The following is a 69,382-nucleotide window of genomic DNA, read 5'->3' on the forward strand; positions in this document are numbered from 1 at the left end:
TTCAATTACCCATGGTCTCATTGGGCTTATTTATTGTCTCATGTAATTTATGTCTGCTTCTTAAGGTAGGTCTGATTAGTCAGGAAGTGAAGGTTGCAAACATGAGAGAAGTTGAACCCTTTAACACAAAGAAATGTTGGTAAGGTGAAAGGAAGTCCACTTCATGGAATTTCAGAATTTCACATGGCTTCTCATCTAAACTCAGATCATGTCTCAGTCCCTTCAAGCTACTGTCACAAAAATACAGACTCGATGGCTTGTAAACAACAAATACTCATTTCTCACAGTTCCAAAGGCTGGAGGTACAAGACCAGGCACCAGCATGGCCGGGTGCTGGTGAGGACCCTCTTCTGGGCTGCAGACGGCTGACTGTTCACTGTGTTCTCCCTTGGAGGATGGGGCAGGGAACTCTCTGGAGCTCCTTTTATAAGGGTGTTAGCCTCATTCACGAGGACTCCACTCTATTAACCTAATCACATTCCAAAGCCTCACCTCCAAATACCATCAGCATGGGGATTAGGTTTCAACATGAATGTTGGGGGGTCACAAACATTCAGACCATGGCATATGTGATCTTGTCTGGTTACAGTTCAAATAGCTAACCAACTCTCTTAAGGCCACGTAGTGCTGTAATGGCCAAGAGCCACCCTGTTCACACCTCACTGTGGAGAGTGCAGACGCCTTTGAGTGGGTGAATTCTAGGGGCAGGAGGGTGATAAGTTCCAGGGTTGGGTGGCTGCTCAAGGAAGAGGCAGGATCAGGAGAGGTGTCATCAGGGGGCACCTGGACAGGGCTCCATGGCAAGAAGGGCTTCCCAGAGATGGTAGCATGAGGCATCCACCCTAAGGGGGAAGGGAACTCTCAGGGGAGTGGTGCATCAGAGAGGGGCTCATATGTCTACATGATACCTCTCAGCAGCAAGGTGAGGAGTCCAGGGATCACAGCCCTCAGGAAGGCAGCGGCAATTTGCAGTGTTACAGCTATGGGATTTGTCATATCTGTGTTGCCAGATGTTGGGGGAATTTTTGTGCCGTGTGCAAAGCAGATAGGCTTAAATGGCTAGGAAGATACTTATTTGCATCATACTCGAAGCAATCATGTATGGAAGAATCTGAGTTTGGAGCAGGGAGCTTTGAGCTACAGCAGTGAGCACCGTAGGGATCACTACACAGAGGCATCTTTGGCCCATTGATGTGGCCCCATAACAAGGACCAACACTTTAATTTGAGAGTTTCAGAGTCCTCTTATTTTTCTAAGGCCAGAAGTTCACTGCAGGTCAGGATCAGCTCCACAATGTGCAGGACCTAGTGCATCATAAAAATGCAAAGGCCCATGTTGAAAAAGCAGGAAAAAGGTGCCATTAAAGGCACCTGTTCTTCAATCTGACATAGAAATTTTTCTTTGCTGTTTAATATAACAATTCTTCAGGCACAAGGATACATGCAGGACACTTGCAGACTTACCCAGGTGCCTGCGGATCCCCACACTGCCACTGCACATCTGTGTGTGGTTCACCACGTCTGCTGGGTTGCCCCCTCCTGCCAGATGCTGAGGGACTGGCATCCCATGCTGCAGAGAGAGCCAAGCCGGGTGTGTTTCCTCCAGGAGCCTGCCACTCTCACCCATGGTGACCGGGAAGCTCTTCAAGGATATCTCAACACCTGTGCTGGGATGCAGTCAGTATTGAGTTGGGGCTTGGGGAAAGGCCTGTTCCTGCCAAGTTGCCCACCTACACCATGGCACGCTTATCCCAGGGAGGGGTTAATGGTATGCTAGGCCCTGAGATACCTCAACCCCATCTCTAGGTACATCTGCACTTAGTCCAAGCCAACAGTCTGGTAGCCACTTTATATTCATTTCAGTGAGTCTTTTTAAATATCCTATAAAGTACAAACCTTTATTACATCCCCATTTAAAGATTTAGAAACAAGTTCAACAAACTAAACAACCGAGGTCACATACTTGCTAAACCAATCTGACTTTAGTCTACGTGGTTCAGTGCCCCCATCTTGCCTTCCCAAAATGAAAAGCAGAGGCTTGAGTAAGCAGAGGCAATAGGATGGGACTCATTTGAGGGTACCGGGATATAAATGTTAATTTTGATACCCAGGTTCTTGATGAATTAAAACGATGTGGTAATTATGCCTTCGTGCTGCCAGGTGACAGTGGTACAGGCTCAGGGATGCAGAGCTCCTTTGGTGAAATGACTGCCACCCCTTTCCCTTTGCTCCTGGGGACATTCACAGGGAGCACAAAGGAAAGCCAGAGAAGGAAAGTGCCTGCTTCTGGGCTCTTCTTACAGGGCAATCCCTGTGTTCCAAGCATGTCCCAATCATCATCACTCGAACTGGACACAAACTCTGAGGCTGGCAGAAGGAACTGTGTTGTCTCTCAGTAACCATAGTTGCTCCTTATTCTTTGGGGGAGAAAACTGAATTGTGAGAGAGAAGGGGAGTAGCAGGCTCCTACTTGCTGGGCCAGGAGGATCAGTGGGAGGCGCCTGCTTTTCTAGCTCCTGCCTCGTGTTCCTTGCACTCCCCCAGCCAGAACTCTCCGAAGATAAGGCTTTATAGAGACCATCACATCGGGCCTTGATCCTGGGAAATGGAGCATATAAATGTGCTTTCTTTACTGATTCACTTCACTGACCAAGAACGTTCCCCATTTCTCACAAATATAAGTGAGCCTTCTGTCCTCTCAGAGGCCCCAAACCTCTGCTTGAAGAGGCTTCCCTCAGAGATGACCCTGAGCAGAAAGATGTCTTGTTTTTTCTTTGCCTTTTTCTTCATTTTGGCTCAATTTTTATCAGGTAATCGCCAATGGATGGAATGGTGAAGAGGCAGATGGTCAAGCCGCCGGCTCTTCTGTGGACCATCCTAAGACTGACAGGAATGGTCGGCTCCCCATTGAACTTCTCATGGGATTTTCTTGAATCTGCGGTGGCATTTTCTAAGCAAACTGCTATTCCCTCCCCCTTCCCTCTTTTGTAAACCTCCCTCCTGGTTCCTGGGAGTGCTGGCCTTCAGAAATAGGATAAAGAAGCAGTCTCTGTGCTCTGCTGTCCCTCGACAGCAGATGGGGGGAGCTGGGAATACTGTTTTACACAGTGTTATTTCCTGCACTGATTTTAATATCCAAAATGTGATGATTTAAATTTAGGGTGCCAAGCAGGACTTGAATATTCCCAGCCATTTCCAGGAGGTAAGTTGAATCCCTCACCTATAATTTCTACCTTTAGGACCCCTAGCTGGTCAGCTTCCTCTGACCTCCGGAGACAAGGAGGGATGGAAATGACAGTGAGAATAGAGTTGCCTGAAATCCCAGATTTCTGCCTCTGCCTTCTCTTCCTCTTGTAGCCAGCATCATACCTGCTTTGCCATTTTATAGAGAAATCTCTTTGTTACTGGAATGGAATTTTGTCCATAGAGATTTGGAGCTGGTCTCATTAGCTCAGGGTGCTAACTAAAGCAGGTTTAGAGGATCAAGCTTGTACCAGCTAATGAGCAATGTTTAGGGAACATGCTCATCCATCTCCTACCGGCTCTGCTCCCAAACCCAATAAAATGCATCCCAATCTCTGCTATTGGTCTAAGAAGGATCAAATAAAGGGAGATCTCATTACCATTATGGAAGATCTGTCCACGATGAAGAGCCCCCCAATCTCTCTCTGTGCTCTCATCTTCTACAGGAAGAACATTAACAACTACAAAAATAACTAATGGGCTACATACTGTTTGGTGAAATAGACTCACCTAAATTACTCCATGTGACCACTAGAATAGCTTACAGTGTAGACAAGCATTTCTAGAATGTCTATATGAGAAATGAGAAAGCGGAAAACAAGCAGTTTACTGAGGACACACCACCACTGCCAGGCCCAAACCAGAACTAAACCTAACTTCACCTCTACTTTCAAGGATCTTTTAAAACCAAAAGGTAGCCCTTCCACCTTCATCATGTAACATTTGCAGAACTATCAGGTGTGTATTTTTATGGTTCTGTCGTATACATGACACCTCATCCCCCTGTGCTTACTTTGACTCATGCAAGGGCCTTAACCACGTGGAGAACAGAGATGGGGCTTATCCCTCCTTCAACGATACCTCTTCCCCAACTCCATCCTGAAAAAAGCAAAGCTCTTTGAAAATCTGGGGCTGGTTCTTAAAAACACTCTTTACAATTGTACAAACCACCCCCACCCTCATTCTTTTGTGGCTGTTAAACTTCTCCTCATTTTCAGGGAGTCCCTGGAAAGGTGTATAAGCTACTATTTCTTGAACTAGGTGAGTTTGCTGTTTGTGAGCCGTGCTGGCTTGGCCGGGGCAAATGCAGGAGGATATGCACCGAGGATGAGAAGGTTGTTGGAAATTGCAAGATGAACTTTTTCTGTTGCCGACGGAGGATCAGGTGAACCAGACCAGCCCTCCCCTGGCCTTCAAAGTGGGACTTGGTATTCAAGGGAGGACAAGAGAAGTCGTGTGCCTTACCCACGTCACACTGTGAGTGAGTCTCAGAATCATTCTCCTGTCTTTCTCCCTTGGTTTTGTTTCTTTGCTTATTTTTTAAGATAATCCTTAAAAAAATCTAGGTCCAAGTGGGCATCAAGTAGCCTAATCGGATACTACTACTATGTATTTGTAGAGTCTCTTGTAATTTATAAATCTTTCCTCCATATTTTCCTCATATGACTCAAGATCGACTTATGAATTCATTATCTCCATTTATATTTGAAGAAACTGAGACCCAGAGAAGCTTTCATTTCTTCAAGGTCATAGCCTGGAAGCTGGAAATGGATGTGCACACCCCTGTCCTGTTCTGTGTATCTATCTTTGTATAATAATTTAAACCGAATAGATAAACAGAAATGACATCTGCATCTGTGTTTTTGGAATTACAATTCTATACCATACAAGAAATTATTCATGTTATTTCTGGGTATATCAATAAGCGATCAGTCATTGATTCTAATATTTACACTGTGTTTTTAAGCAACTCATACCTACTCAGTTAATGCCCATGGCCCCAACTTTGTACTTCTTGCCAATAAATTAAGATGTTAGAGGTCGAATTAAAATGCTCAGCATGGATTGTGCATGTATGATTGACTATCTATAGCTTTTGTTTATGAAATAAAATTTGTAGCTTCATATAACAAGAGTGAAAATTATTCATCTTACAGCAGCTACTCAAATTTGATCACTCAGTTTTCACATATGATTTTAATTTCACATAATGATTTTGCTTTACATTTGAGCTACCATTGTACCATTTTGCACAGATACATTCCCTGTCCTTTCTCTGCTTTGCTCTGTGTAACTGGCACAATTATCGGCAAATTATGTTCCTTTTTTTTTCTTTTTTTGCAAACTATGTTCTTCAAGCATCCTGGCTTATGGTTGATTTTAGTTGATGCAAGTGTGTGGTGGCAAAAGGGTAGATGGGAAGAAGGGAGAGCCGCAGATTTCTCTCCCACACTCTCTGCTCCAGCAGTGGCTTATCTCCCATAGCAAAGCCCCTGCTTCTATGTCCTTGCTTCTCCCTCAGCCTTGATGCTGCAGGCACAGCTCCTGCCAGCCAGTCCTAGTCTCTGGGCTCACACTACAGACTCCTGCTTTTCCCCCTGCCATCGGGCAGTGGGGACCTCCAGCTAGGACTAACATGGGGGCCGCCTCACTGCTCCCTTTTTGCATGTTCAGCTTTGCCAACACTTTATCACTTCCTCTGCATTTAAATCTTCTCCATCAAACTACCTGGTGTGGGAGCCATTTTCATGCTTGGAGTCTGACTGATAGGGCTTTTCCATTGGTCTTACTGTCAGATCTATTTACATTTGCTCAATTGTTCTCCAAAAGGATCTGAGTGATCACCTCTGCCAACCCCGACTGCTTCCCTCATTTTTGCAGGAATTAACTCAGGGAAGTGGGCAATGGGGCAACATAAGAATCTACAGTTGAATGATCCTCTGTCGGTGGGTACTCCTCCCCAGCTCTTCACAGCAAGAGCACTGTGGATGGTTTAGAGAGGACCATGAGACCAGATATTCCCTACTCATTCCAAACACTACACTCCTTGATCACCCAAATTGAAAACACTTTGGACTCTAACTGGTGTCTCTTTTATGGAAGGATTCATGCGTATGTCTCAGTCATACAGAGAAGTGGACCATTGGCTGGGCCCTGATATTTCCTTACTAATAACATCCCATAGATGTACAGCATCTATGTATAGCATCCCATCGATGCTCACCTACTCATCAATCACCCCTCTCTATTTCTCTTGCTCTCCCCTCTTTTCTTCACTTGGCTTCTTTCTAGGACTTTTTTTTTATCCATCCCCCTTCTTCCTGAGACAAGCAATCCTCCTTATAAAATAATAAAATCTCAACCCATAGCAATTTCTTATTAAAATCAGCACTTTCTGGGGTCAAGTGGCTGCCCGTGGCTTCCTCAGATAAATTTCTGTTAATTTCCATAGTAATTCGTGGAGATCTCTGGATGTCAGTCTTCTGCATTTTCTGAAGAAGAAAGTCTTCTATATGGTGGATGGGTCAGAGGGAAATGGTCAGGAAGAGACACTGGTTTTCCCCTGAAGTATCTCCACTCTAGTCTACATAATGCTCCTGCTTAGCATGACTTTACCTCCATTAAGTTTGAAATTGTGGCTCTGGTCTTACTATGCTCACCATGTATTGTCCCTTCTTGATGCGGGGTCCATTTCAAAACCCCCTCACAATAATGGAAAGGGAATGGCAGAGTCTGTAGAACAAGATTGATAAGTTTGTTCTGAATTCCCAAATGTCAGAGGACAAAACATTAAGAATCATCTTCTCTCATATTCCCAACTGAAGTACTGAACCCCAGGGATAGGAATAGCAAAGAAGTTGACCACAAAATGTGCTCTGAGACACTTAGCCTTGTGTCTATGCCTTGAGAGTATAAAAGAAAGCTAGAGAAGGCAGAGGACAAAATTCCTCTGGAAAAATGTGTTAGTGAGCCGGGATTGGGACCTCACTGTGGCTCTCAAGGGGGACGGGTGAGGAAGACAGCACTTTTATACACAATCCACACAACCCACTCAGGATTGAGGTGAGCTTCAAGAGGCTATGTGGGAAATTCAACTTGCCACCCTGTGGTTCTATACCTGAACGTGTTGACAGGTGAAGAACTCTGGCTGGAGTTGTCCACGGTGGCAGGACAGAAAGATCAGCCATGGGGTCACTTATAACTTATGATATGAGGTAGGGCAAAAGGGGCATGGCTCCCATGGACCAGGTGAATACCACACAAGATCACTGGGCTGGGTGGCCCGGGTGGCTCAGCGGTTTGGTGCAGCCTTCGGCCCAGGGCATGATCCTAGAGATTTGGGATCGAGTCCCATATCGGGCTCCCTGCATGGAGCCTGCTTCAGCCTCTGCCTGTTTCTCTGCCTCTCTCTCTCTCTGTCTCTTGTGATTGAAAACAAAAAATTAAAAAAAAAAAAAAAAAGACCGCAGGGCTGAAACCATCCTAAAGGGAGTATTCCCAAATAATGTGACCTGCTCAATCAAAGAGACTCAGAAGTAAGTCATTTTTGGATACATTGCTTGGGTGGAGGGAAATTCATAAGATCAACTAGAAAGAACATCAACCATTCACGAAACTGTGCAATGCCACGAACCAACAGAAACCTTGCAAGAACACATAAATGTGCTCCCCCAAAGAGATCTACCTTGGAAGACTGCTGGACTCATTTATTTCACTGTGTCACAAGGTACCACAAAAGTTACCTGCTTAAAGCAGCACACCCTCTCTCACAATTCTGTGGGTCCAAAGTCCAGGCATGGTGTATCTGGCCTCCCTGCTCAGGGTGTCAGGAGACTGACAGCATGGGGTCAGCTGGGACTTTGATCTAATCTGAGGCAAGAGATCCCCTTGCATCCCCCTGGGGCTGTCGGGGAAAAATTGTGTCCCTTGTGGTTGTTGGCCTGCACTGGGTTGCTGTCTTCTTGCAGGATGTCGGCCAGGTATTATGCTGAGCACACAGAAGCTGCCTGGCATTCCCTGACCTGTGGCTCTTTCCATAAAATGGCAGATTTCTCCTTCAAGGTCACCCAGAGTGTCTCTTGTACTTCAAAACTCCTACTTCTGTCTAACAGCACAAAAGAAAGAGGAGAAAACCAAGCTATACAGAATAATGCTTTTGTTCACCATTGGAATCTAGTTGTTAAAAATTAATTGCAAATTCATTTACAACATAAACATACATAGTGCCATAATTAATTAAACAAGGGAAATATCAGTAGATAACAGAAAATAGAAAGAAATATTGATATTGAAAGTTATACCTGAAAAAGATTCACTGAATAGATGTGAGAGTATAGAAAATATGACAGGATCAAGAGTCACTGATATTTGACAAGGAAATTCAAATGGTACCTCAGGAAATATCTGTTTAACACAAAAGAAGTCAGTAATGCAGGAAAGGTGGGTGGAGGAGAAATTTAGGAAACAAATAGCAGGGACACCTGGTGGCTTAGCTGGTTAAGCTTCTGACTCTTGATTTTGGCTCAGGTCATGATCTCAGGATTGTGAATCTGAGCCCAACACAGAGCCTTATTGGAATTCTCTCTCTCCCACTGTCCCTCCCCACCCTCTACTTAAGCTCTCTCTCTCTCTCCCGCCCCCCCATAGATAAATAAATGCATAATAATAAAAAAGAAAACTATAATAGCAAATGGCAGATGTAAATCCTACCTCATCAATTATGTTATTAAATGCAAATGAATTAAATACTCCAGGTAGAGTCTAGCAGAATGGTTTTTAAAAAAAGTTTTTAAAGATCCAACTATATGCTGTGTGCCTGTGTGAAAGGGACACACTGGATTCAATGAAATGAAGAGGTCAAAAGTAGAAGATGGAAAAAGGTGGAGCGAGAGACAAGAGAACCCCGTATAGTGGTAGACACGTCAACCCCTTAAGAACACATGACCATTATAAGCGTGTACAAACCTAACAAGAGCCACGAAACACATGAAGTGGGAACTGACACACCAAAGAGAGAAATCAATAGTTCAACAAAAGTATATGTGTTTTATAGCCCAGCATGCGATCTGTGTTGATGAATGTGTCATATGTACTTGAAAAAGGTGTGTATGTGTGTTTTGCAGTCATTTTGGGTTGTATTCCATAAATACCAATTCACTCAACGTGGTGGTAGTGTTGTTTACATCAAACCCGTGTTTGTTAATTTTGGTTCTAGCCTTTGCTGGAAAGAATGACATCAAAATCTTCTGCTCTCATTGTAGAACTGTGTTTCCCCATTTTAATCCATCCAGTTATTGTGTAAAAGTGTTACACAGCATCCCACTCTCCATTTGATAATATTCTTTTTTATCTGAAATGAATATTGGCACTCCAGCCTCCTTATTCTAGATATTTTCATAGTTTATGTTTTTCCATTCATGTGTTTTCAGCCTTTCTTTGTCTTTTTATATTTAATGCTTTCCGTATAATTTGTGATCTGAGGTTACTCTGCCACTTTATTTCCTAGCTTTGACAATTCACAATTATGGACAATGTCCCCATTGCAGTAGGCTGGGTGATGGGTGCCTAAGAACTCTCTGTACCATTTTTGGAACTTATTGTGAGTCTATAATTATCTCAAAGGAAAAAAATGTTTGGAGAGAAGATTCCTTTATGGATAACATGTAGTTTTGTCTTCCTATTTAATCCATATGATTATCTCTGCTGTTTAAGGAGAATATTCAGTCCCTTAACATTTTTACGTAATTAATGATAGATTAGTAGGATGTTGGTCTATCAATTGACTATTTTTGACATCTTTGTTCTACTTGATTTTGTTCCTCTGTTCTCTCTCTTATCTTCTTCAGATTACTGTGATATTTGTGTCAAATTTTGCATTAAATATATGTATTATAATTAATGGCTTCACTGGTATTATCAATACACATCCAACTTAGGGTTGATGTTAATCCATTGTTCTTAAAATTTGGAAGGCTTGTAATCATATAGGTAGACCTATTTCTTCCTATTCTCATAGTCTTTTTGCTATATTTTTTGTATGTATCACATCCACATACAGTATAAACCCACAAGGCAATGTTACAGATTTTGCTTTAAGAAGTCACATCAATTTCAAATAAATTAAAAGACAATGTATTTTTTAAGTACTTACACTGATATTTATCTTTTCTGATGTTTTTCATTTTCCTTGAAAACCACATTTCCTTCTGGTATTTCCCTTCAGCCTGAAGAATTTCCTTTTATAGTTACTGTAGGGAATCTCTCCTAGAGAAAAATACTTTCAATTTTCTTTGCCCTGAATATATGTTTATTCTATCTTCCCTTTTTAAAGGAATCTTTCCTGCAGATGGAGTTTGGGGCTGTGGCAGTGTTGTGCTTGTCTTCCTTCAGCTGCTGCAAGATGTGTGCACAGTCACCTGACCTCTTTCAATTCTGAGGAGAAGCCAATTGCTATTTCCCTGAACTGGACGTGTTTTTTTTTTCTTTGTGTACTTTCACAATTTTCTCCCTTTTCTAGACTTTAGAAGTTTGACTGTGATGTGCCTGAGCATAGTATTTATATTCTTTGTGATTCAAGGAGCTTCCTGGTTTTGTCAGTTTGTGCTTCTCACCAAATTTGAGAGTTTTCAGCCATTATTTCCTCGAACTACTTTTTAATGCATTCGGTTTCTCTCCTCATTCTCAGACTCCAATGACCTGTCTGCTCTAGCTTTTGATATTATCCCTCAGACCCTCAAAGGTCTATTTTTCTCAATCTTTTTTCTCTCTGATCTATAGGTTGCATAATTTTTATTGATTCAGTGACTCTTGATCCTGTCATATTTGCTATGCTATCAAATTTATTCAGTTAATCTTTTTCAGGTATTATATCTTTCAGTATCAACATTTCTTTATATTTTCTGTTCTCTAATGACATTTCCCATGTTTAATACTCATTGCAAGTATATTTTCTTTACTATTGGAGCAGATTAAAGTGAATATATTAAAGTCATTTGTCTGATTATTTCAACATCATTGAAGTCCTGGACACAGAGAATGTTGTGTGGAAGAGGATATGAATACTGCTATACCCTCTGAAGAAGGCTGACATTTTGTTTTAACAGGAAAGTATCTCTATTAAACTCAATTGACAAGTATTGCCTAGTGTGTAATGAGCAGCAGCTCAAATATCAGAGGTATTTGTGTGTTTATCTTGTTTTGTTTTACCTTAATTAGATGCATGCATGGTTTGGGAGTCAACAAAAGTCATGGGGAGAGTTCATACAAAGAACCTAAGCTCCCTTCTCTGAGTCTTCATTTCCAGCAGCCATGGTCTTCCTTGACTCTGCCTTTATAAGTTCAGAAAGAGGATAGATATTTTTGTTTGTTTTGAGTTAGCCTCTCCATGCCACATTGCAATCAGAAAGAATGTACTCTTTGCTGTTTAATTTTTCCAAGTTCTAACTTTTTTTCCAAAAAGTTAAATACGCCTGTATTTATTTCAACTTTCATATTCTTCAGGTAATTTTTTTTCCCACAGTTTCACTTGTTATTAGTGGGAGGGTCTTCTTGTCAGGAGCTCACTTTGCTTTATTTGAAATGGAACTCCTCATTTGAGTTTTAATATTTCAAATAACCCCCCTGCTTAAAAATCTTTCAATAGTTTCCCCTTGATTTTAGGATAAAATTCAAATTTCTTAGTAAAATGAAATAAACATATACATAGTTCTCCAACCCATATTTGTTGAATGAAAGCTATTCCCATAACATATGAGGTATGGTCATATTTTGTCATAATACCATTATCCTTAATAATAATATTTACAAATGTAAAATCTTTAAAAGTTCAGTAAGATTTGTGAATTAACTGTTTGACTATTCAGGAGTTTCCCTAGTTAGACAGCTATCAATTAAGTCAAAGAACCTGTATATTTTGAACGGCTATTGCTGCAAAGCACTTTATGAGGAATCAATGGAAAGAGAAGGATGGAAGGAGAATTGGTTTCTTCCGTTGAGTTGATAGTCAAACTGGATGGATAAAAATTCTTCACATACTATAATTTTTGAAAAGCAATTATTACAGGTACCCATTAGTAACTGCCAAGATAATCTTATAAGAGACCAAGTTGCAAGTAACATCTTGAAGAAGAAAAGGAGTGGGGGTTATAGATCTTCTGGAAGTGTAGGCACCTGAGATGGGGCTTCAGAGAATAGATGCCTAGGCAGAGACATAGAATGTAGGAATGCAGGCAGGGGGACTAGCTGTGTGCCTTACTCTCCGATAGACATCATTGAGGTAACACCTGATCCAGCAGCCCACACGTTACTCAGTGGAGCATGAAGAATAGCTTCCTTTTAATGGACATTTCAAACTGAAGTTGACTTCCAGCCCTTTCAGAGCTGTAGAACTTGTTTTAATCAACTTCCCTTGATAAAAGAGCTGGATTCTAGCAACTATACCTCCTTTATCCTCTCTCTACTGATGTCTGGAGCCATGAGAATTTTTTTCTTAGTTTCTGCTGCTCTCATTCTCCTTGCTCACATTTTCTCAGGTAAGAGGGAAATCCTAATAGATGTAAGGGTGGCAATCTGTCTTTTGAGAGAAAGTTCAGGCTTTAGAAAAGTGCATGACTAATCCCTGTATTCTAAAAATGTCCCAGCACAAAGCAGTTACTAGAAATCTTTTCTTGAGCTTAAATACAAAATTACTGAGCTGAACTATCTCCACCCAGAAGGGTATCTGGTTAATTTCCCTCAAAGCTCCACCAAGGGATTCAGACTTCTCTTCACAGTTAGCTCTCTTTCCATCTTCTGTAATCATCCACACAGCTTCAGCGTGTGCCAAAGTGATAGCTCTAAAATGAGAGAAAATTTCAGAGGCAAATTTCAAGCACACGTGTTAATTTAGAGAAGTATAGCTTTTGTAGCCTAAATGAAAAAAAAAAAAAACTTATGATAAGAGATTCTTAGTCTCTTTTTTTGTGTTTTTTTCCTATTTTTATGTTTTATTAGTTGGTCTAAATCTCCTAATCTTAGATTACTTAGAATTTCTTTCTAGTTCTCACATACGAATAGAAAATTATGTCATTTAAACAACTAACATCTTGATTGGTTTGCTTTTACATGTTTGAGAGCTTTGAAATGATCTCTTTTTGCTCAGTACTGCCAAGACTCTATCCCTAAGACATTTTAAAAAGATTTATTTATTTATTTTAGAGAGAGAGAGAGAGCTGGAAGAGGGGCAGAGGGAAAGAGAGAATCTCAAGCAGACTCTCCAGTGAACGCAGAGCCTGATGTGGTGCTTAATCCCATGACCTGAGATCATGGCCTGGGCCAAAATTAAGAGTCTGATGCCCAACTGAGACAGTCAGGTGCCATCGCCCCCCCACCAAGAAACTTTTATATCCATCCCTTCTCAACTATACTTCTGTTATTAAGTCATGACTAATGGGGGTTCCTCATGTATTATGAAGCACTTTACTACTTCATGATTTCCGGATTTCTGCACTTACTTATTACACAATCGGGCCTTAATAGGCCTACCAGACCAATACATATAGCACTTAATAAGCAATTGTTTGGGCACTATAGAAAAAGCAGGTAAAATGGAGATAAAAAATGTAATTAGAGTATGATCTTCATGCTTAATTTACTTGAAGTTTACTATTTTATTATTTGTGTGTTGGTAAAAAATAGGTTCCCTGGAATACTAAATAAGTATTTGATAAAATTCAAATGTACAAATAAGTGAATGGGTGATATGAGAAGATTCATAAAAACTATAACACAAAAACAGTTCTCAGAAGTGCCATAAATGATGCAGACTATAAAGGAAAGCCATGGGAGTAGAACCGTGGTTCTAACTGTGGGATCCAAAGGGCCTTCTTGGGAAGTGTTCTTCACCTTGCACTTTTGAAAACAGGTATAAAAACATGCCCTTACATTTCAAAGTCTCATTTATCAGGTCACTTACTTGGTTTCTGCTCCTGTCTTTTCCTGGAGGTCAGACAATGGATCCAGGTAGAGAAGCACATTTTAAGCCATCTTCTCCATTCCCATTCAACAAGTCTCTGATTCATTAAGGGTCCTTTGTTCCCAAACTCAGCTCAGGTACATTTGAATCCTAACAACAAGCCTAGTGTGGGCTCAAAGTAGGAGCGCCACAATCACAACAACCACACAGAATCTCAGAGCTGGAACTGAGAAGAGGAAATGAATACAGATTTTTTTACACCAAAACACCTGAAGTTGGATCTCAGGTCTAATCCTTCTAAGTTGTGTAAACCATTGTGCTTCAGTTTCCTTTCTAGAAGTGGTAATAATAACAATAGGATTGTTTGAAAGATTAAGATACTTGTTATGTTAAATAGAGGCAAACTTATTTTAACAAAGACATTTAAAAAGAGAGTAAATGAAAAAATAGTTTATTTTTCTTTTAGGGAAAAATCCAAAAAACAAGTAAGTTGACTATTATGGTTAGAAAGAAGACTCTTCTCCACCAAGTTACTTTGAGTCTAGGGAGGAAGGTCAACTTTGTGTCCTAAACATGTGTCTTCCATCTGGTTCTAAAGATGCTCTGACAGGAAGGGCTGAAAAGTAAGTAAAGCACTTGATCAAAAATATTGCACAGAAGCATCTGCATCATTTGATTCCTGTTTCATTGGTCCAAACTTATCAATGCAACCATACAGAGACATGGGGCCTGGGACTGATGTGTTTTGCTGAGTCTCCTTGTGTTATCCAGAGATTCCATTACTCATTGTTTGAAGTGAGAAATAACTGTTTGGGAAGGTTTAACAATCCCTCTGTTTTTATAATCTGCTTAAACAAAGGCAGGCACATCCTCTGTGCCCTGAGAAAGTACAATATTATTATTGTCTGCTTATCATTGTTTTTAAATCATCATTCTCATTCTTATTATCTGCCTCAATTAAGTATTTAAACACCTTATGAGTATTCCATGTCAGTTGATTAGCTAGATGCCTGATGAACTTCAGTAGTCTATTACAATATCCCCAGTTCAACTTTGGACTCTATTAAAAATTTCCTCTTACTTTGAGCAGAAATCTAAGGCTGTGCAATTCCTTTCTGTTGGTCTGAGTCCTAACTGGGGTACGAACAGGCTCAGTGTTTCTTCAGCATGGCATTATCTCAGGTATACGACAGCAATATGTGTTCTTTCTCCTCCTCAAAGCTGTATTTTCCAAGAACTCCCTTTGGGAGTGACTGCCAGTTCTTTGTATTATTTCTCCTGAGAACATCTATCACCAAAAACTTTTTTCAATCATTTATCTCAAAATACCTTTACTCTTTTCAGCTTAATCTTTATTCTGAAGAAAAACTTGTTGTCCACATCACCCTGAATTCCAGAATTAAACCCATTATTCATTGATATTTCTTACAGAACAGATCAGCCTCAGGTTTCTTTTATCTTTGCACCTAAACTCTTGAAACTCCACAGCCACATGGCTGTGATCTATTGTTGCATGTGGGCTATCGTTGACCTGCCTACAGTATAAACAAACCCATCTTTACCTTTTATCATATATCTGAGACTATTAATTTGGAGACATGAAAACAATCACACATTGGGAAGGAATGTTATTGAAAATAGAAAGTAGACTGCCTCCATCCCAGGAAGACATACTCTGCTTCTAGATATCCTAGAAATGAATATGGCAAAAGGAATTGAATACCCAGTAGGGACACTGTGTAAGTTGTGCAGGGAATCTGAGCTCCCATACAGCTGCTCACGTGACATGTGCTTTTTTGATCGCTAGGCGTGTACTCGGTGTCCGCAGGAGACTCGGTAATAGGGAATTGTGATTTTGGCCTGGGTGATGTTATGTTGCTTTCTGGTCACCAAGTACTGGATAACTGAGGCCTTACTTTCTCCACACAGCCCATGGAGCTATACACAGAAGGATGCAGTGTCAGAAGATGGATGGTCGCTGTGAGGTTGAGTGCCTTTCCTTTGAAGATAAGATTGGGGGCTGTAGAGCTGAACTGACACCACTTTGCTGCAAAAAAAGGAAGAATAATTAAAAGCCAAGCAGGAGCTCCAGAAAGTGAGAAGCAAAGATCCTCTGGCTGTGAGCTCCATGCGGCAAACATCTCTGGATTTTTTCTCTTGACCTCCAACATGGGCATTCTTTGAATGAAGAGGTCAGTCCAGCTTCTGACACTGCAGAGAAATATGATCTGTAGGCCGTGAGGGGCCTGGGGGAAGGCACTGTGTTATGTTGACCTTCGGAATCCTCACTTGCTGGCAGAGGCCCCCTTAATTATTTTATGGATTGATAAAGTGAGTGAGCAGATTAACAGATTAAACAGGTAGAATGGAAAGGTGGGACCATGGTTGAAATGTTCTAAAACCCTGGCTTCAGACAGAGCTGTGACCCTGGGTCTTTGTCGTTCAGACTCTGGTCTCTGTAATATGAGACGACTCAACCACATAGTACATGCCCACGTGATGGACACAAATTGTGGCCGCCTTAGCAGTCCTGCTGGCTCATGCTTCTCCGGCTCCTTCACAGATAGCTGTTAGCATGGCTTCCCCTCCCTCTTCAATCTGGAACATCAAGTGCCATAAAGAAAAGGGCCTGTGTCAAGTTTAAGCTGGCCAAAGATTGGGTAGCGTCTTCATGCTGGCCTCTTGTAGTGAGAATGTAGCAGTCATGGCCTCTTCAAGAGCAGGGTTCCTAGAGATAGTCTAATTCAACACCTCATTACAGCGGAGGAGATAGAGACCCCAGAAGATGCCACTGTTGCCGGCTTAGTCACAGCAACACTTTGGCTTTTGGTCTTATGTTCTTAGCCTGTCCACAAAATGGGGCCCTGGCTGAGAGCAAAAGCCTGAACAGGGATTATTTTTAGCAGCTCTGGTGAGCAGCTGGGTGGAAGAAGAAGTGGAAACAGCTGCAGAAGAGTTGGACACTTTCCAAGATCCCTCCTGTGACCTTGTGATCCTTGCTTGTCTGGGCTGATGGTAACAGCACACAGGTTTGCTTTTGCCCTTATTTGCCAAAATTCAGACTCCCAGCTTTCAGGGCTAGCAATATATATGTCACAGGCCACTGTCATCCTAGACTGACAGCACACTGCTCCAGAACAGAAGAAAGACAGCCCCTTGGCTCAGTCTGGAGAATGTCCTTACCTATTTGACTAAGCCTGCTTTCTGTAGAGATGTAAATAAAGGAGAGCAGAATAAAACACAACTTACTTCCAAGGATGAGCCAATTTATAAAGGCTGTAAAATAAGAAATCAAAACATTTTTTCTAAAAAATGTTCTGGTGCTGCTACATATCTTCATGGCTAATGGGCTGATTTTTTTATTCTGAAAACTACACAAGAGACGAGTGGGTGGAAGAAGCTCTCTTTTTGCAAGTATCACAGGTCCTGGGGTCTTCCCAGAAGTTGCTTACCCAGGCCTCAGATAAAACTAACTGCCTTTGAGAATCTAAATGTATTTAGGCCTCATACCCTGTTCTTTCTGTTTTTTTTTTTTCTCCTGTTTCCTTGCAAAATTAACAGTGGTGTGTATAGTGTCTTCCTCTGCTTCTCGACTTACAGAAACATCCTCTACCACCTTCAGCCTGCTGGGATTTCTCTTAATGAGGAGACCATGACCTCTTAGACATGTGTTGGTCACCATGCTCTTTGTAAAGACTCCAGGGGCACCCTCGGCAATCTATGGTTGGTATCTCTTGTTACCTCGATACATCGCAAGCATTTCACAATGTGGTCTGTCTCCTCCTTCATTCCTGTCTCCTCTGCCCTTGAAGATAGAAGTCTTCCAGCTACTTTCTTTCTCTTCTTCCCTGTTGTCCTATGTTCTCCCTTTCCTGCGATTGCACACACCCTGGATTCATCCATCTTCATATTACACATGTCTCTAAGCAATTCCAGGAGCTCCTGTGGTTTCAGCCTCTCCTGTTGATGTGGCATTATCTCCTCACCAGCCTTTCCAGGCTCCAAGCCTCCATTCTCTACTCCACTCCACGGCAGTGCATGGATGCCCTGCACACTGCATCTTCCAGACCTTGAGGCCAGTTGCTTCCCATTAGCCCCTTTAATGCAAGACATTGGCAGTAGACAGGAAAATAAGATGAAGGGTGAAGACAGTCCCTTTCATTTCCAGCTCTGGCCAGCAGCACCCCAACAGCAACAGATGGTTGGCTCCAGGCTCCAACTCCTTTTGGCTTTCTCAGCAGCCTTGCAATAACCCTTGAAGGAACTAACAGCACCCAGCACCCATAAAGGCATGGCTGGGCCACAACCTGTTTTGCTGTGTACCCTGGTTCTCCATGCCCCCTGTTTGGCCGTATCTTCTCCTCAAAAGTCTGAACATTGGCTGCAGGATGTCTCCACCCCACTTGTCTGGGCCCCAGCCATGGAGCACTCCTTCCTTAAAGTCTTAAGCATCATTCATGAGCTGTTCTTGACTTAGAGGTCTGAGCACCAGCTGTGCTGTGTCCCATACTCACACATCCAGCCTCCAGCTGTAGGTAGCTAACACCAGGATTTCGGACCCCTGCCGCTGATAGCGCCTTTCCCATTTCCTCCTCTGGGCCCGTAGTTATTAATCTCTGTGGACATTTGACCATCTGCTACCTGTGTAAGCAATCCTTTGCATTAAATTTCGTGTTCTGAATACCCAGCATGATTTTTGTTGACCTAAATGAGCTTTGTCTGATAAAAATCCTACACTGTATTTCCGACTTCAACTTCATGCTAAAGTTTTACAGGGCATTGGTCTTCCCTAACTGGATCTCTGATGGGCACCCACAAATAACTAGTTTTTATTGCACTTTATCCCTTCCTTTCCAAAACTGATCTTCATTTACTGTTCTAGATCTTAGTAAATATTGTTACCACTTACTCAGGCACTCAAGTTAAAAATGACTTCCTCAGGCTTCTTGTCCCTTACAAATCACACAATTCCCTCACAGCATAAATGTACATAGATTATTCCCCAGTATGTGCAAATTGTGCCATACCTTTTCCTCCCTTCTCTCTCCTCACTAACATTGTTCTCATTTACCAAGAATTAGGGATTGGATATGGTTCTACATTTCATGCTACATATTATGCATATATGCACACACGCATACACACCCACAGACCGGGTTTCTTGTTCAATCATAAAAACTAAGGATAAGTGTCACACTCAGATTTACAAGAATTCTTAGAATATTAAAATGTTAGAGCTAGAAGTGGCCTTGGAGGTAATATAAATCAGTGTTTCTAGAGCCAAATGGATTCTAGTCACCTAGGGATGCTTGGGTGGCTCAATGGTTGAGCATCTGCCTTTGACTCAGATCATGATCCCGGGGTCCTGGGATCAAGTTCCACATCGGGCTCCCCAGAGGAAGCCTGCTTCCCCCTCTGCCTGTGTCTCTGCATCTCTCTCGGTGTCTATCATGAATAAATAAAAAAAAAATCTTTTTTAGAAAGTTGATTCTAGTCACCTAGAATATTTTTGAAAATCAGAGGTCTGTTCCTGACTCTCACACTTTCATATTCGGAATTCTTAAGTTAAGAATCTGAATTTTTAAAACCACATGTCCGATCAAATCTCCTGCATAGTGATGTTTGGCAACTATAGATCACCGACCAGAGGAGCATCTGAGATTTGAAAGTGCCCTGGTTCTGTGTCCCACACTTCCAGTTAGAAGCCAGAGTGGAGCTTCAGAACTCAAATCTAGAAGTTCTGTCTTTCAGCCCAGTGGTATTTCACTGTCCTGCACTTTTTGAAAAGGAGATATTGAGAGGAACATAACAAATGGCTCACCTCCTTGCTCGGGAAAGAGAAGTTCAGACTTTATAGATAGATTTACTTATTTGTTTGTTTGTTTGTTTGTTTGTTTGTTTTTCAATTGAGAGAGAGCTGGTATACACAAGTGGGAAGGCAGGGGCAGAGGGAGAAGCAGACTCCCTGCTGAGCAAAACGGGGCTGGATCCCTGGACTCCAGGATCATGACCTGAGCCAAACGCAGATGCTTAACCGTTTGAGCCACCCAGGTGCCCTAGAACCTCAGACTTTCATTGGAAAATACATGTCCAGCAAAGTAACATAGAACATGGCAGTTTCCACAGCCTGATGGGAAGCCTGTGGGAGCTCAGAACAGAATGACTGAGTTTCACTTTAGTTAGCAGAGTCTGAAACAAGTTCTCAGACAAAATACCCTGTCCTCGTTCAAACCAACTTCTTGTCAATCTAGTCAAAATCACTTTAACTGACCTGAAAGATTGCTGTTCCATTTTATTGCCAAAGTGTCCGTAGCTTATGTTCCCATTTGACAATTACTTCCATTCAAAACTGCCCACTTCCATGAGCATCCAAAATAACAAGGACTCTCTGTCCTCCCTTGAAGGCCGTTCTGCTATCATAGGACACCCCTGTCCTCAGATACCTGTAGGGAGGTATTAAAATGTCCTCATGATGCAGGGACATTCTACTAGTCCTGGTGAGTGCGGACTGAAATGAAGTCATTTTCCACCTGTCTGTATGGACACCATCACCCATGAGAACCATTACTATCTTCGTGCAAATCTATTCTTTTTTGAACCAAGTCTCCTCAGGTAACAAAACAAGTTTATAAAAGACTTATTCAGTTTGAGAAACTGAGCACTTGAGAGAATCCTACACATAGGCCAAAGACTCCACGACCTACACTACCTACATCCCACTACGTCCTATGGGATAGTCAGTGTTTGAGAGACCATAGTTCCCTGGTACCTGAATGCTCCCTCCTGATTGTGTGCATCACATCCTAGGTCTGGTAAGATGGACTTGGATGAACTGCAGTCAGGGGCTTTCCAGGTGTTTAGAACCATCTGTACTTCATCAGTGAAACAGAACAGGAGATGGGTAACAGAAAATGGGGCATTTTCCTAACAGTGTTTTTTGTCTCCAAACCTCCTCTGCTTATATTCTCCAAGAGTTAGTGACTTTCAGATAATAGCATGACAGAGCCATGATACAGCTCAGGGGCCCAGGCAATGGGAAATGATAAGGATCTACTTATAGGAAAACTGAGTCTAAGAAAATTAGCTCCATACAACTGATCTTTGGGGCTTAAGTCATTTTTTATGGCTTTATTCCACCCTTGGCTCCCCCTGTTACCTTTCAACTCTGGTCTTCTCAAATGGATTCCTCCTGAGATTCCAGCTGACTCCCAAACCGAATGTGCCCTTCTACATTTAGGGTAGAAACAGGAACTAGAGGTCTTAACCATCCTGTCCAACCATGCCTTACCATAGCCTGCATCAGACTCCCTGCTTTTGACCAAGGAAAGAACTGGAAGTATAAAAGAGAACAGCCAGTATCTAAAAGTCCTGGCCAAGTATATTCAAGGAGGAATAGGCGATATTATTACACTTGAGGTAGGATATTTATTCATTTGTTTTGATGAACAGAAACCTAGGGTTTGCTGAAATGTATGAAGTAGACACAGAGGTGACAACAGTGCTTAATTACCAATGGTAGTAACTCAAAATGGGGGAAGAGTAATGATGACGGTGGTCCTGGAGTTTTTTATTAACACACATTGCAGACTTATGGACAAATGGGGCACACTCTCTAGTCTCAAGGAACCTACTAGATCTTCAATGAAACAATTATGTATACTTCACTTCTATATTTTCTCCATATATAATTTTACTAAGCAAAGTTATTTGCTTTTAAAGAACCAAGGCCAATTGTGAAAACTGCAGCAAAGTATTTTCATCAAATGAGACAATGAAGTATGTAAGAAACATAGAGAATCCATAGGGGTTTCTCCAGTGAGATACCACCATACGACTATTAAAATGACTCATTGTAGGTTTTAGGCCTCCAAACCTGTAAAAAAAAAAAAGAAAGAAAGAAATATTTTCTGTTGTTTTTAGTTACTAAGTGTATGGTAATTCATTACAGTGACAATAGAAAACTAGTGGAAAACTCAAGAGAACACTCTGGTGGGAATCCCAGGATGAGAGCCAAGAGACATCTCCATGCGACAGGGAGCAACATACACAGCTGGCAACAATATTGGTTGTGACACCTCAGAAATCTCTGAGACAGAGTTCTACAAGATGATGAGATTGATGGACATACCTGATCAGACTGAACTTTTTAAGAGGGTCGAACAAAAGGCAGAGAGCTTAGGATTGAAACACAGAAAAGGGGGAAACAAAATCAGATATATTAAAAAAGAGAAAAGAATGAGCCCTGGGGAGAATGTCACGTCGAGCAGGACAGGAACTCTGTAGCGCTCTCTAAACAGCACCAACTTCCAAAGCAAGCACTGACCACGGCTGTGCCTGAACACCCAGGGGATAAGGCTGGGGGCAGGGGTGAGGAGTGGGGAGATGTGCTTGTCTACTCTGACAGTTGGGGTTGGTGGTCCCTATTCATGGAGCTCAGGTTCCCTCCCCAAGTAGCTCTCCCTTCCCCTTTTATCTGCTCCATCTCTACTCCATCCTCATTTCAGGGAGTTAACTGGGCTATGCCTGGTTTTCCCTCTGAACGCCTCCTAGAAACCCTCTCCACATAGCAAGCTGCGGCCATTTCCGGGCATCCTTGGTCCACCAGAACCTCCACAAAGTTTTTAAAGAACACTTGGGGGCCCAGGGATCACTCGCCTCTGTGAAGATGATGGAGAAAGTTATCCTGAACTGAAGCATCCTCAGAATTATCTGCTTCAGCTCAGACCCTGAGAACTGATAGTGTCAAAACTTGAAATCCAACCAGGCTTCCCATGACCTAACTGAATCTCTAATAAAACTTTATGAGAGCTCCTGTAGGTCCAGATACCTCCTGTGATGAGCGGGAAGACATAGGGATTTTGTTCTTGGATGGCCAGAGTCGTCAAATGTTTTCGAGTCTACTTGGGAACCAAGGAGCAGCTCTTGTCTTCCTGGAGAGGTTTCAGCTGACACTTGCGCAAATATCCTTAGAATTTTGTACTTCAGCTCAGCGTCAGGGAACCACCATTGGACAATCTCAGCCAGCCTGAGTCCCTGGATATGTTTAAAGTCCTCTCGTTGTTCCAAAAAAGGGGAACTTGCCTTTTGAAGGCACCGGGTGGTGACTGCCCACCTACTCCAGCAACTTCAGCACTTCCTGGGTTCACCCAAAGGCAATATGAAACTCAGATGCTTGCCTTTGTCACCCCTGCTGGTCTGGTTGACAGAGGCTCACACTCCAACAGCCCAGAGCCTCTATATGCAAATATGGTTACCTGGACCTCCAGTGGTTGGATGGAAGAGGTGGAAGAAGGGCAATGGGATGCTAAGGCTAAGAAAATGCTGGGGTTTAGTGGGAGTCATAGCATGGTTCATGGACCCTGGCTGTGAGTCTGGCTCCTGCCTTCTCTGCATGCACCCTGGGCTGGCCAAATACTTGAAATCTGATGGGTATCATGTGGCTGGCCAGCCCCAGACAGCCCCCCTTCCACCTCCATTCTTTAAAGCTCCCCCACTGGTATGTGCACACAAGTTCCCAAGATCCCCCATTACCTGGACCTAGTTGGTTTGACTTTCTATGCCACAGGCTACCTGTTTTGGCCTTATGAAATAATTTTCTTGATCAGAACATGGGGCTCAGAGCCTGAGATACCCCAGGAAGAAGGTCCTGATATCTTGTGATTTGACAAGGAATTTGAGAAATATGTACCGGAATCTCCCAACTTCTTAGGTTTGTTGTAGGAGACTTGGCAGTATTAATTGCTTTAATAGCGTTAAAGTCACTGTGATCGTCCTCCAATCATTACATTGCTCTTGATTATTACTTTTACTATTATGTCTCTTATTATGGATTGTTCATGGGTGGTTGTTATAAAACACTGACTACATTTTCTATTCAAGAGGAGGGTCTGATATTTGGAGACCATTTCTGATTGTTCCCCAGAAGACTTTTACACAACGAGGCTACAGTTCTCCCACTCCACTGCTTGGTTTCCTTTCATGCGGAAACCCTCTCAGCATGTTCCACATTCCTCTCCTGAGGCATATACCCTCCATGAGGGCAGGGAAGCCAAGTGGATAATGTCCCCAGGTTGGCAGATCCTAGAAAAATGTACACGTTCCGTCCAGAGATCAGCACCATTCCCTGTAGACCTGGGAGAGTCACACAACCCTCCTTGCCTCACTAGAGCCCGCATAAAATTTCTAATGTCATTTGGGTGCCCTGCAACTGCTCTTGCAATCCAAAAATACTGGAAAACAAATTAGCAGGGGCCTGAGTACCCTCAAAATTTTGCCGCGGCCCGGCAGCAGGAGTGACCTGATGTCCTGTGTCCTCCCGTCCTCTGCCTTTCCCAGGGGAGCACCGGATCCTGGGCTGTGTCCCCCGGTGCCCTGGGCTCCGAGCCTGCCACACTGTGATTGACCTAAGTACAATGTAGCATTTAAAACCATCAGAGTCAATTTTGTGTGAAGTTAACTTATCCTTTATTACAATAAAACTCATAAGCCATTATACAGGTTAAAGGTTAAAGAAAAATGGAAAATATAGAAACAGTGAAATGCCAGGGGAGGGCAAGCCTCCGTTGGGCTGCAGCCACCACGAGCCCTGCGTTGGGAGCTGGGGCGAGCTCAGGGGTCGAAGCCAGTTGTTCCAGATGCAGGTGGCGGCTCTGGCACTCTGGGGACCCCGATTGCAGGTGCCGGGGCTTGCTCCTCCTCTGGGGTGGCCGCGGGTGCAGGGGGCTCCTCCAGGGCTGAGCAGTGAACTAGAGCAGTGACCACTATCTGCAGGGGCTTCACCTCCCCAGCGGGCGCTTCAGCGCGGGCCGAGCCCTCAGCCCCAGCGGCCGGGACGGCCTGGATCCCCGCAGGCCCCGACGGGGCAGCAGTCCCCACGGTCAGAGCTGGGACGCGCTCCTGAGCTGCTTCAGGGTGTTTTCCTTGGGCTGAAGCTGTAGCTCCAGGAAGGCAAAGTATCCCCATTAGGACGGACGTTCCACGTGCCTCCCAAGTCAAGACCACTCTTCCCACTGCTCCACGTGCGTGAGGGCATGAGCCCTGGGAGGTGTCCCCAGGCTGCAGCCCGTGGGGTGAAGTGTGAGCCCACCCCCTGCTCCCAGCCCAGCTGCATGGAGGCTGGATCGGCGGGGCCCACCCTGTCCCCAGCTCAGTCACCCCCAGGCCTCCTCACCCCCAGCCTCTGGCTCCACTGTATGGAGGCGTCTGAATTGCTGGAGGTTACGCCGGGCACGGAGTTCCACGTCTGAACCTGGCATGTGCTGTCTTACGAATTGCAGAATTTTCATAAGGGAGGGAAATTCGGGGAGCTGACAAAAGTCGTCCCCATAATAATCCAGCCATATTTCCAGCATGCAGGAGATGGCCCTGTGGAGGGACAGGCGGGCACAGGTGTCAGAAGACAGGGCTCTGTCACATGCAGGTGTCCCGGGGAAGCCGTGCAGGACCCGGGGACCCGGCCTCCCGTGCGGGGTGTCAGAGGCCAGTCCTGCTCCTTGTGCCCCTGCCACCTGGCGGTCCTGCCTGCCACAGGCCTGCTCCCTGAGGAGGGGCTGATATGCAGCCTCTGTTCTGGGGAGCCCACGCCCAGCGGGGTGACCATCACCGTCTCTCCTGGGGAAGCGGGACTCCCTCCTCAGCCTGGTCCCTGCCCACCTGCCCCTTGAGTCCACCGGCAGGCGTCCGGGGACTGGGGGCGTCTGGCCTGTCATTGCCCTCACTGCACACACTGTCGCTCTGGGAAGCTCCAAGGCAGGAGGGCTCGGGCTCTGTGTCCTGCCAGGCCTTGCCAGGAGCCGCCCAGGACCGCCACCTTCCCTCCTGTGGCTCTGGCCTGCCTCCCTCCAGAGGGGCCCCCGGGGGTGTCCTTCCACTGACTCTAATCTCTCATCTCCCACAGGGTGGGGGCCGCCTGGTCTGGAGGCCTCACCAGCCCTCCTGAGCACCTGCTGTGCCCCCAGGTCCAGGTGCCACCAGATTGGGGAGTGCGATGCTCCCCACCCCCTCTGCTCTGGGCCCCAGGTGTGGGGCAGAGAGAGGGTTGGGGGGCATGGAGAAGTTCTCCTTAGGGGTCCCAGTGTCTCCCACCAAGACCGCACCCCATCCTGGCTCTCCTGCCCTCTTTTCCAGAAGGGGCCTTAGACCTTTACTCTGTCACAGGAATTGCAGATGTGTGAGGTGAGGGTGCAGCCGCCCCCCCGCCCCACAGCCCCTTCGCTGCCCTCCTGGAGAGGGAAGGCCCTCCTGCAGGAGCCGGAGTCACTCACAGTTTCCAACGCTGGACCGTCTCGTCGTCACCACATGCAGCTACGATGTACCCATATCTAGAGGAGGGCGGGGGCATCCCATGAATCGTCCTGTGGACGTGACCTCTCATAATGGGGGCTGTCACCCTCTGACCCCTGACTAGGCCGGAGCCCCGGGGGCCGTCAGCTCTGTGCGTGGGGCCACGGGCAGCTCCCGGAGAAGCGCCCGCACCTGCTGGGGCCTCCTGAAGGCTTGAGCATGAAAGGGCTCGGCGAGGCCCATGGCCCATAACCGAGTGGGCCCGGGGTGCCCCGGGGTCCCCCGGTCTGGTTGCCCGAGGACACAGACCCCCGATAGACTCTCAAACCTCCCTTTCAAATGGGAAACAGGCCGCTCAGGACCCTGGTGACGGGGTGGAGGAGGCCCAGGCCTCATGATGGGGGAGGAAGACAGCTGCTGAGCACAGGCACAGACCCTCTGGCTGACCCGCCACAGGCCAGGCCCCGGGGCTGCCCTCCAGGACCCCGCTAGGCCCTGGGGGACCCTGCTCCAGGCGGGGGAGCAGCCCGAGGCCGGGAAGCTCACACCATCCCCAGCCTCCCCAGCAGCAGGTGGCCCAGCCCTGGGCTGCGGAGGGGCAGGTGCTCTCACTCGGTGAACAGCAGGTCCAGCACCTCGTCCGTGGTGGCGAATCCACGATAGTCGTCTAAGAAGCTGCAAATGGAGATGACGTCCCTGCGCTGCAAGGCGAGCAGCAGTTGTCGGTCTTCGTGCCCCAGCAGCTCCGTCCGGCTGAGCTTCTTCGGGACAATCTGATGCCCCTTCCCGGCCGCGGCCCCAGCACCCTGAGGTGGGACAGAGGGGACGTGCAGCCTGCAGGGAGCCGCCAGGAGACCTGGGATCCCGCCCCGGCAGGCCCTGCGCTGGGGCCCCGTGGGCTTGAGGAGCTGGGGCTCCCTCTCCCGCTCAAGCTCCCTGCCTGTCTCTTACACAAACAGGACCAACTATGCAATAAAGAAACAATCTCAGAGGATAAATGTTCAAAATATTTGGATCAATACGAGGACCTCAAGAGACACAGAGAGAGAGACCGAGAGAGGCAGCCACACAGACAGAGGGAGAAGCAGCCCGTGCAGGGAGCCCAGGTGGGGCTCGATCCCGGGCCTCGGAGATCAGGCCTGGTGGAAGGCAGGCGCTAACCCCCGGGGGACCAGGCCTCCCCTGAGGGCTCTATTCTGATGTTCCCACACATCTGTGCGCAGGGACTCTGCATCTGGCCCAGGCAGGGGCAGGGCCATGGGGACAGGTGTGGGGAGGAGGGGATCCAGACTCATGTGGGAGCAGGAGTGTCGGGGGGCCCAGGGGGTAGCAGGCTGGCTTCTGGGACCCGGTGCCCTTCCTGCCGCATCAGGGCCCGGGTGTCGGGGGTCCCAGCCCCTGCACTCACCCTGAGCCCGCGCTGGCCTCTGTTAGCTGCGCAGGGCACCTCCCTGCTCCTGGAGGCGTTGGGGCAGATGACCCCTTCCTCCCGCTCGCGCCCCACGTCCCGGGTGGAGCTCTGTGGAGACAGTGCCCGGCAGCCAGGCAGGAGGCCTCAGCGCCTGGTCTGGCCCCCTCGCCTGGGCCGCACCCCCAGCTGCCTCCACCCAGACACCCCACAGCGCAGGCGGCACCCACCGCCCCTGGAGAGAGGAAAGGGATGTGGCTGCAGGGCCTCGGGGTGACTCCGGGGGGGGTAGAGGACCTCAGGAACCCTGTTTCCCCCCTGCCCACTGTGACATCAGGGTGACCCTGAAGGGATCCCCGGGGAATGTGCCGCCCTGCAGCGTCCCCCAGCCTGCATGGGACCTGCCCACACATTCCTGGTACCCTGAAACTGAGGAGGAGGGGATGAGGCTCCCAGGATGGTGGCACAGGGGGCCTGGCCTGGCCTGCGCTGTGTTACCTGACGGCGCCTCCGGATCACCGCCCTGACGCCTTGGTATCTATCCTGGAGCCAATGCCTACAGCATTGGAACAAGCGGCTCCCCCGGGGTTCCTGGGAGCCAGAGCCCCGAGAGGTGGGCCGGCAGCAAGAGAACATCCTCCAGTAGCAGATGTCTCCAGCCAAGTGAGCCTGAGCTGGGGCTGCACTGGATGCGGGTGCCTGGTTACGGGGGTTCCAAGTTCTGTTGGGCTCTGTGACACGGAAGTGACCTCACTCCCTGGGACCCCCTCCCTGACCCACTCCTGGAGGAAGCTGCAGGGGCAGTGCTCGTGCTGCCAATGCTTCCCCCCTCCCTGCAGGCGATGGCCTGTGCACACAGGGACACGACCGCAGCCCTGTCCACAGGCCCCAGGGAAGGAGTGTGTGCACCCAGGACCCCAGCCTGGACACACGCCTGGGTTCAGACATGACTGTCCAGTCTTCCCCGGTTTGACACCAACAAGCCGTTGTGCCCATGGGGATGGTCGGCGTCTTGACTGTGGGACAGGGAGTATCCTAGCGGGTGCTTCCCCCAGATGTCCCCAGGCCACTGTGGCCTCATATCTATGACCTTGGAGGTGGGTGTCACCTGCAGGACATACCTCCACCCACACGTTCTTCCTTGGTGTGTACATGCGTCCAGGTCCACGAGGTCCTCTGTGCACACACGTGGGCACCGGTACCCTCATTCTGGAGGCCCAGAAGGTGACAGTCCCCTTGGGCAGGGATGGGCAACAGCTTCCCAGGATCCTAGGCTCCTGAATCCAAGGCAAACCCTGCAGAAGGTGTCGTCTGGTCTCCTGTTGTGATTCTGAGTCTCAGGTTGTGGATTTGCTCCCGAATGGGACCCTCTGTGCCCTGTGACCCTGGGTCAGGTGTTCAAAACTGCAGCTATTTCAGAAAACCGATCTATTCCTCAACTTTCGATTCATGAGTTACACATCCAAGAAGACTGACTCCACACAAATTATTCCAAATTTAATGATATCTATGCTGACACGCATGTTCACTATCTCATGTGCTATTTAGAAGAGTCCAGAAGGGGGTGGTTGTCCTATGTCTTCTGGAACGCTTGCTTTCACAGAACTGAAGCTCCAGTGCAGCTCGTGTGCTGACTGTGTCACAGCGATGGGGAAGGCTATGGGCCATGGGGCAAGCGCTCAGGAGGACAAAGGATCAGGCTCTGGGCCAGGCCACGTGCAGACATGTTCATGACCAGGTTAATGGAGGACATTGTGGTGTTTGTCCAAACGGGGGCTCCTGTGTTTCCTTTTTCTCTTCTCTTGGACATGGAGCTATTCACCAGGAAGCAGCAGCCTTGCAAGCAGGACTTTCTAGGAGAGAGAGGAGTCAACATGCCTGTGCCAATGTCATTTTCAATGGATTTATTCACAGGCTAAGTCATTTGAAAACACGAGACAGTTACGTTTAAAAACTACCATGTACTGGGCCAAGACAGTCCTGCCTTAGTAGTTTCTGTGAAATCAGGTGCAGAGCGGCAGGAAAGTCATCTCATCTCCTATTATGTGAAAGTCAATATGTGCATTGTGAGGAATGAGAAATTTCTAGGTGTATGATGGAGAGATGATGGAGGAGAGATGGATGACAGGGAGGCTCGTCAGCGATAGATGGACACACAGTCGATGGAGAAATAGATAGGGAGTAACATTGCTCTTGAGAGCTACTCCTCAGCCCTCCTTCCCTGCTTGGAAGGTCCTGGCCAGGGGTGAAGCAGGAGGACCCATTACTCGCAGGGCAATATTATCAGAAACTTCCTGGCACTTACAGGGTCACAACCTGATCTACTCTTTTCCAAACCAATATTGACCTCCCAGTAGGGCCTCCAGGCTTCCAATGAAAGCCATGGTTTCCCCAGGTGCAGGGGCTGCACAGGGGATGAGCAAGGACTGCGGAGCATTGGAAGCACAGCACAGGAAAGATTTTTCTCCTTTCCTCAGCAGGCAGTGTCCAGCTGTGGCAACATTAGAGTTGCAAGGTGGGAACCACGTCCCCAGACCTTCTGTCAATACTCATCGTGCCTCTGCAGCTCTAGCAAATGCACACGCTGCAGCCCAAAGTGTGGAGCTGCACACCTGCCAGCCTGAGCAGCTGCACAAAGTGGGGTCCTTTGGAAGCCTAGGAACAACTTGGGCTGGCCAGCGTCGCCCTCTGCTGGTCTGAGCTCACGGTGCAAGGCTCCTTCCTGTGACCTCCCCTATGCAATGGGAATAGGTGGGTGGACTTGCTCAGGTGTGGGTAGCACAGGTGGGAGAAGGTCATCCGGGAGGTGCTGGCCACAGCGTGCAGGGAGCTGAATGGATGATTCTGTGGGTTTTCATAGTGTGGGTGTGTGAGCGTGTGTGTGTGTGTGTGTGTGTGTCTGAATGCAGATGTTAATCCAGCAGAGGTTTGGATACAGAAATTTATACACATTGACTTGCATATGTGGATTTTTCTGTGGCTTTTTCCTTCATCATTCATGTGTCCTGCCCTATTGCCATTTCACTTAAGATTCCTGTCAGTTCAGATCAAATCAACAATAAAAGACACTTCATTGGATGTAGTCATTCAAAATCTAACTCCACTTTGTGAATTTAAACCCTTTAATTCCAAAAATACTTGTCAGTCTTCATTCATCTAGAATTCCTGGATCCAGGGCTGTAGAGGATGGTTGGTTTTCCAAAGCGGCTCCGGCCAGAATGACTGACACAGGATTTCAGGGCACAGAGGGAACTATTTAGGAGGAGATCCACAGCCCAGGCTCAGAGTCACAACTCGACTTAGACATGATTGTTGTCGGAGAGAGAAAATTTCAGGAAGAGTGACAGGTCACTCATCACTAGAATTTTCAGGGTAGTTGGGGCTTTGGAGGACAGGGGTGTGGGATGGGCAAGGTCTGCTCTTCCTCCAGGTAGACCCTCTTTCCTGAAACAAACCCCCAACACACACAGATACTCAAAGAATACACACATTCATACATAAAGGAATGATTATAAATGCTGTCTTAGAAAGTCAAATGGTTTTCCACATGTATTCATACCTCATTAGGTCTGGTGTCAATGTATTTTAACTTTTTGAAGCAAGTGACACATATTTATTTTACGTTATAAAAGAGAAGAGGATACTTTCTCTACATGTGTGTGGATTCCTCAGGATAGGAAAACCACCAGCTATGCCTGAGCATCCTCTATTAAATAAGCAAAGGTAGAGTCATCAGATCCTGCTACATCAGTTAAACAACAGTTGAGCAAGAAGCGTATTCTATATCCGATTTGAAAATTCCCAAATAGGATTCGGTGCATTTAACAGAAATTAGGAGGACGGTGGGCGTTCCGGCTTCCGATAAATGCATCCGTATGTACTGTTGGATTTGAAATAAGGTATTGTCATCCTCTAACCCTGTTCCTCTGCACATCATAAACTCAAAATTGATTCATCACAATACTTGTATTTTCATAATTACTTACTGAATATATTAGGCTTTGTGTATGTACCAACTCCCCGAGGAACCTGAGATAATTGATTATTGTTATCGCAAGAATAAATATATTTAAAAATTCAGTGAGCTCAACTGTGTAAAACACTGGCAAAATTACAATTGCAAAGAAATAAGATAGTGAAGGGGCAAGATTGTCGAAAACTGGGGACCTCCGCTCAGCTGGATCCTTGACGGTAGGTAGATGCTATCCGATCGTTGTGAAAAGGTAGGAATCCCACCTGACGTTTAATAAAAGAATTGCTGGAACTCTTCAGTAGAAAAGCGACCACCCTCTGCAAGGTGGGAGATGCGAGACGTGAATCCAAAGTGATATATCAGAAGGTGAATGGCAGGGCGGGCAGTTTACGCACCCCAGAATCGGGAAAGGGAAGGGCCACAGAGCCCACATTTCAATCTGCCTTAGCAATCTGATCCGGTGAGACACAACCTTGCCTGAAATGAGCTCAGGTGGTGAAATGGGCAGACACTACTCTGGACACAGTGTCTCAGAATTCTCAGAGTCCCAGAAAGAATGGGGGTGCCCACGGGGGTGGAGTTCCCAAGCCTTGGGGTGTGGACACTGGTCATGGCCAACAAGAGTGCAAGGTGCCTCACAGCTCAGTTGGCCCTAAAACTGGAACCACTTTGCCTAATCGGCTGACCACTCTCCACATGGGAATCCTGCAAAGGACAGGGAAGTGGGGACCCTGCCCCTTCCCCTGGGATAGGCAGAGAGTGTAGGTGCACCCCCGGGGGACAGGTCTCAGTGCAGAGACCCTGGAAGGAACAGTAACAGGGCAACCCTCTCTCTTCTCCTGGCAGACTGGTCTGGGCGCCCACCACAGGCATCTGCAGCATCTGGCACACCCCAGTGACTCCTGCTTGGCCCTGAGTGCTTACTGAAGAGCGGGACCCTGATCTTTCTGCTCTCAGGCTGGAGATCAGATTCCAGCCATTTCGTGTTGGTCTCCTAAAGAGGCACAGGGGGCTTTCAGGGAACAAAGCCACGCAGGAAAACCAGAAAGAGCTCACAGTGAGCCCAGCCCCGAGGCAAGGGGACGTGTAAGCTGGACCAGGAACAGACCCTGAGCATCAGTGCAGCAGGCCCCTCCCCCGGGAGATCAGCTCACAAGATGCCATGAACACCATGTGTATGGACATCAAAGGGCTGCGTATTCCAGGTGGGGACAACACAGTATAGAGAATTTGACTGTTCATCTAATGATTCCTATATCTGCAGTTTAAAATTCCGTGATGCTTTTTTGTCTTTTTCCCCTTTTCCACTGGTTTCGTGTTTTCTCAACTCTTTGATTTTAAGACATTTGGTAACTTCAATTTTTTACACTCATATTTTATAGATACATTCTTTATGTTTGGTTCTTGTCACGGGAATGAATTTTATTGTTCTCCATATATAAGTTTTGCTTCTTGACAATTTGAGATTTAGCTCAGGCTCATGGTATATCCATAACCTATGCCAGCTTGTCCAGATAACTCTGTCTTCCTCCATATCTGGATGAGAGTGGATTTTCCATTGGGAAGATAGATTTGGTCTGGTTTGCTTTGGTTTGGTGTTTTGATGGCAGGGAAGAAAAGACACGTGAGGTGACTAGAGGGGAGAGCACAGGCCTGCTCAGACCTTCTTCCACTAGCCTTTCTCCCTGGTCTCCCTGGGCACATGGACCAAATCCCCTTCAAGCACATGAAGTGCCAGTTCTGCTGGAGAGCCCAGCCTGAAGGCCCTTTGCTCAAGCCTGCCTGCATCCTCACCCCTGTGCCCTATACACCTGCAGGTCCAAGGATCCTTAGGCTACTTCACTAGCTCCAATCCCGACATCCCCTGTGAGGATAGGCCTTCCTACCCTTGGACCCCTGGGATCCTCATAGGCTTCCAGAAAGTAGGGAATATTTCTGTTGTGGCATGCATCCCTTGAGTGCCCAGGAAGCTGCATTTTCCTCTGAAGCCATGAGGCAGCAATAGGGCAGCTTTCATGGAATGAGACAGGGGCCTGAGGCTCCAGGGACCAGAATCTGACCCGGGTCACATAATGATTGCATGAATGGGAGTTACTTAGGGCTTGAGGGTGGGAGAAGGATCCCACACCGTGGCTTCTCTACTGCCCTCTGACTTTTAAAAGCCTAGTGTGCACATCGAGGAGCTCCTCTACCCTCCATATGCACAGAGAGAGGGAACACCCTTGAACAGGAGCTCTGGAGTGAGGAAAGAGCAGTCAATGTTTTTCCTAAAAAAGAAATCCTCACGACACAACTATGGATGTGCTTTGGTTTGGTTTCGTTTGGGTTGGTTTGGTTTTGCTGAGTTTCATTTGGTTTGGTATCACATGGTGTTGTATTGTTTCCATTGGCCCACTTCAGAGATATGCCTGAGAACGAGGGACAGAGAGAGAAAGACAGACAGTCAGAGGGAACTACCCAGTCCTGGGTCCTGTGCTATTTGGACCATTACATGCCCACTAGTCAAACTTTGCCTTCTTAGGAAATCATCTGGAGAGAGATAAATCTCCATGCTCAGGCCTCTGAAAGGAAGCATCATTACCCAACATTGAAGTGGGTTTCAGGATATATAAAGAATGAAACTGTCAACTCATCCCATTACAGACCATGTGCGACCGCGGCCCCATGTGGAGCACTTGGCACCCATACTGGATGCTCAGGGATCCACATTGCCTGGCTAGTACTTCACGCAGAACACTGGGTGTGCAGGAGACCCTCAATGTCTACGTATCCCCTGAACCTATCAAGGAGCATGAGAGGCAGCAGGCTGTGGACCCAGGATTCCCATGCAAAGGAGCTGAGCAAGTGCTGATTCCCCATATCAGTCCAGGAGGGGCCACGTCCTCAGGTCCGCAGTCACCCCCTCAGGGTGCTTGGGGTGGAGGATAATGTCCGAGGCCAGGAGCTGGCTCATTCGCTCTCAGTGTCTTCTGAGGATGAGGACACCTGTAGGTCACCGTGGAGGACACTCCAGGGACCACAGACACAGGCTCCGTCCGACAGGTGGGGGGCAGGAGGGCCCTGAGCAGGGCCTGGCTTCTCGGGAGGAAGGAATGAGGGAGCTGCGAGGAACCGGGAGCTCCAGCAGCTTCTGTTCAATCTGGTGAAGACCATTCTCAGGGGCTGAGTGGGGGCCCGCGCAGAGGGCGGCCGTGGGGGCTCGGTGCACGGCTGCAGCGTTCCCAGGTGAGGTGTGGCAGGTGTGGGCTGGGGGCCCTTGCTTGGATGGAGGGCAGGTGTCTTCCTGGTCTGCGGGGGCCGGGCTGTGCATCCATGGGCACGTCTGCTTCCTGGAGGACACAGACTCTCCAATATCCCTAGAGGGGCTTCCTCAATGATCCTGCAGGTGTGCTGGGAGGGCCTCCATCCCGGTTTTTTTCGGGAGTTCTAGGACCCGTCTAGGGGCATCTGGGCACATTTCTTGCCTGGAGTCTGGGGGGGCATTTGGGAATTGTCTGCCAATGCGTTGCTGACAGCGGGACGGGTGTTCTCCTCAGGATACTTGGGTGGTGCCTGGGTGTGTCCCAGCCCATGGCCCTTGGAGCCAGCCTGGGGACCCTCATGGGAGACTCTGCAGGGCCTCTTGGCTCTCTGCTGCACAACCAGGCTGTCAGCCCTGACACAGGGTTGGCGAGCCGGCAGAGGGGTGTCAGCGATCGGCACTTGCTGGGCACCTCGAGGTCCACCAGGTGGGCTGAGGCTAACTTTAGGGCTTCTGAGATGAGAGGTGGAATGGGACGGGAGTCTTATGTCAGGGGGCTGAGTACGTGGTTCCATCGGCAGGGCAGGCTCAGGGATAGAAGGCCTCCTGGTGGTGTAGACGGGCATCGGCATGTGTGGACACTGTGGGAAAAGAGAACACACAGGACTCCATGAGTTTGGCCCCGGCACCAAGGCATAATGAACATTCAGGAAAGAAAGAAAGAAACCAACAAATGGCCAGGACCCTAGTAACCACCCCCTCCCCCGGAACAGGGAAAGAAAGAGTTGGGATCTGTTGACCTAGGAGTAGGGAATCTGGCTGCAGGGCTCGTCCAGAACAAAGGCCTGACAGGATGCTGTTGATGCCCTTGAGACATGGGGGGGACACGCAAAGTCCTGCCTCACAGCGATGCTTCCTCCATTGGACCAGCGCTTCCATCCTCTCTGCTCATGAGGAGATAGGAGTCCTGCTGCTGGAGAGTCATGGTGGGAGCTCCTGAGTGGGGATGGGCAGTGTGGGATGATGTGTCACAAAGGACAGCGGCCTGTTCTTCTCTGAGGTTGGTATGTGCTCCAGGAGTGCCCGCCAATGACCTTCACACGTCAAACAGCCAGTGTTCACACACATAGAAGGTGGGAGGCAACATCATGGGCACCAAGGGAAAACTGGGTGCAAATCCACCCTACTCAACTGCCACTGGTCAGAGAGGAAGTGGAGCCCCGCTTCCATCAGGAGGCCCATGGAGCCCAGGGAGTCCCCAAGGGCACAGCCCGGGAAGCAGCGCACACTCACCCTCACATAGTCACAAGATTCCGTGTCTTCCTTCCAGGTGCGCTTCTGCCCCTCCTGGGGTCTCCTGGGGAACCTGTGGAGCAGGCCTTTCCTCTGCTCGGCTTCTTGCCTGCACGAGAAATCAAAGCAGGGAAAGGAGTAGGAACTCCCTTCCCTGGCTTCCAGCCGGACACCTGCTTGGGGCTTGGGCCAACCTGGTCCTTTCCGTCCTCAGCCAATCTACGCCCACCTCTGCCCCTCGTCCTAACTACAGGGAGCTGAACAGGTCGTCCAGGCATTTTCTACATACAGAGTCTGAAAGGGTCTGCCTTGGCATGTGCCAAGCTCCATACATTCACTGGTGCAGGGACACTGCTCCAGCCACAAACCCCACACCAAATCAGCAGGGACAGCTCCATCACCCAAATGTGGCCCCTCTTAGCCTGGGAGCTCCTCTGGCTGCCTCGCCCTGCCTGGCTCTGCCCGCAGCCGCCCTGCACACTGTGCATGCACACGGACTCGGGGTCTGTCGTATCAGCCCTGGCGTTTGGGTCACAAGCCCCATTCCTCACCTTCGTCTCCCTGCCTTCTCCCTCTCAGCCTGGTTCAACAGCCCAGCCTGGTGCCGCTGGTCCCGCTGACTCCCCGGCTCCACATTCTCCTTCAGCCTCCTGGAGCCCAAGGCAAGGGGAAGGAAGGTTGCACCCCAGTGTGTTACCGGGCATCTGGTGCTTGGTGCCTTGTGTTCAAGGTCCCGCGGTCTTGTACAGGTAAAATGAGGCATATAAACACTGGATTTAGGATATAGACTCTTGTAGGAAAGGGAGTTTCAAAGGAATGTTTCCCAAAAACATTAAACCAGTGAGAGAATTCCTGTTGTGGTGGACCCGGGCCACACCAAGGCAGAAACTGGTATTCATCAAAACATTCACAATCTTTGTAGATTGGAATCATAGTCCAGAGAGATAGAAGTGGAGAAGCCAAGCAATGGATGCCATATTCCCAAATAATTGGTTTCAGCTACAAACATTCTGCTGGTGAGGAGAACGAGTTCCTATGTGATACCTGAGCTCCTTTGGGAAAGTGATCTTCCCTGTCCTAGAGCACTAACGTCTAACACTCCTTGGCTCCCTTGGGGTTACTCAAAGGAAAGGACATTCAAAAAGGTTTCCTCTGAACATAGAAACTCTGAACAAATTCTGTTGAGAAAGGTGCAGGGACAGTTGAGGTGGTTGAGAATAATCTGAAAGTTGCCTGTTGTGGGAGGCAAGAATAGGAGCTGGGCTGACCTGAATGGTCTCCGTCAGGGAGGGACCACACCCAAATCCCGTAATCCAATCAAGCAATTAGAGTGGATTAGAGGACTTTGTGCCTTATCCCAGGGCCCAAAAACCATAAAGGTGGAGGTGAGGTTCACTATCTGCCATTTGAAAACGGCTCAGTGAGAGGAGCATCCCTTTGCGACCTGAAGCTCCTGGTTGAATGTATCTTGTGGACACTTTCTGCAGACATGGAGGCTGCCCACCTCCACCCCTCAGAGGAGCCTCAGTTCAGCGCCTCTCCCAAACCCCAGTCATGCTGGTCAAGGAGAGGCGGTGCTGAAGTCCACGGAGGACCCTCTGTGCCCGAGAGGACATCTCCTGCATCAAAGACGCTCTCCTCCCCGACTGACCCGTTGGCTCCCGCATCAGCAGGGCTGCCTCCCACCAAGACGCCTCTGAGTTGGAAGAGCCTTTCCCAGGTGGGAGCCGGGCTTCAGAACATGGGCAACACTTGCTATGTGAATGCGACTCTACAGTGTCTGACCTACACAGAGCCCCTCGCCAGCTACATGCTGTCCCAGCAGCACGGGACCACCTGTAGGAGGCAGACATCCTGCATGCTGTGTACCCTGCAGGCTCACCTGACGCGGGTTCTCTGCCATCCTGGACGTGTGCTCCGGCCCCTGCCACTCCTGCTCGCCGCCTTCCACAGACACAAGCAGGAAGATGCCCATGAGTATCTCATGTTCATTCTGGATGCAATGCAGCAAGCATGCTTGCCTGAGGACAAGCTCTCAGACCCTGAGTGTCCTCAGGACAGCACCCTCATCCAGCAACTCTTTGGGGGGTACTGGAGGTCTCAAATCCAGTGTCTCCACTGCCAAGGCATTTCGAGCACTCTGGAACCTTACCTGGACATCAGCCTGGACATCGGGGATGCTCACAGCGTCAGCCAAGCTTTGGAGCAGTTGGTGAAGCCCGAACTGCTGGAAGGTGAAAATGCCTACCATTGTAGTAAGTGTCTGGAGAAGGTGCCTGCGTCCAAGGTGTTGACTTTGCACACTTCCCCGAAGGTCCTCATCCTGGTCTTGAGACGATTCTCAGACTTGACAGGCAACAAAATGACTAAGGAGGTGCAATATCCTGAGCGCCTTGACATGCAACACTACCTGTCTGAGCAGAGGGCAGGACCCTTGGTTTATGTGCTCTATGCCGTGCTGGTGCACGCTGGGAGGAGTTGCCACAGCGGACATTACTTCTGTTTCGTAAAGGCAGGAAATGGCCAGTGGTATAAAATGGATGATGCTAAGGTCAGCGCCTGTGATGTGACTTGCGCGCTGCGCCAACCTGCCTATGTCCTCTTTTATATGCAGAAGACTGATCTGGAGAGAGACCTTGGGAGGGAGTCAGTCGAGGAGGGAGGACTCGCATCTCCCGAGGCAGACCCCACGGTGGTGGGTGAGGCCTCAGGAGAGCCGGCAACGGATCCCTCCGTGAACCATCCTGAGTTGGAGGAGCGTGGGGAAGAGACCTCCAGACAACAAATGACATTAGACCAGTGGAGATGCCTCCAAGAATGCAACCGCCCTAAGCCTGAACTCAATGTCAGGAGAAGAGAAATTGCTCTTCCTGCGAACGCAGTCATCCTTCACCACTCCAAATACAGACCTGAGATGCCGAAGAATCATCCTCAGCAGACCGTCGACCTGCTCACCACTGCGGCTGGGATGCTCCCACCTCAGGTGGCCGGGGACGTGGCCAAAGTCCCTCGTGTGCCAGGGAGAGCCCGACCTACCAAGAGGACGAGCAAGAAGGGACAGAGGTCTGGGGAAGCAGTCCAGGGATGTGTCTCCTAACTTTGGTGCACATGGGCGCACACACCCACACACACAGCGTCACTCACACACTCCAAACCCGAACACAGACCCATACTGGAAATATTTTGTGTTGTGTGAAGTGTGTGTTCTGTATGTATGGAAGAACCATCTATCTGGTGTGTTCATGGGATATGGCCTTCAACTGAAACTAGGAGACACTGATATTTAAACCTGGGTCTTTGTCATGATCTTATATTGGGATAGTGTGGATTTCATATGGGGTCAATCCAGGAACCTGCCTCTCCTTCAGCCTTGTGGAGAGTGGGGGCCACTTGCAGGTGAGAGGCAGTGAGCAGTCAGGGTTGAGAGTGGATATGATGCTGAGGACCTGGGGTTGAAGTCAGTATGTTTGACCCTCTCATCATGCTCCCCACTTCCCAATGCTTTTCTTCTATTTATATTGAAAGAATTTTGTCTGAACACATAAGTATGTATTGGGTCTTGCTAGCGATGTGTCTTGGTCAATGCTTGGAAATTGTAGGAAGGAAATTAAGTGCTTACTTTTGGGGCAATAACTGCATCCAGACCTGATTGAACCACAGTGATTTTATTATGTTCCCTTCACTCTCTCCCACATTAAGACTGAAGAGAAGCAAACTAACAAGGACTCTTATTCCAAAGGGAAATGCCCAGCCTCCCACTGAACATAACTTTTTATGACTATTTTGCTACCATCTGCTCTGTGGCACCTCCTGACCCAGAAGCAGTGGACTCTGGATTTCAGACCAGTTCAATTTCAAATTTGGACCTGGGTTGATACCTCTGGAAAACAGTGCCAAGTTCATGAATCTAGCAAAAGCTTTTTGAGGTCAGGTTATAGGTGTTCTGTGTTATCATTTCATTTCTTACAGAGGAGTTTGACAAGTTCTTTGTAGAATGGAAATTATTGCATGACCAGCAAACGCCTCTGAGTGTGACCGTAGATGTGCAGTTGTAACATCACATCATAATGTTATTTTCACTCTGTATTCAAACTTGGACATGCACCCTTACTGGAGAGTAAGGGACAATAGGATCTGTGCAGAAGAAATCACGCTTTTTTTTTAGATTTTCATGTAACAAAAACAGATTAGAGATATAAAGTGTCAGGGTTTCTTTCATGTCTGGAAATTGTGTTTCTTTTGACCAATACAGTTTACTGTGTCATAAAAAGTGAGGGAACCTGTGTGCATGTCTTGCCAAGAGTTCCGTAAGAGGACCTGCAGGTATCCCCGTCCTCTGAAGACTGTCATAGGGAATGAGACAGCTCATGGACTCGGGGACTTGTCCTCCACAGCAGAGGACCCTGAGGAGGTGTCTGTGGGAATGAGGATATGTCTCCACCTGGACTGTTGTGGTGAACCAGCAATTCCTCCGCTGAACTGGATGGAAACGGTCAAGTCCACCACATGCTGAGTGTCCTGCTTTTGTGCGCCTACACATACACTCCCCCCACTACACAGATGCTACAGTTTTTCGTTAGGTAAATCTATAGGACTGTCAAAGCATGCTTCCCAATCCGGAATGTCAAGTTTGTCTTAGTGAAATCCATTTTCTAACAAATGTAGGGAAATCATCCTGGCAATTTGTAACTTGGTTGTAAACAGAAATTAACAAGTTAATCTGAAATTGTTTTATAAATGTCTGAATTTCTGATTTAGAAAAAGATCCCATCCAGAGTTCTGCAAATTACACCATGTTTTCTCCTAGAAGACATTTTCTGTACTTGTTGATATTATTTCTCTGAAATTGTTATGCAGAATATTGCATCTGCTTTGTTTGTTTTTGCTCTAAAATGTTATTACGAAGTTGTGTGGTTTTTTATTCTTAATAAAAAATTCCCACATATGATTTGGTGTGCAGGCTTTTTCTCCCCAGTATTTCAGAACCTTGAAACAGTTGTTTTATTTCCAGGCTGGCTCCTCACAGAGGCTTCTTTGCCTGCTTCCCCTGAGTGGAATTCCACAGCCACCTCTAGGTCACCTGCAGCTCAAATTCATATCCTCCCCCCATGGGAATTTCTCACTCCTACTCACTGGCTCAATATAGGGGAAGCGCCAGCAGCCATTTAAGAAGAAATGCAATGGGACATAGGGACATTATTCTTCAGGGTCTCTTCAATTATGAGAGCTCTGACCAGGAAGATGCTTGTATGAGAAATTAAGGGGGAGGAGTAGATTGAACCAGAAGCACACCATCTCTGCCCAAGGCTAGCAGAGACCCCTAGGAGGGATGACGGGAGATGGTTGGATAGCACACTGTGGGGACGGTGGAGGCTGGGCAGTCAGCAGATGGATTCTCTGGTTAGGTGTCTGGACGTCAATGCTCATCCTGTCCAGGTATCCATTAGTCAATCGAGGGGTGTCTCTCTATATCAAGATCTATTAGTCATGAGGACAGACCAAAGAATCTGCAGAGCGACCCACAGAACAGATTCACGAGTTCTTTTTTTTTAAAGATTTATTTATTCATTCATTCATTCATTCATTCATTTATTTATGATAGACAGAGAGGGGGGCAGAGACACTGGAGGAGGGAGAAGCAGGCTCCGTGCCCGGAGCCTGACGTGGGACTCGATCCCGGGTTTCCAGGATCATGCCCTGGGCCAAAGGCAGGCGCCAAACCGCTGAGCCACCCAGAGATCCCCAGATTCATGAGTTCTTTCCTGGGAAACTGGAATTGCCAATCCTGGATGGAGTTCTAGGTGGACCTCATACCTGTTTCCAGGCTACAATGTGTTGAGTCCTGGCTCCATCAACCTGCGGCAAGATTTCAGGCTGGAATTGTTTTCACAATAGAAATCTGGGCTGAAACTGAGTTTTGGGGACAGCCCCAAGGCTAGATTCCATGGCAGTATATGGAGGTTTAATCTGGGAGGCCACATCCAATTAATGATCTGTGAGCTTGACAAGGAGGGTAGGTTCCTGGCCATGGTGGGTGAATGTAAGCAGAAGGATTACCTGACTCCCCTTCCTGAGCTTTTCTGTTGTCCAGCAGGAGAAAACAAAGTCAGGACTTTTCACAGGAGATATCCTAGGGCATGTGTCTCGTGGCAGGTTTGAGCTCAGGCAGGAGACAGGAAACAGCTTCTAGGGAGATTGTCTCCTCCTGTGAGGTGTGCATCATCCCATTACCAGCTGCTCCAATAGAAGACACCACAGATGGACCACATCTTAGCTCTGCCTCTCCACTTCATAGAAATCAAGCACAGTAAAGGCATGGAGATGAGAACAATCCATTCCACGGTGATATTATTAAAAGTGCTCATTTTAATGGGAAAAGAACCCCACCCCTGTGGTGATAAGGGGACATAAAATACATTAGCCTCCTGTTACCAGAGGGTCAGATGAGAAGGTTTCAATACAGTGTTTTAGTTTCCTTAGAAGAAGCCATTGCATTCACTCTTCTGGCAGTGGACCGAGCTAATCCTGTCTTCAGAGTGTAGGGATAGAGGAACATTCCTCAGCATCTTAAAAGCCATCTACGGAAACAGCTCAGCAAACATCATTCTCAATGGGGAAACACTGGGAGCCTTTCCCCTAAGATCAGGAACAAGGCAGGGATGGCCACTCTCACCCCTGCTATTCAACATAAGATACCTAGGAATCAACCTACCCAAAGAGGTAAAGGATCTATACCCTAAAAACTACAGAACACTTTTAAGGAAATGGAGGGAGACACAAAGAGATGGAAAAATATTCCAAGCTCAAGGATTGGAAGAAGTAATATTATGAAAATGTCAAGGGTACCCAGGGCGATTCACACATTTAATGCAATCCCTATCAAAACACTGAGGACTTTCTTTAGAGATTTGGAACAAATGATCTTAAGATTTGTGTGGAAATAGAAAAGACCCTGAATAGCCAGGGGAATATTAAAAAGAAAACCATAGCTGTCTTTAAAATTTTTAGTGATACTGTGTGTGATACACGATTTGGAATATATATGGAATCAATACATTTTGTTGCATTAGGGATTTTTCCATTTGGAGACATCTCAGTAAATCAGTTCCACGTGGTGGCTCTAGCATGTTGGGGCTCACCTGTCAGCGATCACACAGAAGCAAAGAATTGAAGGACACATGGAACCTGAAGACTCCATAAGCAAGGGAGGGAACTCGGGGAGAGAATGGAATTTTAAGAAATCCCTCACGGAGGAAGAGCATGGAGTGAAGACACTCTGGGTGCACAGACGGGAGACGGTGGTGGATAAGGAAGAGCCCCGCCGTCAGGAGGGAATCCGATGCTGCCAATTCCTTCCAATGTGGCTGCTTTTGCCCTTGGAGTGTCCTAGATAATGTCTGCTTGAGGGCCTTGCTGTCTCATGCTTCTTACCTGGAAATGAAAAATAACGCCAGACATGTGGGTCTCAGGAATGTGGGAGGGAGCCCCGAATCCAGCAGCACGGCCACTGGGGAGTCTCCTTGAGAATCTCTCTCCCTCTCTTTGTCGGGCCCCCTCTCTCCCGCTACTCTGTGGTCTCTCTCTGGTCTCTCCCTGTCTCAAACAAATAAACAAATAAATCTTAAACAGAAACAAACAATGAAACGTGTTCATGTCTTGGCATCTATGTCCCCACATCCAAGTCGATTAGATCCAGGGAGCCCGGTGTTACTCAGTATTTCAGGGTGTGGGAAGCACTGAGTCCTTTGCACTTTGCTACACTGACCTCCTCTCTCGTGTCCGATCCACCTCCCAACTCAGAGACATTTTCAAGATTTTTCCAACAATGTGGTTTGGTTTTGGGGTCTGCCGTGCACAGTCTGGATCCCTGCTCAGTGAGAGGCTCCATCTCACTCTCCAACTGGCACAGATCTATCCGCTTAGCTCTCTATCTCAATCTGTCTGATGAATAAATAAAAATTTTAAAAACCCTGATATTTTCTCTACAAAATTCAAACTGTCACATTATTTTTCTAATAACTGTGATTCGTGAATGTTATAATTCATTCTTAAAGGAAATAATGGAAACATTAAATGCATGTATATGTCACCAAAGTTTAAAACAGCATGAGAATGGCCTCCCAAATCATAAGAATCTGTATAATCACGCATTAATTACCTTTCAACAATGCATTAGTCAATCTTGCCCCTAAGAAATATAATTGTTACATAGCACCCATTAGTTAACCTCAAAACCCACATTCATTCAGTGGAGAATGTCTTTCTGAGGTGTCACCCAAGGACCAATATTGGAGTGGAAGTGATCTGAAATCCTGTGCCCACCTCTTCCTTGTCAGGAGATTGTTACACAGACGGATGACTGTCAAGTGTTCTGGACAGGTTAGAGTTGCTGGGATATGGAGCAATTCCCTGTGGGAGATGGGTCCTTGCCAGGCACCTTCTCTTCAGTCAAAGGTGGGGGTGGATTGTGAAGGGGCTGTGATTCAATCAACATGATCTAATCAGGCAGGATGCATTTAACTCCTGAAATATAAGCATTTCATTGCCTCTTTGCATTTCCAAATATTATCAAACGCCGGGTTTATAGGTTAACTTCTCAATATATATTTTGTGCCCATAATTTCCTGAAAAGAAGTCTGTCGCCATACAAGGCTGTAGGTCATTGACTTACACGGTAGTTTGTCATTTCTTTGTGTAGGTGCTCTGGGTTTTCAAATCGGTGCTGGTTGTATATGACCAAAAACATTGCTGCCAACACTCCACCCACGCTGGTTTGGACAAATGGTCTTTCAATATAAAGAGAAGATAAGCAATGGGATGAGGGATGCATGAGGACACGGTCAGACATGCTCACACTGACCCCAGGTCCTCAGCATCATTTCCACACTCAAAGCTGGCTGCTCACTGCTTCTAATCCTGCCACCTTCAAGTGGCCCCATTTTTCCCCAAGGCTGAAGGAGGGGAGGATTCACCCAATGTGCTTCCAACTGTGCTAAATCCATCTATTACTAATATCCATAACCTATACCAGCTTGCTCAGATAACTCTGTCGTCTTCCATATCTGGATGAGAGTGGATTTTGCTTTGGGAAGATAGGTTTGGCTCTGTTTGGTTGGGTTTGCTTTGGTTTGGTTTGGTTTGGTGTTTTGATGGCAGGGAAGCAAAAGACATGTAAGGTGACTAGAGGGGGAGAACAGGCCTGCTCAGACCTTCTTCCGCTAGCCTTTCTCTCTGGACTCCCTGTGCACATGGAAGGAATCCTCTCAATTGCACATGAAGTCCCAATTCTGCTGGAGAGCCCAGCATTAAAGCCCTATGCTCAAGCCTGCCTGCATCCTCACCCTTGCGCCCTATATTCCTGCAAGTCCAAGAATTCTTAGGCTACTTTGCTAGTTCCAATCCCAGCATCCCCTCATGATGATAGGCCTTCGCACCCTTGGACCTCTGGGATCTTCTGAGGCTTCCAGAAAGTAGGGAACATTTCTATTACTGCACACATCCCATGAGTGCCCAGGAAGCTGCATTTTCCTCAGAAGCCATGAGATAGCAATAGGGCGGCATCCATGGGATGAGACATGGGCTTGAGGCTCAAGGGGCCAGACTCTGACCTGGGTCACATAATGATTGCCTGAATGGGAGTTACTTAGGGGTTGGGGGTGGGAGAAGGATCACACACTGTGGCTTTTCTACTGCATTCTGACTTTTTAAACCCTAGTGTGCTCATAGAGGAGCTCTTCTACCTCCACCTACAGGCATCTGCACAGACAGAGGGAACACCCTTAAACAGATGCTTTGGAGTGAGAAAAGAGCAGTCAGTTGTTTTTCCAAAAAAAAGAAATTCTCTAAATACAAGTATGGAGGTGCTTGGTGTGGTTTGGTTTCATTTGGCATGGTGTTGTATTGTTTTTTCCCATGGGCCCATATCAGAGATAACCCTGAGAAAGAGAGACAGAGAGAGAATGAGATAGATAGATAGATAGATAGATAGATAGATAGATAGATAGATAGATGATAGATAGAGACTGTGGCCTTGGTCTCGTGCTATTTGGACGACTTGTCAACCATTGCCTCCTTAGGAAATCATCAGGAGGGTAAAAAATCTCCTTGCCCAGGTCTCAGAAAGGAGGCATCATGATCCAACATTAAAGATGGATCCAGAATATGTATAGAGGGAAACCACCCACTCATCCCATTAAAGACCAACCTGTGACCCAGGGCCCATACAGTACACAGGGCTCCCTCACAGGGTGCACAGGGTCAATGTTCCCTATGCAGTACTTCACCAAGGAGACTGGGTGTGCAGGAGACCCTCAAAGTCTACATATCCCCCAAAACTATCACGCTGTTGTCTCCTCTCAGTTAATTAAGGCTGGAGGAATTAAATTAACTATAGAGAGTTTCAGAATTGCTGAGATTAAAAAAACCCAGAAACCAAATCAAATGAAACACATGCACGCTATTCATCAGTGGTAACATTTTATTAAGGGAAATAAAACACTACACACGATTCTAAATTATGGCTGAGAATAATCGAAATGCGCAGATGAAATATTGCCCATCACAGTGCCCACAAAGCTACCACCACAGTCTAGAAAACTCATCTCAGGAGAAAACACAGTGTCCATTTGCAGAGCCCACAGGGGCTGTTCGCAGCTGAAAACCCAAATGCAGACATGTGCATGCCAATGAGAGCTTAAAGTCTGAGTTTCTATTTCCATTGGAGTGACAAGTGCTCATTCGAAATTCCCTCCACTTCTTGGAGAATCTATTTGCTGAAGAGAAAATTGACATTCCAGAGGGAAGAGTAGCCTTCTCCACAGCACACGGATTTCCCTAAAAAAAGGGCATTGTGTGCCTTTGGGGTTCAGTGTCTGTGCACGGCCCCAGGAGCATGAGAGGAAGCAGGCTGTGGACCCGGAAATTCCCATGCAAAGCAGCTGAGCAAGTGTTGATTCCCCACATTAGTCCAGGAGGGGCCACGTCCTCAGGTCCGCAGTCACCCCGTCAGGGTGCAGTGGGGTGGAGGACAATGTCCGAGGCTAGGAGCTGGCTCATTCGCTCTCAGTGTCTTCTGAGGATAAGGACACCTGTAGGTCACCGTGGAGGACACTCCAGGGGCCACAGACACAGGCTCCGTCCGACAGGTGGGGGGCAGGGGGGCCCTGAGCAGGGCCTGGCTTCTCGGGAGGAAGGAATGAGGGAGCTGCGAGGAACCGGGAGCTCCAGCAACTTCTGTCCATCTGGTGAAGACCATTCTCAGGGGCTGAGTGGGGGCCCACGCAGAGGGCGGCCGTGGGGGCTCGGTGCACGGCTGCAGCATCTCCAGGTGAGGTGTGGCAGGTGTGGGCTGGGGGCCCTTGCTTGGATGGAGGGCAGGTGTCTTCCTGGGCAGCCGGGGCCCGGCTGTGCATCCACGGGCACGTCTGCTTCCTGGAGGACACAGACTCCCGGAAATCCCCAAAGGGACTTCCTTTATGATCCCGGAGGTGTGCTGGCTGGGGCTCCATCACGGTTTCTTTCAGGGGTTCTGGGACCTGTCTAGGGGCATCTGGGCACATTTCTTGCCTGGAGTCTGGAGGGGCATTTGGGAATTGTCTGCCAATGCTTTGCTGACAGCGGGACGGGTGTTCTCCTCAGGATACTTGGGTGGTGCCTGGGTGTGTCCCAGCCCATGGCCCTGGGAGCCAGCCTGGGGACCCTCAAGGGAGACTCTGCAGGGCCTCTTGGCTCTCTGCTGCACAACCAGGCTGTCAGCCCTGACACAGGGTTGGCGACCCGGCAGAGGGGTGTCAGCGATCGGCACTTCCTGGGCACTAGGTCGTCCACCAGGTGGGCTGAGGCTAACTCGAGGGCTTCTGAGACGAGAGGTGGAATGGGACCGGAGTCTTATGTCAGGGGGCTGAGTACGTGGTTCCATCGGCAGGGCAGGCTCAGGGATAGAAGGCCTCCTCTTGGTGTAGACGAGCATCGGCATGTGTGGACACTGTGGGAAAAGAAAACACACGGGACTCCATGAGTTTGGCCCCGACACCAAGGCAAAATGAACATTCAGGAAAGAAACCAACAAACGCCCACGACCTTAGTAACCACCCCCTCCCCCAGAACAGGGAAAGAAAGAGTTGGGATCTGTTGACCTAGGAGTAGGGAATCTGGCTGCAGGGCTCGTCCAAACAAAGGCCTGACAGGATGCTGTTGATGCCCTTGAGACATGGGGGGGACACGCAAAGTCCTGCCTCACAGCGATGCTTCCTCCATTGGACCAGCGCTTCCATCCTCTCTGCTCATGAGGAGATAGGAGTCCTGCTGCTGGAGAGTCATGGTGGGAGCTCCTGAGTGGGGATGGGCAGTGTGGGATGATGTGTCACAAAGGACAGCGGCCTGTTCTTCTCTGAGGTTGGTATGTGCTCCAGGAGTGCCCGCCAATGACCTTCACACGTCAAACAGCCAGTGTTCGCCCAAATACCAGGCATAAGGCAACATCATGTGCACCAAGGGAAAAAAGTGTGCAAATCCACGCTGCTCAACTGCCATTGGTCAGAGAGGAAGTGGAGCCCCGCCTCCCCCAGGAGGCCCATGGAACCCAGCGAGTCCAGAAGGGCACAGCCCGGGACGCAGTGCACACTCACCCTCACATAGTCACAAGATTCCGTGTCTTCCTTCCAGGTGCGCTTCTGCCCCTCCTGGGGTCTCCTGGGGAACCTGTGGAGCAGGGCCTTCCTCTGCTCGGCTTCCTGCCTGCACCAGAAATGAAGGCATAGAAAGGAGAAGGAACTCCCTTCCCTGGATTCCAGCCGGACACCTGCTCGGGGCTTGGGCCAACCTGGTCCTTTCCCTCCGCAGCCACTCTACGCCCACCTCTGCCCCTCATCCTAACTACAGGGAGCTGAACAGGTCGTCCAGGCAGTTTCTTACATTCAGAGTCTGAAAGGGTCTGCCTTGGCATGTGCCAAGCTCCATACATTCACTGGTGCAGGGACATTTGTCCAGCCGCAAACCCCACACCAAATCAGCAGGGACAGCTCCATCACCCAAATGTGGACCCTGTTAGTCTGGGAGCTCCTCTGCCTGCCTCGCCCAGCCTGGCTCTGCCCGCAGCCGCCCTGCACACTGTGCATGCACACGGACTCGGGGTCTGTCGTATCAGCCCTGGCATCGGGTCACAAGCCCCATTCCTCACCTTCGTCTCCCTGCCTTCTCCCTCTCAGCCTGGTTCAACAGCCCAGCCTGGTGTCTTGGGTCCCGATGACTCCCCGGCTCCACATTCTCCTTCAGCCTCCTGGAGCCCAAGGCCACGGGAACGAGGGTCGTGCTCAGTGTTTTATGGGGCATCTGGTGCTTGATGCCTTGTGTCCAATGGCGCCACAGTCCCTGCACTTCACCTGTGGGAGGAAGGGGCAACGGTCAGTGCATCCACTCAAATGCCAGTGAATCTGTCAAGCACACGAATGGGAGGCCATCCTCATGGAGTGGCACATGGGATGAGGACAGGGGACATCGTATCTGCTAGTGAGGTGTCAGTATAGTGAAGACCTCTGGATGCTTACTCCCCATCCCGTGGAAGGAAGGAAAGGGGAAGAGGGATTGGAGGTGTCAGGTTGAGGACAGGTGGAAACATCATTAAGACTGGGGACAAACACAAGGCTCGATCTGATCTTATGGTGCCCTGGGGTTGATGCTCAGAGCCTCTGAGTGTCCCAGTGTGTAGCCTGGGGGATTTCCTGCCCATGTCACGATGGACAACTGAGTCTGGGCCACGATCTTCTGGGAGCATAGCCTGTCTCAAGACTCCTGGCAGAGCTCCTGCTTCAAAACCCATGCCAGCCTCCCCACTCACCCTGGGATCCTCCTCCTCTGGACTGGGAACTCTGAGGGCCAGTCCTGCTATCTGTGGCCTCTTGCCTTTCTGGGGTCTCAAGGGACTGTCGGGCCCAAGGTGGGCATGACCAGCCGCCATCAGTCCCACCTTCTGGAGGGACAAGTCAGTCTGCTTCAGGGATGGGTTTCGGGTAGCCTGAGGGAAAAGAAACAAGAGAGTCCTATTCACCTGACCTAGGCGTCCTCACTGTACCATCTTCCCAAGAGGCCTTAGTGAGCTTCAGGACAGTGGTGCCAAACACATTTCCCCCTGTCACTTCTCTTTCCTCCTTCCTGCCTACGCTCTCCTGGCCAAGCCACATCCCCGCTCTGAGGAAGGCCGCCCTTAAGGAAGGACTCTTGTTGACACTATCATTAAGTCTCTCCAAATCCCCTGTGGGAGCAAAACCAAGGGCGGGACCTCTCCCAATTGAGGTCCAGTGGGATGCACCATGGAACACGCAAAGGGCAAAAGCGTCAGGAAAGTGGGCTTCTCTCTCATATCTGAATGCCCCTTGTGACTCCAGAGGAAGCCATAGTTAAGTCCAAATTCATTGGGAAAACACATTCTTCTCTACTCGATGGGAAGCTGCCCATCTGAACACTTCCATTCCATGTGTTCGTGGCAGTGCCCCCAATTAACTGCCATTGAAGGTTTGGGAGGTGAATTTCTTTTCACCTTGGGAACCAGGTAATTCTTCTATTGAAAAAAAGGTCAATTATTTATGGGACAGTGAGTGTGTGTGTGTGTGTGTATGAGGGAGAGTGATCACCTGAGCTGTAGGAAGGACAGAGGGAGAAGCAGACACTCAGTTATCAGAAACCCAGTGAGGGCCTGGATCCATCTCCAGAGCCTGAGATCACAACCCGACCCAAGTCAGTCCCTGAAAAAACGGAGCTGCCCAGGCGCCCTGATCCTGTGTCTTCTCTAGGTCTGCAGGGCCCAGTGAGACATTTACAGGCCTTCTGTCCCTGCTCGTCCACCACCCCACACCAATGTGACACCTGAGGCCCCATTCCACTGGCATTGGAACCTCCGGGTGTCCAGGGCATTCACAGCCATGCCTTAGTTCAGTCTCTGTCCTCAGAACATGTTAGACCAGAAAGAGTCCTTAACCCTTGGAGGAAGGGCCAATCCCTCCATCATTTCCTCACTGTCCCATTGCTCTGTCAGGGAAGGTCGGACCAGTGGCCCGAAAACTCACCTGAAGTGCACTTGTGGTCCTCACGCCCATCAGGAGAGGCTGAGAAAGGTCCTGGACAGACTCCGCTGCAGGAGACTGGGTGTCCTGTGGGAGAGAGGGATGGTCAGGAATGGCCACTTCCGTTGCTCCCGGACTTTTATACTGCCCCAAGGTCACGTGACATTTCAGCCACTTCAAAGACATCCACCTAATCCTCTTAGCTGCTGCAGGGATTGAGCCAATCAGCAGCTTCAACAGGCTAATGATGTCCTCATGAGAGCGATTTCTATGACTCCGTGTGTGTGCCTGTCTGTGTGTCTCTGTGAATGGAGGTGTGAGTCCATGTGGATTTGGTGGAGATTGGAATTTCTGCAAGTGAAATTATATTGGTACATTTTAGCATCGGAATTAGCCTCAGGACTCATGTTTCCTGAACTATTGGTATTTTACCAACACTTCTGCTGAATTTAGACCTAATGGTATTAAAAATGGGGTCAGGGTTTGAGGTTATTCAAGATGTTATATCCATTTTGTCAACTAACTTTCAGTTAAAAACTGAAATATCATAAAGAGCAAGATCTTCCAATCGGCTATAATTGCTTGATTGGATTAAGGGATTTGGGTGTGGTCCCTTTCTCATAGAGACCTTTCAGGCCAGCCCAGGTCCTAATCTTGACTCTCTCATCAGACAGAACCTTCAGGTCTTTCTCAACCTCCCTAACTGCCCCTGCTCATTTCTGAACCGAATTTGATCAGTTTCTATGTTCAATGGATATCTCTATGAATGTCCTTTTTCTTCCTCAGTAACCTCAAGTGAGCCAAGGAGTGTTAGTCGTCAGTGCTTTAGGACAGGGAAGATCACTCTCCCAAAGGAGCGCAGGTATCACATAGGAACTCGTTCTCCTCACCAGCCAGAATGTTTGTAGCTGTAACCAATTATTTGGGAATATGGCATCCATTGCTTGGCTTCTACACTTCCATCTCTCTGGACTATGATCCCAATCTACAAAGATTGTGAAGGTTTTGATGAATACCAGTTTCTGTCTAGGTGTGGCCCGGGTCCACCACAAGAAAAATTCTCTGGCTGGTTTTATGCTTTTGGGAAACATTCCTTTGAAACTCCCTTTCCTACAAGAGTCTCTATCCTTAATCCAGTGTTTATATGCCTCATTTTAACTGTTCCTCAGGGAATTCCACCCCAATATCCTTTATATTCTCTTGATTCAGTTGGAATATGTTGTAGGCTTGTGCCTTTTTCCACATTGTGGGCTTGGCAGGTGTAGATGCAGGTAGGAGGGCACCTGGTTAGCTTGTGGTTTGAAAGTGTCATTATGGCTTCTTCCGCCCACAGAATTGCTAGTGTCTGCTGAAACATTTTTGAGTCGTCACGACAATTCATTCCTACTTGTGACCATGATCCTTTGCATTGGGAAAGGAGGCATCTTTGTGCAGGATAAAATAGTGAAGAATAATGAAGTATAGGAAATTGTATAAGTCTAGGAAAGGTTGAAACCTAAGTCTATTTGTCTTCTTTACTGACCAGAGGCCAAGAGAAACAGGAACATTTTGACAGGCCTTGGTCAGTGACTGGGCTTCACAAGCCCTGGGGCCCTGGTGAATTCTTGATGTTCACTTGTCATCCCTGGACACTAAGAGAATAAAAGTGTCATCTCTGAAGCCACCATGTTTTAGGATATTGATTCTGTACCCATGGAGTTCAATAAAAGCTTGTGTAGGATGTTCTATATGATTTCTCCATTTTTACCTGAAAGTTTTAATCCCTGAGCCTAACCTGCCAATGAAGACACATACTGAGACCCCTGATGAGACTGTCCAGTCCCATTCCACATCTCCTCTGAGTAGCCCTAAAGTTAGCCTCAGCCCACCTGGTGGACCTCCTGGTGCCCAGGAAGTGCCGATCGCTGACACCCCACAGCCAGCTCGCCAACCCTGTGTCAGGGCTGACAGCCTGGGTGTGCAGCAGAGTCTCCCTCGAGGGGCTCCAGGCTGGCTCCCAGGGCCATGGGTTAGGACACACCCAGGCACCACCCAAGTATCCTGAGGAGAACACCCGTCCCGCTGTCAGGAACGAATTGGCAGACAATTCCCAAATGCCCCTCCATACTCCAGGCAAGAAATGTGCCCAGATGCCCCTAGACAGGACCCAGAACCCCCAAAAGAAAGCGCGGTGGAGCCCCAGCTAGCACACCCACAGGAGCATCCAGGGAGCCCCTGTGGGGAATTCAGGGAATCTGTGTCCTCCAGGAAGCAGTCATGCCTGTGGATGCACAGCCGGGCCCCCGCAGCCCAGGAAGACACCAGCCCTCTGGCCAAGCAAGAGCCCCCAGCCCACACCTGCCACACGTCACCTGGAGATGCTGCAGCCATGCACCGAGCCCCCTCGGCCGCCCTCTGCGCGGGCCCCCACTCAGCCCCTGAGAATGGTCTTCACCAGATTGGACAGAAGCTGCTGGAGCTCCCGGTTCCTCGCAGCTCCCTCATCCTTCCTCCTGAGAAGCCAGGACCTGCTCAGGGCCCTCCTGCCACCCACCTGTTGGACGGAGCCTGTGTCTGTGGCCCCTGGAGTGTCCTCCACAGTGACCTACAGGTGTCCTCATCCTCAGAAGACACTGATAGTGAATGAGGCAGCTCCTGGCCTCAGACATTGTCCTCCACCCCACTGCCACCTGACAGGGTGACTGAAGACCTCAAGACGTGGCCCCTCCTGGACTCATGTGGGGAATCAGCCATTGCTCAGCTGCATTGTGTGGAAATTCCCGGGTCTACAGTGTGCTGCCTCTCATGCTCCTGGAGCCATGCACCCACCCCCAAAACACACCTTGTACTTTCCTTAGGGAAATCCATGCACTATGACAAAGGCTACTCTTCCATGTACAATGTCAATTTTATCTTCTGCAAATAGATTCTCAGGCCTCGCGGCGGCTCCCTGCAGGATGCATGTCCCCTCTTCCCACCTCAGGGTGCAGGGGCCTTGGCCGGGAATGGGCATCTGATCGCCCTGATGAAGTCCAGCCGGACGGAGTTGCTGGAGCACAAAGTCCGACAACTGCTGCTCGCCTTGCAGCGCAGAGATGTCATCTCCATTTGCAGCTTCTTAGACGACTATCGTGGATTCGCCACCACGGACGAGGTGCTGGACTTGCTGTCCACTGAGTGAGCACCTGCCCCTCCGCAGCCCAGGGCTGGGCCACCTGCTGGTGGGGAGGCTGGGGATGGTGTGAGCTTCCCGGCCTCGGGCTGCTCCCCCACCTGGAGCAGGGTAACCCAGGGCCTAGCAGGTCCTGGAGGGCAGCCCCAGGGCCTGGCCTGTGGCGGGTCAGCCAGAGGGGCTGTGCCTGCGCTCAGCAGCCATCCTCCTCACTTGTGAGGAGACTTGTGCCTCCTCCACCCATCACCAGGGGCCTGAGCTGGCCTGTTTCCCCATTGAAAGGGAGGTTTGAGAGTCCATCGGGGGTCTGTGTCCTGGGGCAACCAGACCGGGGGACCCCGGGGTGCCTCAGGCCCACTAGGATATGGGCCATGGGCCTGGCTGGAGCCCTTTCATGCTCAAGCCTTCAGGAGTCCCCAGCAGGTGCGGGCGATTCTCTGGGAGCTGCCCTTGGCCCCACGAACAGAGGTGACGGCTCCCGGGGCTCCAGCCTAGTCGGGGTCAGAGGGTGACAGCCCCCATGATGAGAAGTCACGTCCCCAGCACAATTCATGGGATGCCCCCGCCCTCCTCTAGATATGGGTGCATCGTAGATGCGTGGGGTAACAATGACATGGTCCTGCAGCGCTGGAAAATGTGAGTGACTCCGGCTCCTGCAGGAGGGCCTTCCCTCTCCAGGAGGGCAGTGAGGGGGCTGTGGGGTGGGGAGGCTGCACCCTCACCCCACACATCTGCAATTCCTGTGACAGGGTAAAGGTCTAAGGCCCCTTCTGGAAAAGAGCACAGGAGAGCAGTGGATGGGATGCGGGCTTGGTGGGAGGCATTGGGACCCCTAAGGAGTCCTTCTCCATGCCCCCCAACCCTCTCTCTGCCCCACACCTGGGGCCAGAGCAGAGGGGGTGGGAAGCATTGCACTCCCCAATCTGGTAGCACCTGGACCCGGGGGCACAGCAGGTGCTCAGGAGGGCTGGTGGGGGCTCCCGGACCAGGCGGCCCCCGCCCCGTGGGAGATGGGAGATTAGAGTCAGTGGAAGGACACCCCCAGGGCCCCCTCGGGAGTGAGGCAGCCCAGAGCCACAGGAGGGAAGGTGGCGGTCCTGGGCAGTTCCTGGCAAGCCCTGGCAGGACACAGAGCCCGAGCCCTCCTGGCTTGGACCTACCCAGAAGACAGTGTGTGCACTGAGGGCAATGACAGGCCAGATGCCCCCCGTCCCCGTACGCCTGCCGGTGGACTCAAGGGGCAGTTGGGCAGGGACCAGGCTGAGGAGGGACCCCCGCTTCCCCAGGAGAGATGGTGATGGTCACTCCACTGGCCGTGGGCTCCCCAGCACAGAGGCTGCGTGCCAGCCCCTCCTCAGGGAGCAGGCCTGTGGCAGGCAGGTCCGCCAGGTGGCAAGGGGACGAGGATCAGGACTTGCCTCCAACATCCTGCAAGGGATGCCGGGTCCCTGGGTCCTGCAGGGCTTCCTCAGGACACCTGTGAGTGATGGTGCCCTGTCTTCTGACACCTGTGCCCTCCTGTCCCTCCCCAGGGCCATCTCCTGCATGCTGGAAATATGGCTGGATTATTTTCGGGATGAATTTTGTCAGCTCCCAGAATTTCCCTCCCTGAGGATGATTCTGGAATTCATGAGGCAGCGCATGCCAGGCTCGGACGTGGAACTCCATGCCCGGCGTTACCGCCAGCAATTCAGACGACTCCAGCAGCGGAGCCAGAGGGGGTGCCGAGCGGGGACAGGGGGTGCCCGGCGGATCCAGCCTCTATGCAGCTGGGCCGGGAGCAGGGGGTGGGCTCACACCCCACCCCACGGGCTGTGGGCTGGGGACACCTCCCAGGGCTCTTGCCCCCACACATGTGGAGCAGTGGGAAGAGTGGCCTTGATTTGGGAGGAACGTGGACAGTCTGCCCTGATGGTGATACTTTGTCTTCTTGGAGCTACAGCTTTGGACCGAGCAAAACACCCTGAACCCGCTCTGGAGTGTGCCCCAGCTCTGACCGTGGGGCCTACTGCCCCGTCGGGGCCTGAAGGGATCGAGGCCATCCTGGCTGCTGGGGCTGAGGGCTTGGCCTGCGCTGAGGCACCCACTGGGGAGGCAAAGTCGTCACTGGTCTAGTTCACTGCTCCGCCCTGCAGGAGCCCCCTGCACCCCTGCGAGCCTGGAGGAGGAGCAGGTGCCACCCCTGCTCTCGAGGTCATGGATGTGCCCGAGCAGCCTCCTAACTCGATGGAGCAACCAGCCATAGGACCGAAGCAACCCTGTGAACCACCTCGGGAGCCCGCCCCAGCTCCGACTGTGGGGCCTGCTGAAACTTCAGGGTGATGGAGCTGGTCCTGGCTGCTGGAGCTGAGGACTTGGTCAAAGCCGAGATGCTGGCTCCTGAGTTTAAGGTAGTGCAGATGCTGGTCGAACCTATGGTTCCCTGCCCCGATGAGGAAGAGCCACCTGCACCCGTGGCCACCCCAGAGGAGTAGGCCCAGGAGCCTGCAATTGGGGTCCCCAGAGTGTCAGAGCCACCACCAGCCTCCGGAACAACCTGCTTCGACCCCTGAGCAGCCCCCTGGTCACCTCGGGAGCCCGCCCCAGCTCCTGCCACGGGGCTCGTGGTGGCTATAGCCCAATGGAGCCTTCCCCTCCCTGTCATTGCATTGTTACTCTATTTTATGATTTTCGTAAACCTTTTGTAAGGGCTTATATATTTTATTTGTAATAAGGGATAAGTTAACCTGGTACAAAATTTACTCTGATGCTTCTGAATTTCACATCGTGGTACTTTAGGTCCATTCACAGTGTTGCAAGCCCCCTGGCCCAGGGCGCTGAGGGACACAGCCGAGGATCCGTTGCTCCCCCGGGACAGGCAGAGGCCGGGAGGACCCAGGACAGCCAGGTCACTCCTGCTGCCAGGCCCAGAGCTGTGCAGGTCAGCAGCCCCGCCCTGGAGCACCCAGGCCCTGCACACTGGGGGCTGTTGTAGTTACTGCGGGAGCTGACTCCAGGGCTGCACAGCTGGCTGCCTGCACTGTTGTTGTCCCTCCTGGTGTCACCCTGTACCTGGGACTGAGCAGGGGGCTCACAGGATAAACTCCCACTGAGCCGTACACCTGGCAGAAGGCGGGGCAGCTCCCCAGGTACACACACCTGAGAATCAGCACAGCAGGACCCTCCCCCAGAAGAATTGCTAGAAGGTAAGGGGAAAAGCCAGTTATTGACCAAGCAGCACTGGAAAGTTCCAGGGGAAGTGGAGGGATTTACAGTATATAGAATCAAGATTTGTGGTTTCCTGCCTTGTTAATTTTCCCCATTCTCACTGGTGTGAGGTGGGATCTCATGGTGGTTTTGATTTGTATTTCCCTGATGGCAAGTGATGCGGAGCATTGTCTCATGTGCGTGTTGGCCATGTCTATGTCTTCCTCTGTGAGATTTCTCTTCATGTCTTTTGCCCATTTCATGATTGGATTGTTTGTTTCTTTGCTGTTGAGTTTAATAAGTTCTTTATAGATCTTGGAAACTAGCCCTTTATCTGATACGTCATTTGCAAATATCTTCTCCCATTCTGTAGGTTGTCTTTTAGTTTTGTCGACTGTTTCCTTTGCTGTGCAGAAGCTTCTTATCTCCATGAAGTCCCAATAGTTCATTTTTGCTTTTGTTTCTCTTGCCTTCATGGATGTATCTTGCAAGAATTTGCTTTGGCCAAGTTCAAAAAGGGTGTTGCCTGTGTTCTCCTCTAGGATTTTTGATGGAATCTTGTCTCACATTTAGATCTTTCATCCATTTTGAGTTTATCCTTGTGTATGGTGCAAGAGAGTGGTCTAGTTTCATTCTTCTGCATGTGGATGTCCAATTTTCCCAGTACCATTTATTGAAGAGACTGTCTTTTTTCCAGTGGATAGTCTTCCCTGCTTTGTCGAATATTAGTTTACCATAAAGTTGAGGGTCCACTTCTGGATTCTCTATTCTGTTCAGACTTTTTGGTAAAACTAGAATCTGCATTCACAGCTTTCATATTTGTATCTTTACCTAAATTCACTAGAGATGGGTTCCTTCTGCAAACACTTGCTTCTCCTATTATAAAAAGAAAGGGAAGTGTAGCAGCCTCGAGGGAAATGCTACTGTTAACCCATCACCAAAGAAGAGGATCTTTATCACATAAGCAAAATAGTAGCCCCAGAATGGCCTAGAACAAATCTATGCACAGAGGAAAATAAATTCTCAAATGGTAAGTCAGGAACGTTTGGGGGAACACTCATGGATGGGTCTTTTCTCCCCTCTTTTTTATAACCTTTGTCTAATGCATGCCTCAAGGATAGTCACTCTCGAAGATCAAATATTCCATTCACTTTCCAGGTGAAAGCCTTCATTCATTCAAATCTTTCAAAATAAATTGATTGCATATTTATTATGTACCAGGCACCGTTTAAGCAAACAAAACAGATAAGGGTCACAGCCTCATGGATCTCACATACTAGTCAGAGAGTCAGATAATAAGCAAATAAAATAAAGTTCAATTTTTACACCATCAAAAATGCCCTGAAGGGTCTCTCATTTTCCAATACACACAATCATTATAATTGACAAGCTGACTGCACGATATGTTGAATCTAACTGGGTAAGATAAGGAAATCATTATTCTCAGTATGAAACTAAAAAGATCTACTTTTTTTTTATTACCATGGTGTGAATTAGTGACCCAATTAAACATCTAACTCCCAAAGCACACCTGTCATCACCAGTGCATTAAATAACAAGGACAAGAATCCATTTTAAGTGCAATTTCTTCCATGTCTGGAGCACTTTTTAGAATGCTTTCATAAAGCAGTGTCTTATTCTTCTGAAATAATTACATTCTCTCAGGCATTGGATTCATAATCTACTCGTAGCCTAAAAATCCACATTTGAATTTGATCATGGTTTTTTGAAGAAATTAAAAGACTTAGGCACTGCAAAGAATTTTACTTTAAGCAAACCAGGGGTTGGGTACCCTGACGTTGGCCACAGAACCTGACACAGGAAGAATACAAATGTATTTTTGTGCCCATCTCCCCACATGCGCCCAGCACTGTGCAATTTACAGGCATGATTGCATGAAATCTTGCAACAACGCTGTAAAGCAAGTGGTGATATCTCAATTTAATAGTTGAAGAGAAAGAGTCTACATGGCTTTCTCAAGACTGTGTTGCTAGTAAGTGATGTGGCTCGGGGCGCTTGAGGCAGAAATTCATGCTCCCTCTCTATATCCCTTTTTTTTCTTGGGCATATCACATCTGGGATTGGTATCTGTATCCCATGTGAGCACGAATTATCAACTTTAGTGTGTTCTTTTAAAAATATGGTAGTGTGTTTCATGAGTTGGTATTTGTTGAACCCAGGGAATGTTGTGCAGAACTACATGATCTACTGACAAAAAAAAAAAAAAATATATATATATATATATATATATATATATATATATATATATTCCTTGACTTCTTCATATATAGCACTTTTCTGTGAATGCATTTCTCAAGGTTTAAATCTGGAAAATACAATTCCGAACAATTGGGCGTGTGTATCAGTGCTAAAGACTTGGCTGCTTGACAGTCCCCGTCGCATGACCATCAGCACCGGCGGGCTTCTGGACCTTGGCCCCTTCCCAGGCCCTGGGAACGCATGTTCCCACATGGCCCACCTGTATTCTTTCTGGGATTGTGTAATATTTACGTAACACTGTATGAAGATTTATAGAAGCAAGTAGACATGTGCCCACTTTTCACTCCCCTCCACTGAATGAAGGCAAGTTTCCAGGTCTTTTATTGTCCCTTGAGCAGCATCAAATATTTCTTGCCATGTTTCTTACCCGGTCATTAATACTCTTATTGCAAACATGCCTGGAGGCGATGTCGAATCCCCTTGCAATTGCATCTCTCTCTGTGAGAATTCTTTTGCTTGCACCTGCTTTGTTTTGACATGTACATTTTCCTTTGGGAGCCATATTCAAGAAAAACTAGAAAATCCTAGGTTTAAAAATATTGCCTCAAGTCCCCTGTACAATGCTGCCTGCCTTTCACTCTATATCCAAAGGTAGATCTATAATGTTCTTAATGCTTGTCATTGGCTCAGGGGTTCTTTTTTTTTTTTTTTTTAATTTATTTATGATAGTCACAGAGAGAGAAAGAGAGGCAGAGACACAGGCAGAGAGAAGCAGGCTCCATGCACCGGGAGCCCGACGTGGGAATCGATCCTGGGTCTCCAGGATCGCGCCCTAGGCCAAAGGCAGGCGCCAAACCGCTGCGCCACCCAGGGATCCCTCAGGGGTTCTTGTAAGAAAGCCCCGAGGCACACATCTAAAACTCTATGCTCTGTGTTTTTCTGTTTGTAAGTCACACATCACACTAAGGAGCTGGATGACCCAACCATTCCTCATCTGTTTCCAGTGAAATACTTGGGGGTGCCTGGCAAAATGGCAGGTGTCATTTCCCAGAAAACCTTACATTTCACAACATACATAACACTATTTTAATATTAATTCTTGATGATTTACCTCCTAAATTTTGAACAAAAGGAGTATTATTTTGGATGCTTTTATGTAAGCCATTTTTCCTAAATATCGCGGAATTGTGACTTCATTTCTTAAAGTAGTTTTGTTTCTGGATCTATCCGAGGGAGAAAAAGAGCAGGAAGTGCTTTCTAGAGTAAATGCCAGTGCTCCCTGGAATCTGACGTTAAATAAGGCACTTTGGAAGCACAGCACACTTACGGCGGGTTGTGAGGTTTTGTGTTAAAACTCGTAAATTCTCTACCCACAAACGTAGGAGACAAAGGTTTTCAAGCTTTACAAGCTCATTTTGATTTTTGTAATGTAGTTTGAAGGAATCTTTTCTGGAACAGCATTCTACGCTCCCATCTTCCCAACACACACACAGTGCCTATCCAATAGGAATATATTTTACATCTCTGTTCTTTTCTTTGTTAGGGGACATAACTGCTAGTTTCTGGGGAAAAAATGATACACAAATGTTTGTGAACAGACCCCCTGTCATCTATCACAATGCTTGCTCTTCATCCCAGAGAAATTACCTGGAGAACTTGATGCCAATGAATTGCATATCTGAGGTATTATTCGTCCCATATCTTTGGGAAATTCAGAGAACTGAGACTTCACTTTTTTTTCTAGCAAGAACAGATCTTGTCTTACATGAATGCTGTGATCTTAAATACTTCAACATTCCATGATGATGTGAAGCATCCATTTTATATATTTTCAGGGATATCGGTGTCTTTTGGGGGATCACCCAGTTAAATGCAACTCATAACAACTTAATTCTTGGGATATCACACTTTATCACATGCATTCTCTGCGATTTATATTAATCTAGCTACAAGAAAGGAGACAATAATCATCGGATTGCTTAGGGTTAGATTCATAAGAAATCTGCCCATTTTCTTGCTCTAATATTTTCTTTTACTTAATGATGAGACTGGGGCTTGGGTATACTGCAAATTTTGATAATTCGCTCACAGTACAAACACAGTCTAGAATTTATATAGACAAAGTCACTGACACTAGGGAGGGGGTGTCCAATATTTGGTGTCTGGTTAGGGCAGTATATTGGTCTGTGCCAGCATCCATGTTCAGAGACTCGAAGCATCTTCATGCTCCCTGACTAACTTGGGAGCACACGGGGACCAGGTGACAAATGAATTCCTGACTAAATCTGTCTGTAACGGGCCCACTCAGTCCACAGACCCACCCCATGGCTATGTCTTCAGTTCTTTTTTTTTTTTTAAACAAACACCCTTGTCTTATTCTTTTTTTTTTTAATTTTTATTTATTTATGATAGTCACAGAGAGAGAGAGAGGCGCAGAGACACAGGCAGAGGGAGAAGCAGGCTCCATGCACCGGGAGCCCGATGTGGGACTCGATCCCGGGTCTCCAGGATCACGCCCTGGGCCAAAGGCAGGCGCCAAACCGCTGCGCCACCCAGGGATCCCCTGTCTTCAGTTCTTTTTTTTTATTTATTTACTTATGATAGTCACAGAGAGAGAGAGAGGCAGAGACACAGGCAGAGGGAGAAGCAGGATCCATGCACTGGGAGCCTGATATGGGATTCAATCCCGGGTCTCCAGGATCGCGCCCTGGGCCAAAGGCAGGCGCCAAACCGCTGCGCCACCCAGGGATCCCCCCCTGTCTTCAGTTCTTAAATGAGTAAGTAGAGTGGGCATGTCTGAGTGTGTCACCGGTCCCATACCGGGGCCTCACCTAGTGGCTGAGAAGCTGTCGTATACACATGGTCACATGGAAGCCTCTGAAACTGCCCCCGTCCCCATGTGGCCAAGACCTCACATCAGCGGCAATACCCCATCTCTTGGGGATTAGGAGCCACCCTTACAAACATAAAGGGTCTGGAGGTGGTGCCCGTCATCTCAGCATTTCAGTTGCCAGTCAGTGTCCTGCGAAGCCCATGTTGGCCGTGGAGGGTGAAAAGAGGCTTCTCACCACTTAATCAGACATCAGTGTCCATGCCTGAGGCTGTGGCCTTAGCAGAGTGGGTAAACACAGGTTAGCTGGTGACAATCAGAAAAGGGATCAGAACAAGTTCATATCCACATGGATTAAACCCCCCCCCACACACACAGAAAAAACAGGGTACATTTAGAGCTTGGCCCAAGGCTGGGTTAAATATCCTACCCTCTGCCAAATATCCTCCAGAGAGGCCTGAATTATCTGAACATCCTGCTGATACCACGTTAATCCACTAAATCGGTGGCATCGTGCTAATGTATCATGTACCCGTGCAGAGACAGATGTGTTCCGTGTGATGGGGATGTCCTCCGTGCACGTTCAGAGTCCCACCATGTTATGTGAAATATTTAGATGCAGCTCGGGGAGGGGGGGATGCTGAAACACATTATCAAAATTAAGGGAGAAATCACTGATCACACATCACAAAGAAGGCTCAACACAGCCTGGGACGGTCAATCCCATGTGCCAACCTGGGTAGGCTAGAGTGGCCAGCTGACCGGTCAAACCCCAGGCCAGATGCTCTGACGAGGGTATATTTCAGATAAGATTAATGTTCAGAAACATTTGAACTCAAATGTTCAGTCAACTTTGAGGACCTTTCATACTATGGGTGAGCTCCGCCCAATCAGTCTAAGGTCTTACGAGTAAGATCTTTTTGGATTTCCCAAAGTAGCGGGAATTCTGTCCCAATTTCCATCCTTCTAAAGAATCCTGACTCATACGGTGCCTCGTAGGCCAGGCTGTGGCCACAGTGTGCTCTACACCCGAGAATACCGCTTCAGTTCAGACAGCAGTTGACTCCCAAGGTGGTTGCTCTAAGGGGGCTCCAAACAGGAAGGATCCTGCTGTGGTCCCAGGTGAAGGTTTGAGCTACAGTGACACGTGGGCCATAGGACCCGGCACGTTCTAGTTCTGGAGATATCAGTGATGAATTAGTGTGAGCCCCATTGAGGAGCCCACAACGTGGATGCTTCGGGCTGTGGATCAAGCGCATGCTGTCCTCTATGAGCATGTACGTCTTTTGTAGAACAACTCCCGATGTGCTACTGAGTCTTGATAGGGACAGAGCACCTGTCCCACAGGCAAAAAGTAACCATATGGCCACTGCTACTCTCTGTGAACTAGGCTATCATGTACCCATTCAACCATCAGTGTGGGTGGTCCAGAAACAATCTATTGCAAGATGGAAGGTGAGCATTAAGCAAATCATAGGTTAAGTCTCACACATAGGTAACGAGTGGCCCCATGTCACCCATCACTAACTGCACTCGGCCTGCCAGTCAGCATACACACATATGGGTGATCCTTTGTGACGAGCTGACATGGGAGGAAAAAGCTTGAGCTTGGCTCACGATGGGCCAGCTCAGTATTTGGGTGTGAGTTAGAAATGAATGTCATTTCACAAATGAATGACAGCCCAGCCCAGAGAAGGTACTACCAGAGAGTGGTAAGGCTACCTTGCTTCAAGCAGGGCACCTGGTGGGCCACACATGTGGAAATAGAAGTAGCCTCAGGTTGGACTGTATAGAGAGATGTGATCTGCGTTGAAGGGCTTGGCTAACATATCCTGGGATGAGAAGGAGAACGGTCAGGAGGGTGGGGACAGGAAATCTTGGTGTAGACATGGTGGCGGTCATATGGGATAAACCTAGAAGGTAGAGATCTTTGCATTGCACGGCATGCCCCCCAGAAAGCATCCACCCCAGCAGAAGCACTAGGCAACAAGGTGGACAAAATTACTTATGACAACATCTGGCCTTTATCACTGGCCACACAAGTGCTGGCATGAGGGTCACATGAGGTGAGCCTGCTGGCAAGAAAGGACACTGTGTGTGAGACTCACCTAGCAAAGGGCACGTAGCTGCTGAAACTATGGAATTCCCAGCTTGCCAGTGACAGAGTCGATCCTAAGAAGCATTTCTTTAGGAGACCTTGGGATCCCTGGGTGGCGCAGCGGTTTGGCGCCTGCCTTTGGCTCAGGGCGCGATCCTGGAGACCCGGGATCGAATCCCACATCGGGCTCCTGGTGCATGGAGCCTGCTTCTCCCTCTGCCTGTGTCTCTGCCTCTCTCTCTATCACTGTGTGCCTATCATAAATAAATAAAAAAAAAAAAAAGGAGACCACCCACCCGCTGGTGGTAAACTGATTAAATCAATCCCCTTTTACATCAGAAGGGAAAAGCAGTCCATCCTGATTAGAAATGATATGTATTGTGCATGTGAATTTACCTTTCTCACCTTCAGGGGCTTAGCCATCTCCACTCTGTGAGGGGCTTTGGAATATTTGTTCCTCCATTACAAGAATGGACTAACATTAATTCAATTAACTCAGTAACATTAACTCAGGGAGGACCCATTTTACAGCAAGAGAGGGGAATGGGTCCTGCCCAGTACATCCACTGTTCTGATCACAAGCCATACCATCCCAGAAACAGCTGGCCTGTGGAAGCATCAGGAGGAGCTGGTAATGTGACAGGTGATACCGTCCACCAGGAGCCTACACTGTACAAAGATGGGACACCAGGCTCCAGGACGAAGTGCACATTTTGGTGCCATGTCTCCAACAAGAACATGATAAGAGTCTTGGCCAAGGTGCAAATGGAGGGGTTCCTCACTGTCACCCCCAGGGACCCACTTAGGGAGTCTGACCTCCTGTCCCTGAAACTCTGGGCTTTGTAGGTTTGGAGGTCTTCATTAAGAGAGAACACTTCACGCAGGGGCTCACGAGAAGAAAGTTCACCTTAGATTCTGTGCCAATGGAGCTGCGGACAAGAAGAATCTCTCTTCTAGCAGGTATAATAATGGCCTGAGACCAAGGGGAAGATAGGGGGATGTTGTCACCGAGTGGCATGCAGGTGACACCCTTGGATGTGTCTAGGTGCCCATTGCCAACACTGGATGGTGAATGAACACGCACAGCAGCCTCGGCCTCAGCAGCACATACCCTCAGGGATGAGAGTCTGGCTCATGCTAACGAGCCAACAGGTGCCAGTTGAAGATGAGGAGCCTACAGTGGATGGTGGGAGTGGGAGATACCCAGAGTGGCTGCCAAATCAGCCTCTCTCTGGAGTTGGGGGGCTGCTCCTGTACCCTAGAACGCCCCCCGCCATGTTCCTCTTAGACAGGGACTTTCACTGGGATCTTAGTGGGGCTTCTCTCAGGACAGGAAGGACTTTCTTCCAGGGGAACCAAGCTTGTCATATGTGCCACTCATACCCTTGAGGATAAAGATGTATCCCCCGTTACTGGCAGTGCTTTCTAGCAGATGGCCCTGCAGGTATCACCCCACCCGAAACCACCACCTGTCCCAGATTCCAGACCGTGCCCCCACCTGAAGCAGCTACGTCCAGGAATGACCAGCAGGGATCTGAAGAAACTGGCTGAGATGACCCAGCCTGGGCTGCCACTGAAGGGGTGCTGTCCAGACCCCTAGGGCATTGTCAGCCCTCCACAGCCCCGACCTCTGCTGGCCCAGCTCTTGCACCGTCTCTGCCTCCACATGTACTGACCTGAATGCACAGTAGGAAATGTTTGTACAGTAGTCCCTACATCAGAGGCTACGACTTCAAACTCCCATTTTCTTTTTTTTAATGTATGGGTTTTGTTTGTTTGTTTGTTGTTTGGTTTGCTCTTTAATACCTAGAGTAAATGATAAGTACCAAAATAAAGTAGAAAGAGTCTAGTAGAAAAAGAAAAAAGATAGTTTAATATCTTTTTCTTAATTCCACATTTTGGCCTATTCCAATCCATTCTTGCTCCAAGTAGGTTCGTGCAAGATCTTTACCAAGGTAGATCCTGAGTTTATCGATATTAAAAGTGATAATCTATTATTTTAAATGGTCACATCCTTCTTAAAATAAAAGCATCATCATTCATTCGTGTTCCGAATCACTTGTATGAGAACGAGGTAATTTTCGCTCTTCTATGCTAAGTCATTCCATGAAAAATCATGACAAAATCACTTGTCCAAGGAGTAACATATTCAGCAGTTTTAAATGATGATAAACTATGAAAAGGTAAAAACCAGATGCTCTATAATATGCATGTTTATACCCACAAATAAATCTAAATGCATGAGTAGACTCTCAGCCGCTTTCTGAAGAGCTGTCCTTAAAAGGCTGTTTTCTCATTAGATCTAAGATTTCTCTTGTGTTGAGTTAAGAGACATGGCTACTCATGACCAAATGTGCATGCCTAGGGTCCCTTTGCACTTTAATAAAATTGGCCATTTAAATGGAAATATATCAAAGGAGAACATTATAAAGGATTTCACTCACACTTTTTTTTTCAAATAATATCCCATTTACACCACCACATATCCAAAACCTTCTGTTAAAATTAGAAGTGTAATAGTTGAGTCCATTAATGAAGAGCTTTGTCTTCTGAGGGCTGTCAGGATAAGTAAAATAACAGTAGGCATAGAAGACATACAGGCTTGATGAAGTCTCCTTTATAATCCGTGAGCTACGGTCTTGCAACCTTTTGACAAAAAGTAATTACTTCCTTTATTTTGCCCAAGGGCTAAATTTCTAACAACAACAAAAAAAGGAAATAAAAATTACGGAATGCATGTTGAGTTAAATGCATAAATGGAAAGGAAGGCATTACTACTAAACAGTCATATAAACTCAAACCGAGATTAATTGCTTACTTATATGCTAAAACGCAGAATAAAGAGAAGTGTTTTCTTTCCATCTACATTGCTGCTTTAAATTATAGCAAACATGTCCAAACATTATGTTGTTTTAAGAATTATGAATAATTCAGTTTGACTCACAATGATTAAAGATTTGAAATGAAAAAGAGAGAAGTTCTATTTACTGATAAGTAGATTTTTATTGCAGCAAACATTATTGTCTAAAATAAATATGTACGCCGTGTGTGGGATTTCTAGTTCCAGAGTTTATGAAAAAAATTCTAACTTCTGATTGCAAATAGGGTTTGTTTAGGAATCTGCTACACAGGTGGTGTTGCGATGGTCGCTGGCTCTCCGGGGGTGAATGGAGGAGCATCACAAACAGGAGTGTGGAGAGAAGAAATGTGTTTCACTCTGCTTGCCTCACTTGACACTGATGTCACAGACCAGTGGCCAGGAGGTCACACAATATAACTCTGAGCTTCACGGGTACCCCAGTAGAATAAACTTTACACAGCTGGATAATTTCATCCACTAATCCTCTGAGATCATGGATCCAGAAGAAAGACTCTGGGTCCAGATTAGATCTTCTAGAAATTGAGCAGAGACAAGACAGAAAGGCTCTGTCTTTCTGACCACCCCGAGATGGGATATGTCACCATCTCGAAACTGAGAAAATGAATTGGGGGCATGAAAACCCACTGAAGAGGAAGACCCTGGGCAGAAGGAAGCAAACCAGGTGTCGGTGTACTTTCTGGAAAGCTCAGTTTAGAAAGCGAATGAGGAAAGGGATCTTCGGAGGTGGGCACGTGGTGATGTAATATGCAGGCTGGGTCCATAGGAGAAAGGACAGCCGAGCATTGTAAATGGGCAACACGAAGCCTAGTGGGGCCTCATGCCCCTGGTGTGTCAGTTGGCGTGCTGGGGATGGAAGTGGGATTGGAGCCACGCCAAGTGACCCTTGAGGATTTTTCCAGAACGTAGATGCTTGGAGACCGACCACAAATATCTAATATTTGTGTCACTGTGGTTCCAGAAGGAGAGGAAATAGAAGAGGGGCCTGGAAACAGTCAATGGTTAAATCTTGGCAAATTTTGACAAGACACATAAACTAACAGATTCAAGAGCTGTGGGCAGCCAAACAGGGTAAATCTGTGCCAAGATATCATGATTAATTTTTTTTTGAAAATGAAAGAAAGATTTAAAATCTTGAAAGAAATCACAGAAAAATCCTATAGGTGAACAGCAATTAAAATGACCATAGAATCCTAGGGATCCCTGGGTGGCGCAGTGGTTTAGCACCTGCCTTTGGCCCAGGGCGCGATCCTGGAGACCCGGGATCGAATCCCACGTCGGGCTCCCGGTGCATGGAGCCTGCTTCTCCCTCTGTCTGTGTCTCTGCCTCTCTCTCTCTCTCTCTGTGTGTGACTATCATAAATAAATAAAAATTATTAAAAAAAAATGACCATAGAGTCCTGATCAGAATCTAAATATTCCATGAGTCAAAGAGGAAGTCTCACAGTCGGTTCAAAAATACATTGACTATGGGGCACCTGGGTGGCTCAGGCGGGTAAGCATCTGGTTCTTGATCTCAGCTCAGGTCTTGACCTGTAAGAGACAAAGAGACAACATCAATTCACTACACTTCATCAAAAGTAAACACTTTTATGCTTCAAGTGACTGTTGATAGGATAGAAAAACAGCTACAGAGTAAAGGAAATCCTTGTGAACCATATACCTGGCAAAGGATTAGTATCTAAAGCATATGAAGAATCTCAAAGCTCAACAGTAAAACAAATTCCAAGTAGAAAATGGGTAAGAGGTATTTCACCCAAAGGGTACATGGAAGGCAAATGACACGAAAAAA

General features: G+C 48.0%; 5 protein-coding genes across 6 annotated transcripts; 3 read left to right on the forward strand and 2 right to left on the reverse strand.

Annotated features, from left to right (window-relative positions):
- Positions 1-2,652: 2,652 nt before the first annotated feature.
- On the forward strand, positions 2,653-5,107 carry LOC140604570 (beta-defensin 105A-like). The gene is made up of 3 exons (XM_072775806.1): positions 2,653-2,809; positions 3,160-3,201; positions 4,284-5,107. The coding sequence occupies exons 1-3, from the start codon at positions 2,740-2,742 to the stop codon at positions 4,409-4,411; spliced, it is 240 nt and encodes a 79-aa protein (XP_072631907.1). The 5' UTR covers positions 2,653-2,739; the 3' UTR covers positions 4,412-5,107.
- Positions 5,108-12,365: 7,258 nt separating this feature from the next.
- On the forward strand, positions 12,366-17,529 carry LOC140604574 (beta-defensin 107A-like). Of its 2 annotated transcripts, XR_012007397.1 has the most exons (3): positions 12,366-12,553; positions 15,904-16,305; positions 16,878-17,529. XR_012007397.1 is itself a non-coding variant. In XM_072775811.1 (2 exons), the coding sequence occupies exons 1-2, from the start codon at positions 12,484-12,486 to the stop codon at positions 16,044-16,046; spliced, it is 213 nt and encodes a 70-aa protein (XP_072631912.1). In that variant the 5' UTR covers positions 12,366-12,483; the 3' UTR covers positions 16,047-16,500. The 2 variants fall into 2 exon arrangements, 1 of the variants encoding a protein (XP_072631912.1); XM_072775811.1 differs by lacking the exon at positions 16,878-17,529 and having other exon boundaries at positions 15,904-16,500.
- A 6,892-nt stretch (positions 17,530-24,421) lies between these two features.
- LOC140605435 (uncharacterized) lies at positions 24,422-26,731 on the reverse strand. Its single transcript, XM_072777680.1, has 3 exons — positions 26,238-26,731; positions 25,145-25,338; positions 24,422-24,905 (listed from the first exon to the last, which is right to left on the reverse strand). The coding sequence occupies exons 1-3, from the start codon at positions 26,504-26,506 to the stop codon at positions 24,583-24,585; spliced, it is 786 nt and encodes a 261-aa protein (XP_072633781.1). The 5' UTR covers positions 26,507-26,731; the 3' UTR covers positions 24,422-24,582.
- A 107-nt stretch (positions 26,732-26,838) lies between these two features.
- LOC140605436 (ral guanine nucleotide dissociation stimulator-like 1) lies at positions 26,839-28,360 on the reverse strand. Its single transcript, XM_072777681.1, has 3 exons — positions 28,163-28,360; positions 27,665-27,775; positions 26,839-27,062 (listed from the first exon to the last, which is right to left on the reverse strand). Exons 1-3 carry the CDS (start codon positions 28,298-28,300, stop codon positions 26,865-26,867), a joined length of 447 nt encoding a protein of 148 aa, XP_072633782.1. The 5' UTR covers positions 28,301-28,360; the 3' UTR covers positions 26,839-26,864.
- Positions 28,361-37,660: 9,300 nt separating this feature from the next.
- LOC140605381 (ubiquitin carboxyl-terminal hydrolase 17-like protein 6) lies at positions 37,661-56,852 on the forward strand. Its single transcript, XM_072777654.1, has 4 exons — positions 37,661-39,184; positions 54,190-54,383; positions 55,911-56,099; positions 56,696-56,852. The coding sequence occupies exons 1-4, from the start codon at positions 37,661-37,663 to the stop codon at positions 56,850-56,852; spliced, it is 2,064 nt and encodes a 687-aa protein (XP_072633755.1).
- Positions 56,853-69,382: the final 12,530 nt, after the last annotated feature.

The sequence above is a fragment of the Canis lupus genome, chromosome 15 (genome assembly GCF_048164855.1).
Source record: "Canis lupus baileyi chromosome 15, mCanLup2.hap1, whole genome shotgun sequence".
Lineage (NCBI taxonomy): Eukaryota > Metazoa > Chordata > Mammalia > Carnivora > Canidae > Canis > Canis lupus.

What these genes read in the sequence shown, in the direction of transcription:
- LOC140605436 (XM_072777681.1), bottom strand. Translation starts at nt 28,300, where the DNA reads ATGTTCTCTTGCTGCCGGCCCACCTCTCGGGGCTCTGGCTCCCAGGAA. An exon ending in TGATCCGGAGGCGCCGTCAG is followed by an intron (nt 27,776 to 28,162) that starts GTAACACAGCGC and finishes CTGTCTCCACAG; the next exon opens with AGCTCCACCCGGGACGTGGG. An exon ending in GAGGCCAGCGCGGGCTCAGG is followed by an intron (nt 27,063 to 27,664) that starts GTGAGTGCAGGG and finishes GTCCCACCTCAG; the next exon opens with GGTGCTGGGGCCGCGGCCGG.
- LOC140604570 (XM_072775806.1), top strand. Translation starts at nt 2,740, where the DNA reads ATGACCCTGAGCAGAAAGATGTCTTGTTTTTTCTTTGCCTTTTTCTTC. An exon ending in TTTGGCTCAATTTTTATCAG is followed by an intron (nt 2,810 to 3,159) that starts GTAATCGCCAAT and finishes ATTTAAATTTAG; the next exon opens with GGTGCCAAGCAGGACTTGAA. An exon ending in TTCCCAGCCATTTCCAGGAG is followed by an intron (nt 3,202 to 4,283) that starts GTAAGTTGAATC and finishes TTCTTGAACTAG; the next exon opens with GTGAGTTTGCTGTTTGTGAG.
- LOC140605381 (XM_072777654.1), top strand. Translation starts at nt 37,661, where the DNA reads ATGGAGGCTGCCCACCTCCACCCCTCAGAGGAGCCTCAGTTCAGCGCC. An exon ending in ACGTGGCCAAAGTCCCTCGT is followed by an intron (nt 39,185 to 54,189) that starts GTGCCAGGGAGA and finishes TTCCCACCTCAG; the next exon opens with GGTGCAGGGGCCTTGGCCGG. An exon ending in CAGCAGCGGAGCCAGAGGGG is followed by an intron (nt 56,100 to 56,695) that starts GTGCCGAGCGGG and finishes CTGAAACTTCAG; the next exon opens with GGTGATGGAGCTGGTCCTGG.
- LOC140604574 (XM_072775811.1), top strand. Translation starts at nt 12,484, where the DNA reads ATGTCTGGAGCCATGAGAATTTTTTTCTTAGTTTCTGCTGCTCTCATT. An exon ending in CCTTGCTCACATTTTCTCAG is followed by an intron (nt 12,554 to 15,903) that starts GTAAGAGGGAAA and finishes TTCTCCACACAG; the next exon opens with CCCATGGAGCTATACACAGA.
- LOC140605435 (XM_072777680.1), bottom strand. Translation starts at nt 26,506, where the DNA reads ATGGGCCATGGGCCTCGCCGAGCCCTTTCATGCTCAAGCCTTCAGGAG. An exon ending in ACGGTCCAGCGTTGGAAACT is followed by an intron (nt 25,339 to 26,237) that starts GTGAGTGACTCC and finishes GTCCCTCCACAG; the next exon opens with GGCCATCTCCTGCATGCTGG. An exon ending in AGTGGAGCCAGAGGCTGGGG is followed by an intron (nt 24,906 to 25,144) that starts GTGAGGAGGCCT and finishes CTGGAGCTACAG; the next exon opens with CTTCAGCCCAAGGAAAACAC.